Source organism: Cynocephalus volans, chromosome 14, assembly GCF_027409185.1.
Source record: "Cynocephalus volans isolate mCynVol1 chromosome 14, mCynVol1.pri, whole genome shotgun sequence".
NCBI lineage: Eukaryota > Metazoa > Chordata > Mammalia > Dermoptera > Cynocephalidae > Cynocephalus > Cynocephalus volans.
This window is the reverse complement of record NC_084473.1, coordinates 7,010,957-7,083,045: the sequence shown is the minus strand read 5'-3', so window position 1 is coordinate 7,083,045 and position 72,089 is coordinate 7,010,957.

The following is a 72,089-nucleotide window of genomic DNA, read 5'->3' as shown; positions in this document are numbered from 1 at the left end:
AGAAAGAAAGAAAGAAAGAAAGAAAGAAAGAAAGAAAGAAAGAAAGAAAGAAAGAAAAGAAAGAAAATCCATCCTAAATCAGGACTAGTCCAGGCCAGTCTTCTTTAAAAGGTAAATTTTGGGATCATGACAGATGATTACATCAGGCTAAGCCTTCCACTGGCCACAATTAGGAACTCTGAGCAAAATTTTAAAAAATTTATTTGAGGGCCTTGAAATCCAACCCCAAAGATTCAGAAACTGAAGGGGATATGATCCTTGAAAAAAAAGCACTGAGTGAGATCTACATTTGTACATTATTTTCCCCTCTGAGGACCCATTCCAGGCCACGTGGCATGCTTAGAACTTTAGTTCTGTGTATAACTTGTACTTTTTCCATGTATCTTAGAGGTTGCTGTTCACTAGGAATATTGTCATTCATTATGCCCTACTCACATTACATTCACACTACATCCTAGCTAATGGCCAAGTTATTTGGTGAAACCTTTCTTGACCTTGCATAACTTTGGTGACCTCTCCCTTCTTTGATTTCCTGAAGACTTTGAGGTATGTACCACCTTTTTGCTTCTTTCTAGATATAATTTCTTGTTGTGTTATTCTGAGAAAAAAAAAATCCCACTCTTCCTAGAGTCAATGCCTATAAAAATTGTCTTTTAGATTTCAGTTGCACTGTTTTTGAGCTCTCCAATCTCATGTCTGAGAAGTTTACCTTTTTTAATCATCTTGATTTGTTGGTTTGGTTGGTTTTTGGTGGCTGGTTGGTACAGGGATTAAACCCTGGACCTTGGTGTTGGCACCACACAATAACCAACTGAGCTCACTGTCAAGACCCTGTTCTGAGTTTTAAAGTGAGGCATACTTGGGATTGAACTTTGGCTCTGATTTTTAACTTAATACAGTTTCTATGAGCATCACCATTTTCAATTGTAAAATGAGAGTAATGATAATAACTGCCTTTCAGGGTTGAGATGAGGTTCAAGTGATCTAATTAATTAAAAGTGTTGGCACTAAGTAGATATCCTATGTCTAGCCTCATTGTGCTTCCTGTATGCTGATCTCATGGCATTTCCTCACATTTTGGTTTGACCTTACCACAGAATCATTGCTGAATCTTTCAGTCTTGAATGCATTTTTACTTCTACTCCTATTATTGTTAAGCCCTGCTCATCCTTTGAGTTTTAATTCCAGAATAATTTCTTCAAAGAAGCTTTCCTAATTTCCTAATCCCAGCCCCCAATTTATTTCAGGCACCATTTTGTTCTATTGGTGCCATATTTCTTAGTTTGCAATTGGCATTTAATTATCTCATGTATTGGCAAACAATAGCACAAGAAATCTGGGGTGGCTATGTAAATACCGTAGAATACAAAGAAGACTGAAAAGTAAGAAGTGTTTCCAGAGACAAGGAAGAGACATTGCATAATGATAATTGGGTCTATTTATCAGGGAGAGAACAATCAAATATGTGTATGCAACCAATAACAGTGCTTTAAAATACATAAAGCAAAACTGACACAACTAAAAGAAAAAATTGAGAAGTCAGAGAGGCTTCTGTACTTAGAGATTTCTCTCTCAGTAATTGACAGAACAATATAATTTAAAAAATTACAAATTATGTAGATTTGAACAACAATATTCCACAATGGAACAAAATTAGAATTCAATAATAAGAGACCTAGAAAATCTCCAAATATTTCAACATTAAACAATGCCCAATGTGCATCCAAAAAGATATCCCAAGGGGAACGAGAATTTATTTTAAACCCAATTATAACAAAAATACAATGTATGGAAACTTGTGGAATGAAGCTCACAAAGTGCTTATAGAGATCTTTATAGATTTACATGTGTATATTAGAAAAGAAAAACAGTTTAAAAATTGGTGATTTATATTTCCACCTAAAAATGCTAGAAAAATAAGAGCAATTTAAACCCAAAGAAGTAGAAGGAAGAAAACAAAGATATGAACAAAGATCAATAAAGTAGAAAAGCTGGTTCTGTGAAAAGTGGTCTAACGAGAATGGGTCAAATAAAAAAAATGGTCAAATGAAAATTTTATAAATTCCAAGAATTTATAAAAGAGAAAACACACATTATCAATATCAGGAATAAAAAAGAAAATCTCATGAAATATTCTATAGAAATACAAAAGATAATTCCTTATCATAAATAACTTCTTACTTATAAATTCTACAACCTATACTAAATAAATTAATGTAACTATTTATCAAACTGACATGAGAATAAATAAAATTCAAGTAGTCCTATACATGTAAAACTATCAAATTTGTATTAGGAAAAAAAAAATTAAAAGAATCTTTCTACAAAGATCAATAAAGTAGAAAAGTTGAGAAATAAAAATAGAGAAAATTAATAAATCTAAATTTTTAGCAAATAGACAAGTGGGGCTAACCCACAAATATGAGGAGCCTTCAAAAAGTTCACGGAAAGATTCATATAATCTTAAAATCTTATAATTCCATTTTCCATGAACTTTTTGAAATACCCTGTATAAAGTAGATGAAACATTCAAACATAGATAATTGCAAATCACTACCTCAGTAGTATAAAAAAATTAAAAAATATATGATCATGTCAATAAATGCAAAAAATGCATATGAAAATAATTGTGCTACTATTTATGATCAAACCTCTCAGTCTACTAGGAATATAGGGTACCTCCTCCACCTGATAAAGATTATCTACCACAAATCTATGGCTAGCATCATGCTTAATGGTGAAATATTAGATGTGCTTCCCCTGAGATGAGGTGTAAGGCAAGGCTGGTCACTTTCAACACTTACTTGACATTTTACTGGACCCTGTTTAGTGCAGTGCAGAAATAAATGAGTAAAAGGTATCATGTTTAGAACTGAAGAAATAAACCTGCCTTTGTCATAGATGACATTTGGTTTTTTGCTTTATTTTTATTATTATTACTATTTTTTTCTAACATTATAGGAAGCAGCATAATCTCATAGACTGGGTGTTATCACCCTACCCCACTAAAGGCTCATCCCCAGCCTTGAAACATACCGAGTTACTTCTTCCCTGGCGGTGAGTCAAAGCCAACAGTCTCTACAACGCATGTTCAGCAGCCCTCACGCTCGCACAGGTCCCCTTGTCACACCTTCTCACTTGCTTGTTCTCTCTCTCTTTCCCTAAAACACAGCAATTATTGCTTTTTTATATACCATACAACTGACTTTTAAAAATCATGTATACTACTCACTGTCTGTCTCCCCCTTGCTCTCACCATTAGAATAAATTTTTCACCACTGTTTGGCTCAGTCATCTGTCCCTGCAGCCTGGAATAGTGCCTGGCACGTAGTAGCATCTCCATAAATTTTTGCTAAGTGAATGAATTTATGAATGAATGGACTAGAAGTGAAGAGTAGCATATCCCCCACCTCTCCATGAGGAGGCAGGACTGTAGTTGCTTTGTTCAAAAGGAAGCTGGGATATGCACCGGGTTCAGTTATAGCCCTGCAATAGGTCTGCACTGACCCAGATTGAGAAGCCTGGGTTGATTAAACACTTGGGGGAAATAGATCCATGGGAAGACCTATTCCTGTCCCTCTGCTATTCTGCATTTGGCTTCCATTTACCAATTCAATTTGATGAGGGGGAGCAGAATCATTACATTGTTGGAGGGTGTCTTGGGACCTGGAGTTGTAGCCTGCGTTTTCAGTCAGTAGAATTTTTAATCCACAGCTTCTAGGAGCGGTAGAGACCCTGCTGAGCTGCAGGCACCTAACAGGCACAAACATGCCCTGGTATAAAGATATTCATGAGGTGATTTGCTGCAGGATCTAGCAGCACACCACATTTCCCCCTGGGCATGCAGAAACATGCAAGCCTGGGTCACCGTGGACAATACCAGGACTTTTCTCCGTGGCATCTTTGCTTCACCAGCTACTTTGTCCTAGAAAGGCAGGCCCTAGTCACAAAGGGGCTTTCCAAGTTGTCCTGGCTTTGGAGCCAGGGAGATTTTTCCTGGACAGGACTGACAACCCTTAGAAGGTGATTGTGGAGATGGGCACCTGTCTTTAACCACAGCATCAGTGACTTCATAAGGACTGTGGGCAGAGATGGGCTTTGGGGGTAATTAACACGCCGGGTCCCTGGCAGTCAGACACCAGCTCATTAACTCTCATAGCTACATTTTTGAAGGCTGCAGTGGCACTCCTTTATATTCATATATTCTTTCTCCTGCTGTTCTGAGAATACACAAGCTGTAAGCTCTTGCAAAGGACGCTTGTATTAAAGCATTATTTTTGTTTCCACTCCCTTTTACGATTTGGGGTATAGAGTCTTTGTCGTTTCTGCTCCAAAGGAGTTGGGTTCAAAGAAAGGGCCCCAGAAGCATCTTCAGTCTGACATGACAGTGCTACCAGGCTTGTGTCCTACATAGGCTGGCAAATGATGACAGGGATAAAGGAAATGTAGAATGTTCATGTAGACCTCTGGCCCCTGGACACAGAATTTCCCATGCAGCACAAAGAGCATAGTGACAGTACAGACATCCAGGAACCAGGCTGCAACGATGCAGCTGAAGTCTGCTGCCAAGCACAGGCTTCACTCGTTTTTCGACCGCTGATTCCCGAGTGCACACCACGCTCCACATCCTGTGCCAAGTGCTACAGACTAAAGAACAGCACCCTGCTCTCAGAGAGACGACAGTCCAAGGCCAAGTCTTTCATTTTGTGGATTCTGTTCCCTGCCAACCGACAGGCTCCTGTTCCCTGCCAACCGACAGGCTCCTGTTCCCTGTGACTTCCCACACTTGCCTTGAATAATCATGGAGCAAAAAGGTCTGTAGACCAATAGGCACAAGTATGTGAAGTCTGGGTCACAGGTACTGGAATCAGATGTACCTTACTAGCTATGTGACCTTGAATCTATTACTTATCTTACTTACAGCATGATTTTTTTCAACTGTAAAATATAAATAATAATAATAGCTCTCTTCTACAGTTACCTAGTATTAAATCTAATATTCATACCAAGTACTTCAGACTGTGTGACCTACAACGACCACTCAATAAAGTCAACCAACATTTTCTGTTTTAACTACACAAATATTCCTGTTGGAACAGAGAACTCTTCAGCAAGTTAATTTAAATATTGAGCAGAAATAGAAAAATCATCTTCTGCAATCAAAAATAAAAGACAAAAAGTATATCTGCCCGTAGTTCCACAGTTTCAGGTCTACAGACGTCAGCCTTACAGGGGGAAGCGATGCTCTCCTTTTCTGGAGACATGTTTCTTTTCTATGCTGCTGTTGAAAGTAGAGCCTAGAAAACTGTTGGAATAGACCACAGGACGCCCCCACTCAGGCTGGGTACAGCTGGCAAGACAAAGCCCTGGGTCGAAGAGAAAACTAGAAGGAAACTAAGGAAAGCATGAGGGGGAATTGATGTCCCAAGGTGCATAGACATGGAAAGAAGATAAAACAGATCCATATCCCACACTATAATTTTGATGTTAGCTGCAACTGGTCAAACATCTTATGAGCCAGTTATAAGTATAGTTGCTTTAACAATAAAAATATTGCACTGTACTCATTCAGTAAGGTGGTAAAGATTGCAGATAATAAATGCAATGTTTAACCAAGTATATCACTGTTGCAGAGCTAATGGTTTTATGGTGGACACAGCAATAAATAAATGGTCTCATGCATCTTAAGGGATTGGAGGAAGAGGAACCCTCTTCTGGCAGCTTATTTACAATAGAACTAGCCCAATCAAAGAGAGAGTTTGAGGAAACAAAGTCTGAACTGAGAGTTAAACAAACTTACTTTCAGAATGGGGTATAGTCGGCACATGCTATTTTGTTCCCTGTCCTAGAGGCCTCAGTTGTACCTGAAAGAGAGTTTTTAATTGAATATACTGTTACATAACTAACAGTTTAGTGAATACCTCAAGGTACATATATTCCACCATGTACTTACAAATATTTTCTTCAACTGGACTCCTAGAACTGCAATTATATGTTCAAGACAGGAACACATTGCCACACTGCTTTCTTGGAATCCTGTCCTATCATACCCCCAACAGCAGGGCAAAAGAAATAGAAAAATGTATAGTTGCTTTGCTCTAAGAGAATTGGGAACAGAAGCAAATGGAAAGACTCATCCATATATCACATTCAGTAAGGGTCAATGCTATATTTTCTATTTTAAGATATTTTTAAATTGTTCTAACTGGTCCACATGAATGTCCAACAACTGTGGTACGTATTAGAATGATTTATTTTATCATTTAAAAAGGTTTTAATCATGAACAATTTATTTGGACAAGTCAGTGGTTGGTTTTCTCATCATCGTTTTCACATTCATCTTTGGCCATTTTAGGGAAAGTATTTTAAATTTTATCTAATGATAAAAAAAAAAGGAAATAAAAACAAAGAAACCAGGTCAATCAGCACTGGTTCTGACTTACATTAAGCTGTTATGTGGATTTCTCTGGCATGTCTTTGCTTCCTCTAAATCTCAGATGGATGATGTTTTTGTTCAATTTTCCAAGAAAAGCACTCAAAGGCTTATCAGTCACTTAAAAAGACACGAAAAACACCTTGAGAATATTCTACCAAGAACCATTTTGGATGTTATTGTTATTTCCCATGACTAATTTTTAACATTTTAAAATATTGTATTAACAAAGTAAGATTTTTTCTAAAAGTTTGGTGGCTTTATTCAAATTTAGGGTTTAATACTTCATAAAATCACTGGAATTAATAATCAATGGTAGCATATCAACATTTTTATCTTGCTAATAAATGCAATAATAGGATGCCATTAAGTAACCAAGAGGGCTAATTTATCATTTCCTATATCTTAAAACTAGTTCTCTTTCATTTTGAGGTAAAAAAATAAAAGGGAGAGTCTGCTTCTCTGAAGATAAAGTAGACATAATTTTTTCCTAATCCTCCTGCTAAGTATAACTAAATCTGTGAACACTATACATAAAACAAACATAAGAAGACTGAGATGTGTAGAAAAGAATAGATACCAGCCAGGGACCTAGGGAGCCAGAAATGACATAGTTGTGAGTTCCTTGTTTCTTTTGTTTTGTTTTGTTCTTTGATTCATATATCCCACACCTGAAGTTGAAGAAGCTGGAAATCTAGAAAGACCAACAAGTATGGATTAAAAAAAGCCCCAACAAAACCCCACTCTCTTCAGCTCAAGGAACAGGAAAGGAGCTCCATACAGAGCAAAACAGAAAACTGCTCTATTTCAGGCAAACACCAGAAAATACTGTGGCCCTACCTCTATCCACACCACCAAAAGCTGAAGGGGGATCCAGACTTCCATATTCACCAAGCTGTAGCTAGGCACCCCAACAACCACCTCCAGTGGTGTCAGAGAAGGCCAGGCAGGGAGCTGTGACATTCACTGCCAGGCAGTAACTAAGTCCTCTTCCGTCCCTGTGGTGCTGGTGGAGATTTCTACTCCTCCTCATCAGTGACGAGGTACCCCTCCCCACCCTTCTGCTATGGCATCATAGGAAGTCTACAGGAGAGTCACCAGTGGTAATGAGGCCAGACCCCTCCCACTCTAGTAAGCAGAAGCTACGTGGGAAGCAGTAACAGGACAGTCCTACCCTTCCTAGCTGAGGAAGTATCAGCAAAGATTTAATGAGAGGCTGGGACCCACGTGTGAACCCAGAAGTAATGAGGAGCCCATCACCCCTTAGGTGTGGATGGATGCAAAGTGTGGCATCTGGAATTCTACCATTAAGTCGAAGTCATAAGGCACGTCCCCTCTCCATACCCCTACACCACAGTGGTCTTAGAGTAAGCCAGCTAAAAGAACAATTTTGAATAAGATCCAGTCTTATTACTACCAAAAATGTTTAAGTTTCAATCAAAAACACTCATCACATCAGAACCTGGAAAATCTCAAATATAATGAAATAAGACAATCAATAAATGCCAACATTAAGAGGTCAGGGAAGTAAAGATTATTTGACAATATTTTAAAGCAGCCATGATAAAAGTGCTTCAATGAGTAATTATGTAACAAGTAATACTTGTAACAAATGAAAAAATAGAAAGTCTCTGCAGAGAAACAGTAGAGTAAAGGAGAACCAAATGGAAATTCTAGAAGTAAAAAATGCAATAACTTAAAAAATAAATAAATTGATGTATGGACTCAACAGCAGAATGGTCAGAGGAAAATCGTCAGTGAACTTGATAATAGAACAAAAGGAATCATCCAATATGATTAACAACAAGAAAAAAGACTGGAAAAACTTACAAAGAACTAAACAAAACATCTAATATTTATGTCATTAGAGTCAAGAAAGGAGAAAAGAAAGAAGAAAGGGCTGAGAAGGTGCTTGAAAAAATAGTGGCTGAAAACTTCCCAAATTTGGCAAAAGACCTAAATCTAAGATGCAATAAGCTGAGTGAAGCCCAAAGAAAATCTCCACCAAGACATGTCATAGTCAAACTCTGAAAACAAAGACAAAGAAAAAAATCTTGAATAAAGTGAGAGAGAAATGACATTCTACCTTTAGGGAGAAATCAATTTGAATGACAGCAGGGTTCTTATCAGAAACCAAGGAGGCCAGGAGGAAAATGCACAACGTTTTTTAAGTGCTGAAATAAAAGAACTGTCAAAGCAGAATTCTACATCCAACAAAAAGATTCTTAAGTAAAATAAGAAAACTTAAGACATTTCAGATAAAGAGCACTAAGAGAATTTATCAGTTTACCTACCCTAAAAGGACAGCTAAAGGAAGATTTCTAAACAGAAATGAATTGATAGGTGAAAACATTTTAAAACACTAGGAAGAAAAAAAAAGTAAAAATATGGATGCATTAGTCCGTTTTGTGTTGCTATAACAGAATACCTGAAACTGGGTAATTTATAAAGAACAGAGTTTTATTTGATTTACGATTCTGGGACAGCTGCATCTGGCATGGGCCTCAGGCTGCTTCTACTCATGGTGGAAAGTGGCAGGCTGTGGGTACAAGTAGATCACATGGCTAGGGGAAGTGAGAGAGAGAGAGAGAGAGAGAGAGAGAGAGAGAGAGAGAGACAGAGAGAGAGAGACAGAGAGAGAGAAGGTGCCAGGGTCTTTTAAACAACCAGCTCTCTTGGGAACAAATACAGCGAGAACTGACTGATTGCTCCCCTACCTAGGCAGAGCACTAATCCATTCATGAGGGATCTGCCCCTTTGACTCAAACTACCACACTGGGGATCAGATTTCCACATGCGTTTTGGCAGGGACAACACATCCAAACTCTATTAATGGATAAGTACATCTTTTTCTGCTTTAGTTTTCTTAATTATGCTTGATGTTTGAGACAAAAATTGTAACTCTGGCATGATTTTAAATAAATGGAGAGGATTACTATTAGCTTTGAATATAATTTGAGATCAGGAAGTGTGATGTCTCCAAATTTGTTCTTTCTCAAGATTACTTTGCCTATTTGCGTTTTTTTGAGGTTCCATACAAATTTTAGAATTGTTTTTTCTATTTTTGTGAACAATGCCACTGGAATTTTGATAGGGATTGTGTTAAATCTGTATATTGCTTTGGGTAGATGGATGGTAATTTTTCCAATCCATAAACACAAGCTCTTTCCATTTATTTGTGTCTTCATCAGTGTTTTATAGTTTTCAGTGTACAGATCTTTTGCTTCTTTGATTAAGGTTACACTTAAGTATTTTATTCTTTTTGATACTATTGTAAATGAAATTGTTTTCTCAATTTCCTTTTCAGATAGGTTGTTGTTACTGTATATGAAACACTACTGATTTTTGTATGTTGATTTTGTGTCCTGCAACTTTACTAAATTTGTTTACTTGTTTCAATACTTTTTTGTGGAATCTTTAGGTTTTTGTTTGTTTCTTTGTTTTTATATATAGGATTATGTCATGAGCGAACAGATGATTGTGCTCTGTCCTTTCTGATTTGTGCTCTTTTTACTTCTTTTTCCTACTCCTTTGCTTTGTCTACTACTTCTAGTGCAATGTTGGTATCCTTGTCTTGTACCAGATCTCAGACAAAAAGCTTACGGTTTTTTCCCATTGACTATGATTTTAGCCATGGGTCTTTTATAAATGCCGTCATTGCATTGAAGAAATTTCCTTCTATACCTATTTTATTGAGAGTTTTTATTGTGAATGAGTATTGGGCTTTGTCAAATGATTTTTCTGCATCTACTGAGATGATCATGTGATTTTTACATGTTATTCTGCTAATGTGATGGATTACGTTGATTGATTTGGGTATGTTAAAACCTCCTTGCATCCTATGGATAAATCCCACTTGGTCATGGTGTATAATCTTTTGATGTGCTATTGAATTTGGTTTGCTAGCAATTCATTGAGCATTGGTGCATCTGTGTTCATCAGAAACATTAGCCCATAGTTGTCTTTCCCTCTTGTGTCTTTGCCTGTTTTTTGTAGCATTGTGACACTGGCCTCATAAAGTGATTTTTGAAGTATTTTCTCTACTTGTATTTTGTGGAGGCATTTCAGAAGGATTGGTATTAATTCTTCTTTGAATGTTTGGTAGAATTTAGAAGTGAAGCCATCTGGTCTTGAGCTTTTCTTCATTGTGATGTTTTTGATTACTACTTTACTTTCCTTACTTGTTATTGGTCTGTTTAGGCTTTCTATTTCTTCTCAATTCAGCCTTGGTAGGTTGCATATTTTTAAGAATTTACTCATTTCTTCTAGGTTATTCACTATGATGACATATAATTTGGCACAAATGTCCCTTATGATACTTTTTATTTCTGAGGCATCTCTTTAATTTATGGTTTTATTGATTTGAGTCTTCTCTATTTTTTTCTTAGATTCTTTTTTTTCCCCCTTAGTCTAGCTACGTCTAGCTACTTTTTGGCAAAAAAAAAAAAAAAAAGCCTCTTAGTTTTGTCCTCTTTTCCTATAGCTTTAATATTCTCTAATGCTCAAGAAAATTAAATAATTTAATTGAGGTTATCATTTTGGTAAGGGATGAGATGGCATTCCACATACTATGCCCAAATCTCCTGTGTTGGCCCTAATTTCCCCTCTCACAGCAATATGATGTTGACGATTGTAAGGAAAAACTATGTCAACACACATAAGACATAAGTGAGAACAGGCAAGTAGAGTATTGCAGAAGTAAAAAGATTTTCTTAAATTTCTTTTAGAGTAGACAGTATTTGGTGACAAAGAATGTCACATGAGAAATGTCACTTTCCTCACACTCACAAGCACCTACCCTGGCACAGCAATAAACAGGTTCTATATTTCCTCAGCAATAGAATAGAGATCTTGTTTCCTGCCTTCCTTCCTTTCTTCCTTCTTCCCTTTTATTTTTATTCCTTTTTGCCTTTTTTTTTTCTTCAGAGATGGCAAGAAATAAGAATACTGCATATAGTTAGCATTTTCTAAAGCACAGATGAGTAAATAAGGGCCTCATTGCTGCCTGCAACTGCTGAAGTTATAATTAGCCACAGGTGGGGTCGATGCTGTTGGCTGTTCAGTGGGAGGGAAACTGGAGTGTGTGGTCGCTTCCACATGGCACCACAGCTTCTGATCCCAGCATGACCATCATCACATGTCTTTTTTTGTCCTGGGGCTGGTTGGCGAAGGAACAGGTTCTCTTTGTGTTGTCCTTGAGAGCTGATGCGATCACCAGGTGGCCCTGGGATGGCAAGGTGCCAGTATTTTGACATCATTTTTGGCACAAAATTAATGATAAAGAAATTTTTCCAAATCTTGAAGGTTTCAAAAAATAAAACTAAAATAGTGTCACACCACCAGTTGGAAAGCTAGCTTTTCTTTTTGTTGTTTTTGCCTCAATCTATTTTCTAAAATTGTGTGAGAGTTATGGATTCTTTTCTCTTTAGTTTGGTGTGCTCTCTCTCAATGGTAAAAACCCACAGGTAGATTTATTATGAAGATTTTTGTTATAAACTATAATCCAAATACATATTTTTTGTCCAGAAATAGTGAAATTTGTAATCCCTTCTCCAAAAATATGAAAGACCTGTTCTGGCCAGATTTAAGCCAGAAATAATTCAGGCTGAAGAGATGAACGGTGGATTAAATTCCAGGGATGATAGGGGCTATTAAAATCTATTAGACTAGAAAGACAATAGTAATAAAAAAGTGTTGATTCATTTTGACCTAAACATTCTCATGAGAAACGAACGGACTGAGGCAGTAGCATTAGCTAACAATGAAATTTGTTTTGACACAATTTCTGGTACATTTAACTTTTCAAATTTGAGTTCTTCTGTAATGTATGGTTAAAGAGTTAGGATGAGTATGTACCTAGAATGGAGAAAAAAACAGTATTAATATTCCCTGGATTTATCAGTGGTTTGTAATAGAATACCCCCCCCCCCAAAATGACCATGAAGACTGCCAAAGAAGCACTAAAAGGTTGCTTGAAAGAGATTAGGAGGAGATTTGGTGCTCCTGTTATTAAAATATGCTCAGTGTTTTGAGTTTCAGCCACCACTTTTAAACCAGCATTTTTCTGATATGGACATTTTTCTTTTTTCCCACTTGGTTGTTTGGTGGACAGGTACAAGGCCTATGTCAGTTTAATGAGAGTGCTCCAAACCCTCCACCAGCAAGACCTGTGCTCATTTTCCCCAAAGTTTTTGTATTTGAAATAATTTTGTCTACTTAACTGCATCTTAGAAGAAGTACCACTTTTATCATCTCATGTCTTATTCATCAAAAACTGTATAACTGTCAATCAAGGCCTCTGATCAACACAAGATTCACAATGCTATCAACATAAGGCTGTACAAAAATAAGGCTAGGAGTGACTTTTTTTGTGTGGTTTGATAGACTGGGGTTCAAGTGCCAGTCACTAGCTTCGTGCTGTTGGCAAGTTATTTAATCTCTCATTGCTCTCTCTCTCTGTCTCTCTTACTTGTAAAATGTAAATGCTAATATATTGACCTTGCAAGATTGTTCCAAGGGGTGTAGAGGCCTCAGCATGGGAACACTATGCTATGTAGACTTTGAAATAGAATAAACAATTAAGGAGAAGAGGAGAGAGCCAGAATCTCCTTATCAGCAAGTACCACAGCTCATCCATACAACACCCTTTAGTTGTCATGAAGTCAATTGTTCAAATGAGGATTGGTGATAAACTGCCTCAGAGATGTGGGAACTACACACCCAGGATGTCATGAGCCATGAAGACATAGCACCAAGGTGAAAGCACAGGGATTTACTTTCCCCTAGGGTGTCAGGTGCTGTACAGGGCAATCTAGAGACCTTTACATCCAATTCATTTATTTCATAGCTAGGGAGTCTGAAGACCAGACACTGGAAGTCAAAGGCAAGATAGACTGAACTGAGTCCTGGACTTGAAGATATGGGTTTCTTGTTACAGACATTTACCATTTATTAATGCAGTGAAATATATGATAAAGCACATTGTGGCATATATATTTATAGTACTGAAATAGAAAAACAATAGCCACTATTTTTAGTACCCCTGTTATGTACCAGGCCTTCTTCTAAGTGCTTTACTTACTTACCTAGTTATATATATTAGGCTCACAAAAATCTCATTTTTTAAATAAGAAATGGAAGCTCATGAAGATTAAGTGATTTTCCCAATTACATGTAGCAAGAAGTGGCCAAGCTGGGAGTCAGCACTAGGCTCTTTGGTGGTTTAGCTTCCAGTCTTCCAGTGTACCATGTAGCAAATGACATAAGGGTTTAGGAAATAATTTTCCCCATATACTTTCATAGTACATCAATTACAGATGAATTTCCACATCTATGATCCATTATTCCCTTTTGTGATAAAGTCTCTGAGACCCAAAGCATCAAATAGTGCAGTCAAATGGCTCTAAAGAAGGGAAAGAGGGACTTGAACCCGAGCTTTCCGAGGCTAGATGTTCTGCCGTTTTCACTGAATCAGTGGCTACAATAGGAGAAAGAGAAATCCCTGCAGACCTGGGTGGGGGTAGAACTATGTAAAGAATTGGTAAGACAAAGTTTCACACCAGGGATGAGTTTGAATTGGCCCAAAAAGTATACGTGGAATTTTGTTAGCTAGAGAATAGCAAAGGAGGGTATACAAGAAAGTTTCCTGCAATAGAGCATCATCTTTGTACCAAATACAATATATAGAAAAAAACCTTTTGTATTTACACTGTAGAAATACTACACCTTTTCATTCTTATAATGAAGTTCCTCTGACATGTAAGATATAAGCATTTTCATATAATTCCTAAAATGGCTTTGATTATCATTTTTGCCACACCAGTGATCAGGAGGAGGGACTCAATTAGCATGGCTCAGATAAAAGTTTCTCCATGCTCACCTGACACTGCAGAGCCAGACTGCTTAAGTGCTCTGCAGAAGAGCCTCAAAGCAGCGAAAAGGAGTGTTTAGTCCTGGCCAGTGCGGGGCCAGCACTGGGTGCGGTGGAAACACAGAGTGCATGGCGGTTACTGTCACCTTCAAAATCTTTAAAGACTTACATTTTCTCTGATTTCATTAATAATTTGGATGTTCATCCACAGTGTTCTCACATTTGCTTTAATATAAAAATATGTTTTCAGTGATCACAGATGAAAAGAGTCCCGCTGTCTTCCTGGACACACTGTGGGAATTTCAGAGTCAGGTGCCCCCAAACCCCAGTTTGAGGAGCTCTGTGTGTGCACTGTTACTATTGCAACCTCATTTTCTACACGTCTCCCCACCCCCAACCCAGTGGTGGTATGACTCCTCACCCTTTGGATAGATGATAAAAGTTTTGTTTTTCTTTGGTAGACAAGAAGTTTTTAGCAGGAAAAAATGAAAGCCAAATGAAATCATAACACATAGTTCTAGGTTCCATCTTCATTTTAAAATCTGTTTCATTCGATAACTGTTGACAATAAAGTTGCTCATTAAATTTGCTGTCTTGTCTGCAGAACCAAGTCTTTTGAAAAGCACAGCCTCATTCAGATGTTGGCCTGTGACACATCTTCAGAGCTAGAAGCTTACCCTGATGCTCTCAGCTCTCCATCTTATAAAGCAGACTCATGTAAGCATGTGCAGTTCGCTCTGCTTGCCGGGAGGCTGCTGGCGTTCACAGGAGTGAGAGGTAAGACTCTGAGCAACCCAGAGAACCCTCCGAGCCTGCTGTGAAGGAGCAGCTCTCTGGAGACGGGAGAACACCGGGCACAGAGGACACGTGGCCCACTCTGAACCTCTGTCTCTGCTCTCCAACGCCTGCTGCTGGCTGAAAATTCCAGCAGCCTGTCCCAGGGAACCAGAATTTCTCATGAATAGTGCTTGACCTGCTCTTTTTCATTTTTTGTTTTCAGCACTCATGCTGGTCAGGTAATATGCTCTCTGTGGATTGCTGAGGGCTATAATTATGTATTGTGCCAGTGAATTTGCTTCAACAACCTTGAGGTGCAGCAAACGAATGGAGGGAAATGGCCCTCAGCAAACAATGATGGCATGTAGTTTAGAAAACCCACACCAGGAAAGCAAAACCCAGCACCAGGAGAGCTGGAGAATGGAAGAATGTTGGTGGAGTGTGCAGGACTGTCGACCAATGTAATGGATGTGGCAGTCAAATGCACCTGCCCTGACAGAAGCCATCACCTCCCTCAGGGACTTTGTGCCTTTTGTCAAAGAGAGCCATGGGGCTGTCAAGGGCTGGTGTGGTAGCCAGAGCAAGTTGACCACTTTAACAAAAGGCCTGAGCATTCTAGTCCTTTAAGACAAGGGATATTAATTCATCCCTTGTTGGATGCAGTTTGCAAATATTTTCTCCCATTCTGTCGGTTGTCTTCTCACTCTGTCGATTGTTTCCTTTGTTGTGCAGAAGCTTTTTAGTTTGATACGATCCCATTTGTCTATTTTTTCTTTTGTTGTCTGTGCTTTTGGGGTAGTATGGGCATTTTTGCTATGTTGATTCTTCCTATCCATGAACAAGGAATGTCTTTTCATCTTTTGGTGTCCTCTTTAATTTCTTTCAGCAGATTTATAGTTCTCATTGTAGAGATGTTTCACCTCCTCCGTTAAGTTTATTTCTAGGTATTTTATTTTTTGTTGACTGTTGTAAATGGGCTTGCTTTCTTGATTTCTTTTTCTGCTAGTTTTATGCTGAAGTATAAAAACACTACTGGTTTTTGTATATTGATTTTGTATACTGCAACATTACTGAATTCGTTTATCAGCTCTAAGAGTTTAGAGTCTCTTAGGTTTTCTATGTATAGAATTATGTTATCTGCAAACAGGGACCATTTGACTTCGTCTTTTCCTATTTTGGATGCCCTTTAATATCCAGAATACATAAGGAGTTGAAACAACCTTGTAAGAAAACAAATAATCTGATTAAAATATGGGCAAAGGAGCTGAATAGACATTTCTCAAAGGAGAACATACAAATGGCCAACAGGTACATGAAAAAACTCCTTATCATCACTAATCACCAGGGAAATGCAAATCAAAACCTCGTTGAGATACCATCTCACCCCAGTCAGACTGGCTATTATCATAAAAACAGAGAATAACAAATGCTGGTGAGGATGTGGAGAAAAGGGGGACCGTCCTACACTGTTTGTGGGACTGTAGACTAGTGCAGCCATTGTGGAAAACGGCATGGAGTTTCCTTAAACAACTACAAATAGAACTACCATGTGATCCAGCAATCCTGCTACTGGGTATAAATCTGCAAAAATGGAAATCATCATGTCGGAGGGATTCCTGAATTCCCATGTTTATTGCAGCTCTATTTACAATAGCCAGGCTGTGCAACCAATCTAAATGTCCATTGATGGATGACTGGATAAGGAAATGTGGTGAATATGCACAAGGGAACACTACTCAGCCATAAAAAAAGAATGAAATTCTGCTATTCTCAGGGCCATGAATGAACCTGGGGAAAATTATGTTAAGTGAAACAACTCAGGCACAGAAAGCAATACCACATGTCCTCACTCATAACTGGGAGCTGAGTTTATAAATAAACAAGTAAACAATAAAGGAAAAGAGTGAGCAAGCGAGAAACAACAATCACAATAATACATTGAAGTTTTAGAAGGAGAGAATAGAACTGTGGTTACTAGAGGTGGAAAGCAGGAGGGGAGGTAAGAAAGAGGAGGATTAATGAGAAATTAATGAGAAATTGGTTAATGGACACAAACAATGATTATGATTTCTAATGACGAATAATCTGTCTATCCTGATTTGACCATCACCCATTGTATACAACTATTGATAGTCAAATTTGTATACCACAAATCATATAATAAATTGTCTTTCAATGAAAAAAAAACAACAAATATATACATATATTGAAAGTGTAAAATAATTTCTGTCAAAGTAATTCTTACTTTAAATGTCAAAAAAAGAAGACAATAGAATTTATTTCTCACGTCAGCATGCAGTGTAGGCTGTCAGGAGAATTGTACTCCACATGGTCATGGTCATGAAGGTTCCCAGCTCCCCTTATTGTGGACTTTCCCTCTTCTAGGCCCTGGAGCCACACTCAGATGAGGAAGATGGGAAAATGGTTCCACCACGTTCACTAACATTCGACTGGCCAAAGGCTTGTGCAGCCCCAGTGGACAGCAAGAGGCCGGGCATGGATCCCTGCAGGGTGGCCAGCAGGAACAGCAGACATGTGTTGGTGAACACTTGGCCACCCCCAGGCCTCTACCACATCCTGTTCATTTGTCTTCCCTACCTTGTACTCAATCTTGCCCTTCCCTGCCCCAGGTCTCCATGGTATCTGTTTTCCCCAGTGATGAGGGTTCAACAGTGGTCACACAGTATCTGCCTCTACTGCTAAGGATCACATCACAGCCTTCCCCACAGGCTGGAGGTCAGGTGTAGCACGACCTCTGCTGTGTCTGCAGCAGTGAGAGTCACGGCAGCCGTGACTCCCAGGTCCAGGTCCAGCCTGACACCCGTGGGTACTCTGGCTTTCCTAGTAGATTGCCAGAGAAGGCGGATGTTACAGCTAGAATTACAGGCAAGTTGAAGCTACATAGGCCAATGACAGATGGCAGGTGGAAAGAAGCAACTCCTGACCTCCGTGCCCCCCTTTCCTCCTGCAGGCTGTCCTGAGACAAGGCAGCTCTGCACAGCGGTGCAGAGATCAAGTCATGTCTTCCTTAGAACTGCGGTCAGCTCAGTACCCACCACCTTGTGTCTGCTCTCCCTCCTTTCCTTCCTCTCTCTCTTCACTTTGTCCTCACAATTGCTTTCCTGAGATTCCACCTCTCCACTGATGATTAACACGTAGGTTTTACCCCAGGTTCTGTGTTCCAGAGACCCTTGATCAAGATATGTTCACAAACTGCACTCGTTTACTCACGCCCATTGAAGACAAACCGACTTCCCTGCCCTGCATGGCTTTCAGCTCACAGTGCAGGGTGTCTGGGTGACGCTCAGTTAATGTAACCAGGTCCTTACATGGGACTCCTCACAGATCAGCAATCAGCGAGCTAAAAGGATGAGCTATCTAGCTCACATGTCCCCATGACAGTGGTGCAGTAAGAGAATCATAGTAAAACTCCCACGTGGACAAGAGAAGAAGAGAGGACAGACAGCAGTCTCAAGCTGCGGCGGTTCCAGGTCCCTGCTGGATACCTCTCCCTCGGTGCTTGGGGAAGCTCCATGACTTCGTCCTGATTTGCTCTCTAGAGGAAGCTCCCTGTCTGTTCACCTTCCCAGGCCCCTGGATCTATCCTCAGGGTGGTCATAGTTTGTCAACGGTCTTCCACAGGTGACACCTAAGTGGGAGAAGGGGGATTGAGCTCCTCATACCTACACAGCTTTTGTAGACTGCTTCCTTCCCAGGAGTTGCTTTAAGGCTCCCAAATCAAAACTCGGTAAGCTTCTTATCTATTTGCCATGTGTTGGTTATTCGTATAGTCACACCCATGGACCTAAAGTTAAACATATATTACTGTTATAATTAATATTTTGCTTCCTCACCCTCCTCTACCCCTGGCATTGCTGCCTTTAGGTAAGAAGAAGAGTTTGGCTTCAGTGGGAAGGCAGTATCTTAATCATTCAGCATGTGTGAATCTTAATGGCCTTTTATTTGCTCAAAATTATTTATTTTTGTTATTATCTTTTCTTACAGTCTGAGATGTGGGAGTAGTCAGGTTTTGCAAACCCGTTTTCTCTTTACCCTTTTACTTTTGCTTGGAAACTGGCAATCTTCACTCTCTATATGTCCATCTATCTGTTTCATTTCTTTTAACACATGGCTAAATAGAATCACTAATAACCAACACAGCTATGGGTATTTAGATCCTCTTTCTCTCCTCTTTCCCTAGAGCTACAAGCTCCTAAGTATGCGATCTTTGCCTTGAATATTATGACATGAGTCCGTTTAACCAAAAGTTCTATCTTTTCGTAACAGAGATCTCCAGTTTTCCAGTTCTCTGGCCTCCAGGATCACTTGTTTTAGTACTTACTCTCCAACTGCTAAGTTAGTGACACCTATTTTAAACTTTTGTTATGTTATAACCCCACTTCAAATAACTAATTTCCATATTGGTCAACATAAACAGGCTAACAAACATGAAATTTCAGCAGCCTGGCACAATAGAAGTTCATGTTTGATTACGTAGCACTCCAAACTAGATCAGTGAAGAAACTTTCCTCCATGCAGCTGACTGGGACTATTTCACTCTGGGACTTCACCCCCTTGCATGTTCTTATGAGTCTTTTCTATTCCGGTATAGATTAGAAAAGACCCAGGGATCAAGGTGGATCAGGAGGGAGGTGTTTGGTGGTTCAACTTGCAAGAGCAAATGTTACTTTCACCACATTGGCCAGACCCAGTGCATGGTCATAAACTACTGCAGAGGAGAATGAAGAATAGGTAATCTACCTGTGTGCACAGGATGATGCAGTAATAGGGACTGGCAAATTCGCAACAATCTCTTCAGTTGATGCCCTGACCGTCATTAGCAACCATCCCTTTGTTAGACTCTATGGCCTTTATTTTGCTGAATGTTCCAGGGATGCTTTTTTATGGCAGGAATTTTACATAAATATTAAAGTATTGTGGAGTTATGTTTTCGAATACCTACTTGCATCAGATATTTTGTCATCAACAGCATGACCACAGTCTTGATAATATTTTAATACTTAACAAGATTGCAAAAAGGAATTACCATAATTCTTGAGACCATAATAAAGCAGTCGTACAAATAGAAGTCATATAAAAGGGGTTTTGATAAAACTGGACACACACTTCAAGAACTGGTGAATTTGGTGAATTCAGCAAATATAAAGATACACACGTGTTGTTCTGAGACAAGACAATATTGAAGATGAATAAAATTGTTAATAACTTCATTTTCTAATATATCCTACAACCTGGAAAAATTCACATAAATATATGACTCAATTTTAAATTAATGATGTCAAATATTTTGGGCACAGTCATCTGTTTAGTTCCTTGGTAAGTCTTTAAAATCACTAAAGCAGCTTATTTTCTGAAGATGCCATCCCTCACCTTTTCAGGCTGCATGCCGATTGGTTATGGGATACAAATACCTTCAGGAAGTCTCCTGCAGAATCTCCTACTCAGACTGCCAAGGAAGCAGATCTGATACATGAGAGATAAACCAGGTTCATGATTGGCTTGACCAGTTGCATCAAGCTTCGCCTTAAACCAGCTGTATCTCTGGACACAAAGGCCATGGATTATATAATAGATTATATATGGTAGGTAAGATTAGGTACATATATTTGTTTCTTATGCTATTTGCACCAAAAGCATTCTGTCTGATTTACTGTAAAAGTGTTGATGTTTGGAAGTTTTCTTTTAGGTGGTTTAGTTTTTGCCGCAATGAATAGCATTTCAAGTAAATTACCTGTAAGTTGTCTCACAGCAGGAAGTAGGAACGTGTGACAGTACTGGAAAACTGATACACAACCACGGGCTTTATAACTTAAACTGGGTTTAAAAAAACACATTTATACACACACATGTATGTACATGTATGTACATAGATAGAGTTATGCATGCACACATGTTCATACACACACATGCACATGCACTGTGTGAGGACACAGTACAACACACAGTAGGAAAGAACGCTGGCTTGAGGCCTCTTGGCTCTGCCACTAATTATTTCTGTGATTTTGGCAAATTCACTTACAGTTCACGCTGGCAAATTCACTGTAGATTAGATGAATGATTATTAACATCCCCACATCACTTAACAGTGGTCTCACATAAATTAAATCATTTTAGCTCTCAAACAGTCTTATAAGACAAGAAAGGGTATGTGTTAAAAATGCAGATTCCCTGGCAGGATTCCAAGGCTAATGAATGTGAATGCCTGAGCACTGGGCCCAGATATTTCTGTCTGTCACAGTCATTCCAGACGGGGATTATGCTCCGTTTGTTGGAGAATGGGGGCCTCTTCTCCACCGTGGTTCACGGGATGTTCTTGTGGTCTTCGTGGCAGCTGTGGGTTGTGGGGGCTTGCACTGCCCTTCTCCTGGCTGGACATGTTTGAGCCCCTAGACCCAGCTGTGTCTGAAGTCTGCATACCCCTAGACTTTCTAGTTTTATGAATCAACAAATTTCCTGTTTTTGCTTAATTAGTTTGAGTTGGGAGTTGGTGGCAGCTGAAAGAAACTGGCTGTGACGAAACCAAATGTGTTCCGGTATTGGGAGGCCAATCACGTCCTTGTCCACCCAGAGATCTGTAGAAGTGTAGACAGCTATTTCTTTCCTCATTTGGAGAATTTTCCTCCAATTCGTTGTGGTTCTTCTGCCTAGAGCTGCAGATGCATATATAATCCATCTCCTGCAGGACAGCCCGTTAGGTATTCGAACACCTTCTCATTTCTTCTCTAAATCTTTTCTCTGGCTAAAAATTGTCAGGAGTTCAGAAAAGAACTATAATATATGTATATGTGTTTCATGGTGAAATCTATCTTTGAGTGTATCCAGCACTTCAAGTTACTGAATATGGGGAATCATTTTTTTTTTTTTTTTTCCAATTCGCCTCTTGTAGGTACTTAGATATTTCAGTCCTAACCCCTGGCAAATACAATTCTTCTGCCTGAAACAGGATGTTTACAGCTTACCAAAGTTCCATGGTGAGAAGTCATATATCCATTACAGAAAGCAGGACTGTGGCAAAGTTTCCACTCTTTATTAAAAGTCATCAGTTCTCCGTGGCATATGTGTTCATTATGAAGCAAAGGTATCCAGTCACAACAAAAGAAATGCATTTAATCCCTTGTTTCCTCAAGGAGAAAGTGTGTGTTGTATTTTATCTTGAGATTACTCCTGAAGACGGCTACTGGACTGGTAGTGCTATATTATAGTGAAATTCTCCATTTGTCTCTCAGTTACCTGCTCTGGGATATGAGGTGGCTTTACCAACTTAGGAAAATGCGTCATCTGTGATATATAGTGCCTTTGGTCTGAGTCTTTTGCAGTTAATGTGTATTTTTATAGAGCATCTGTGCTTTCTTACTCAGGCATCAAACTACTAACAATGGAAATGATCACAACAATAACAGAAATAAAAACTCTTAAAAGTACAAGAACTCGCCCTGTAGGAGGCAACATGCCAGGCATGTTACATACATCATTGATTTAATAAATTTGATGACCCTGTGGGTAGCTATTGTTATTCTATATATACAGATGAGGACACAGAAGATCCCAGAGCTGAGATAAAGTGACAAAGATGGTCCACAAGCTGGCAAGTGGGGAAGACATGACTCAAATGCAGGTATTTTCCTCTCCTGTGCTCTTACACCCGACCCTATATTTTCTCCCATTGTGGGATTACAGGATGGTTTTGTAATTGTTTGATTCTGATGTAGACATATGGGGTTGAAAGTCTCCCTCCATTTTCTATCCTATTTCTATCCTTTTCACAGGTGATTAAAAAAAAATGAACAGTGATTTGAAATCATTGCCTCCTCTTTTCACCTCACGTCTAAGCTCAACCCACTTCTGTCATTGCAACGGAAAGGTCATCAGCGGCTTCCTAACAGTCTTGGTCAAGCTCTGTCTTGTGCCTCTCTTGCCATCTCTTGGTCTGACCTTCAAAACGAAGTACCCTAAAAGTGTGTATTAGTGCATTAGTCTCCTGTGGCTGCTGCACACATTTCCTCAAACCTGGTGGCTTGGAACAAGAGAAATGTATTATCTCAGAGCTCTGGAGATCAGAAGTCCAAAATCAGGGAGCTGGCAGGGCTGCACTCCCTCCGGAAGTTCTGCAGAAGAAGCCATGCCCTGCCTCTTGAGACTTCTGGCAGCAGTCAGGCCAGCACTCCTTGGCTTGTGCAGTGTCTTACTCGGCCCTGTCCTCACGTGGCCTGCTCTGCATCTGTCTCAAAACTCTCTGCCTGTCTCGTACAGGAGACACATGATGACATTTAGGGCCCACACAGATAGGCCAGGGTAAACTTCTCCTCTCAAGATCCTAAACTTAATTATGTCTTTTGCCAGGCAAGGTAACATCTACAGGTTTTGGAGATTAGGACATGAATGTAATTTGGAGCAGCTGGGGGGAGGGGGGGCGGGGAGCCATGTGGTTCATTAAACCCGGTTTCAGTCCTTAATCATATTATCCTCCTACTCTTCGTAATCATACCATTTATTTCACCAATATCCATAGCCCGAATTATTCCCTATATCTTGAAAATTCTCAAATTTATAGCTTCGGCTGAACTCTTCTAAGTTTATAACAGTTACTTTTTATATATATATACATATAGTCCCGTATGGGTTTGCAATGAAAAAACAAAGTTTCTGACCAATCTCTGGCCACTCTTGTTTCTTAGTAGAGTCAAATTTCTACTCTTATTTATTGACTTCTGACTACAGAGGTTGGGGGTTTTATGTCCTCATCCCCATCTCCCCTTTTCTTAACGTAAATACCACAAGGTTTTTTTAAATTAAAAATGTTTATCTATTTTACTATGCAAATATTATTCACAGTGCAGACATCTAATATACTAAAACATTTTTTTCTCATAATGTGTATTTTTTTTCCTGGATAGAACAATGAATTGTTGTGAGGTGGTCACCTAGGAAAGGAACCAAACATTTAATTAAGAATTTTAACAGAATCTTTAATAGCCAGCTAGAGACTGCCTCTCCTAGGTATTTTGGGAGAACAGCAGCTAGCCTGGGCCTGGTGGAGTTTATAAAGGGAAAATCCACATCCCGTTGGCACACGGGTTTGTCCAGGTGCACAAAGCAAGCCAGGTAGCCAGGTGACCAAAGCCAAAAATGAGCAGTTAAAGCAATCAAGCATAAACAGTTTCATTGTGTATGGTTCTTGTTCCTGTGTAATCGTTCACTGTGTATGGTTCCTGTTTCTATGCAACGGCTTTTGTTTCTATGAGAAGGTCAATGGTTTCTCATGCAAAGGGGGATAGTTTGACAATGAGAGTGGAGTAGTGCCTACCTAAGACGGCCTTCGTACTGTTCAGGACTCTCTGCTACAGAATAATCAATAACGGTCTTATTTATTTAAGTGGTTTTTGTTGTCAGCTATTATTTAATTTATCCATAAATTCAATGTCAGAGATTTAAATATTCTCTTAATAGGCTCAAGTGCATCAAATGAGCCACCAATCTCATTTTAACCTTAAAGATAGCTACCCAGAGATCTGTAGAACAGCTGTGGTCTACAAGTTCCCCTTCACTGTCATTTCAAGGTTTACCATGTTCTTTTCTAGGTTGTATCTATATTTTCCACACCTCATGAACTTCTTGGGTTTATTTTCTCATTTTGAGGGAGTATATCTTCTTTCAGCATGGTATGTAAAATTCTTGAGAGGCTATGAATCTGAAAAAAATATTTTGATTTTCATGTTTAATTCATATTCTAGATGGGTATAAAAATATAGGTTGCAAATCATTATTTCTCATTTTTTGAGTGTCTAATTTTTAGCATTGGTGTTTTTTAAAAGTCTAAAGCCATTCTCATTTCAAATCCCTCATGTATGTCCCATTTTTTTTTTTTTTTTTTCTTCTTTCTTTCTGTTGGGAGGACTTTAGGCCTTTTGTTTTTTCTTCTGGTGTTCTGAAGTTTATGACGATGTAATTTCTGTGGCATGTGGTCCTTTTCCTTCAATTGTGCTGGAAAATAAAGGGGAGCTGTCAATCTGACAAGTTATGTTCTTCAATTATGGGAAATTTCCTTGTATCATTTTAAAAAAATTCCTTCTCTCTTATCTTTCTTTCTGTTATATTCTTCTACAACTCCTATTCTTTGAACACCATGAACTGATGTTTCACTTTTATTATATTTTTTCTCCTCTTGTTTATATGACATGATTTCTAGGAGATGTTACTCACTATCAAGGCAGGACTGTAAGGTCTGGAACCCTGGTCCTCATGCAGGACAGACTCTGCAGGGCCTTCCTAGCCCCATTGCTCCCCACAGGAGTTGCTTGGGAGCTGACTTGACTTCTCCCTCTACCCAGTCCTTCCTCTTTTGCTCCCCCTCTCACTAGTGCTGGTCCCGAGTGCCTCCACCACAATCTTCTTGCGTGCACAAATCTGTCTTCCAGTTTGCATCTTGGGGAACAGGCCAGTGCTCTGGCCAAGCTAAGAACTAGAGAACAGTCAGTTGCACTAAGGGGTCTCTTGATCCCCCTCTACTTTCTCCTGGAAATATTGTCTAGCCTCAATTTTGTGTTAGTCATTTCCTTGTCTTTAAAAATAGTTTTGTACATATTCATATTTTATTAAACAATATGTTGTTCCATTTGCTTATTTTTGAGCAATATAAAAATACTCTGTATGTACTATTTCACAACTTTTTTCACTCAACATTATGACTCTGAGATTCAACATTTTTGTTACAAATGGATGTAATTCATTCTTTACACCATTTTATGATACTTACTTCTGTAAATATGCCATAGTTTATTTATTACTTCTGTTGTTATTAGATATTTGGATTGTATTCAGTTTTACTTTTCTGTTAGAAACACTGCTTCTATGAATATTCATAAGAATCTACACATGGTCTGAGAACTGTATCTTTTAATTTAATAAATCTTTAAATTTAACAAGTCTTTGCATTTTAACATTTTTTTTTAAATTTCACCATAAATATACTGCATAATTTTGTTAGAATTTTTTTAGGTTTCTTGCACATTGCTATTACAAATGCTGTTTTTAAACTTTTAAGTAGATTTTTTTTGGCTGTTTTTGGTAAATAGAAATTCAGTTACCTTTGTGAGTTACTACATTTAATACTGTCCTCTGGAACTTGTCACCATCTCTGACATTCTAAGTTGCTACAGGGACTAGACGCCTAGAAACCGTATTTCCCAGAATGCCTTGCTAGAGCCCACTGGCTTAGATTCTGGGCATGAGAGTGAGTCATCCCAGTAGAAGAGAAGCACATCCATTGGTTGCTGTCATTGCAAGCCATGCAGATTCATAGGCTCTGTCAGCAAATGTGTACATCAGAAATTCCTCTTTTGCTGATTCACGTGACTATGATCACTAACATTAATTTCTGGGTTTCAAAAAATAGAAGCAGCTTTCCTGATCTGTGTTCCCCAGCCCTTTCAATAATGTCTTCATACACCTCTGTTGTTGATTAAACTGTGTTCCCTGAAAAGGTATGTTGAAGTCCTAACCCTTGGGACCCAGGTTTAGAAGCTTATTGGAAATGGAATTTTTTCTGGTGTAATCAGTTAAGATGATCTCATACTGTAGCAGGGGGTGCCTAGACCCAATATGATGGGTGTTCTTATAAAAACAGAGATGAAACACAAAGACATACAGGTGAACCACGTGAATGCCATGAGAAGACAGAGCAAGGGGCTGGAGGAGGCCTCTACTAGCCAAGGAATGCCAAGGACTACTGAGAGCCACCAGAAGCTAGAAGTGGCAAGGAGAGATTCTTCTGTAGAGACTTCAGAGAGAACGTGGTCCTGCTAACACCTTGATTTTGGACTTACAGCCTCTAGAACTTCAAGTGAATACGTTTTTATTGTTTTATGTCACCGAGTCTGTCATAAATTGTTATAGCAGCCACTGGATCGTAATAGAGCTTTTAATTTCCTGAACTAAACTATTTTCTGTTTTAAATACCTAGAGCAGTTTCTCATTTTTCAGTTGAATTCTGACTGACAAATGTTGAATTCAGATCTTCTGAATTACTAATTTGTTAAAAAAAATTACGAATTTATCTATGGGGTATTTTTGGTTTTCTCTTTAAAAATAATATCAGCTCTGTAATATTTTGACTTTTATTATTTTCTTGCCCTACTACACTGGTGGAAACTAACAGTAGAGTGCTGAATAGCACATGGTAACAGATGTCCTTGCCTTGTTCCTGCTTTTAATAAGAATCCTTCCTGTTCTTTAGTTGAGTGATGACTATGATGTTTATTATAGATTTTTGGCAGATACACTTTGCCAGGTTAAAAATATTGTCTTTATTATTTATTAAGATTTAAAATGAACACAAATTTTATCAACTTTTTGTTCTGCCATAATTTTATCAACTTATCAATAAAACTAATTTAATTTTATCAACTTATTTTTCTGCAACTATTGAAATGTTCAAAGTTTCTCTCTTTTAATCAGCTAATATAAATTACACTCATAGATGCTCTAATTATCAGCTACCTTTGGTGCCTTTATAACACAGCCATGCTTGTACCAATGTGTGTCTTGAGATGTCTCATTCTTCCACAATGTTTGTCCTTTATAATAAACCTCAGGTCTTTATTCAGGACTGCGGATGCAAAAGCCAGACTCTAGGGTGTAATTCCTCAGTTCACCACATACTATTTGTAGACCTCAGCTTTCTAATCAGTAATAGGACAATAATAGTCTGAGTTTCTTAGGTTTATTGTTAGGATTAAATTAGTTTACATATTTCAAGTCTTCAAAGCAGTTGTTGACATTGAGTAAGTGTGCCAGAGACATGAGGTATCTTCTCATTAATTGATGATATTTAAAGTGTCCCCAGTGCAGTGATAAATTCAAAGTGTACAGGGAAACTGAAAACATGTGATGGCTCTTAGATATAATGTGATCTTTGAGGTGACCCAAAACATGCTTTTATTATGTTTTACATTATTATTAAAATAAAAACATCCAATTAAAAAGTATATTTCCTGAAGATTTATTTGATCACTGAGACCATGTGCTTGGCCTCATGGGACCAAAGACACCATTTTAAAAAATATTAACACAGAGGTCAGGGACCACACCGATGTATCTTTATACACACTCAACACCCAGTACTATTCCCTGCATAGATTATTCCACTAATGGTATGTGTAGAAAGAATGCATGCACTTGTACCTATGTTGGACTTAAAGTGTGTAATAGAAAACCCAAATCAGTTGCTCTTTATCTCCCCTGAATTTCTTGCATAATCCCTTGTTAATTCCATAAAACTTTAAAATATTTATCAAATTTAAAATAAATTTGTGATTTAACATACTGTTTAAAATATAATAAAGGTGACCGATATATTTTTTAACTTAATATTTTATAAGAGAGTCAGTAGTTCATAACACCATAAATTGGTAAATAGTACACTGTCCTTTTAACAAACTTAGGATCTTGAGGGCCAACTCCCTTCCTTCCTAGTTTTTCATATCCAGAGTACACTGAATGATGCTTGACAAAGAATAAGCCCTTAGGAAATGCTTGTGAGTAAGTCAACGAATGATGAAATGCCTTGCTTGTATAATGCTAACCAGTGTAAGCTAGTCAATAGACTCAAATGCACTTTACCCGGAAAGCAAGTAGACTTTGGAACAACTATATAATTCCAATCCTGTATCTACTTCTCAACTGTTCAACTTTAGGCAAGCTACTCAACCTCTTTGAGCTTCAGTTTCTCCTTCTAACTGGTTAGAGGAAATTAAATGAGGTAGCATATGTAAAAGCATTAACACTGTATTACTGTATTTGCCTATATGAAGTTTTTCCCTAATCCCTCTCCTGGGTATCAGGAATCAATCTCTCTCTTTCCCTCTCTTTTACTGAAACAAAGCCTTTGTCTTTCATCAGGTTAACAGAGCTCATGTTTTAATTTCAACTTCAGGATTAGATTTTAAGGTTCAGATTATTTATTCCAAATCAGCTATAATCCCAGATAGATTAATATATTAATGCATGTGAAATATACCATTATGACTGTAAATAAAACATATTGAGTAGCCCAGATTGCACAGCATTATAACAGCAAGACATCTCATCATTCATTGATTTAGCATTTCCTGAGGGCTTACTGTTTGCCAAGCATCATTCAGTGCACTGTGGGCATGCAGAATTAGGAAGGAAGGACACTGGTCCTCATGTTCCTAAATTTATGAAGGGGCAAAGTATACAGATATTTACCAACATGTGGGATTGTGAACTACTGACCTCACTGAATATGCTCAGTTACTCATGGATAACAAAAGTATCAATGAAAATTTTGTAAGTTCCTGAGTTTGTGTTTAGTTGGATAATTGTTCTGTCCAGACCAACTAACAAATTACAAATTCCCAGGAATCATCTGCTCTTTCTTCAGTCAGTTGGGTGGAAATGACAAAAACTGTCTAAACAATTCACTGAGAAGGTCAAATGTGTTCCTTTAGGAAAGGTCAGAGCTGAACATTTGACCCATGATTCTGAACTAAACAGATCTGAGACTCAGCCAACAGAACTGTTTTCCCACAGGAGCGGCATCATGATGCATATTGCTCAGGCACCCCACAGACTGGCTCCCAATGCGGCGAGACACAATTCCCACTGCTGCACATGTGTTCATTTGCATGTGAGAGGATTAGTCACATGTTTCCCAAATCACAGGTTTTTGCCTCAGAAGTATGCTTAGTAGGTTATATCCCTAAATTAGTATGGAAAGCAATGCTCTGTGAACACACCAGATGAGAGATGCAGAAATCCATAACTCTTTCATTCCCACTCGATTATCTCTTCAGCGTCTATGCACTATGGATGCCTTGTGGATGGCTGTTCTCCTTGTCAGGGGTTTCTCAACTTATGAGACTGTCAGCTAGTGAAGAAAAACTCTGCAGTGTTATTTTCAGTGGTTGAAATCCATTGTTTTACACTTGATTGACTGCAAATGGCTAAACAGGATTTCCCCAGTCCAGAAAAATAAATTAGCTGAAGTACAGGTAGCAAGCATACAATTTAAACCATAAAGAGGATTTGCTAGAGGGAAATGATAAAGTAATGAAGAGGAGCACTTAGCAGAGACAAACATTGCTACCTTAGCAGAAGGATAGGTTCTGTTTGTGCTTAGATTCACCTGCCATGGCAGGACTCGGTTTAAGAAGACAGAGGATGCTGAGGGGCTAGAATGTGGGAAGTGAAGAAAGAAAAAGAAAAAAAAAAAAAAAAAAGACGCAGCGGCAGCAAAGAATTGAGGATATTTAAGGACATATTTGTACCTGAGATGACAGCATCGGAAGCTCAATACCAACACAGAAGTATTTATGTGAGAATAAAACACACAAGATCAGAGGTATGGAAAGATCAAAGGAGTTCAGTTTCTATATCCAAACATTTTATTCTTTGGTATTATTTTCCTGGTTTTTAGTGACCTTGACATAGACCAAAAGTGGAAAGATGGACAGCGAATTCATCTAGGTGTTTAGGCTGGACCAAAGATGGATGATGGACAGTAGCACAGTGTCCAGGGCTCACTGTGTGAAGGATTAGAAGACAAGGGTGGGTGCAAGGGAAGATATTGAGAGAGGTGTGAACCCGAGGCTTGATATGCTAATCCTCACCCCAACTCTGTATGTATAACTGTACATCGTTATATTGCAGGATCTGAGAGTCATGTCACAGAAAAGATGTGATCTTTGGGTCACATAGCAGGTAAGTGATAGTGCAAGGCTGAAAAGCCAGCTATCTCTGGCTCTGAAGTCTTCCTGCTATGCTCCTCCTTTCCCACTGTGGGATGCATATGGCGTGAGACCCCACCAACAGCGAGTCCCATATCTAAGGTGCCCATTGCAGCAGGATGGGTTGGGGATTGCTTGACGGTCATGAAGACTTTCTATGACAGGCCAGTTCTCACCATCAGGGAGCTTGACAATAGGGAATTGAGTAACAAGGAGTCTGAGATTACAGAATAATTATGAGTCAATTGGAGTTTAGGCAGGATCTTCGTCAAGGGAGCGTGGAAAAACAACAACAATAAAAAAAAAGAAAAACAAGCAAACATGTATCAGAAAGTAGGAATGGCCACCAAAGAGATTTGATAGAGTCAAGACTCTCAGATTTGGAAAAAACATAAGGTTCATCTAGTCTGCTCCCTCTAACATATGCATAACCCATCTCCATCGCATCCCCAGCAAGTGGTGGGCAAAACCTGCACGAGGGTCTTGCTGAATGTTGCCCTGGGCAGTCCACTGTTCTTTGTTCTGTTTCATGGTTAGAAATTGCTTCCTTCCTCCTGGGCAAGGTGTGGTGTTCTCTATCAGACATCCTGACCCCCCTGCTCTGAGGTTGACAATTGGATCAGGATTCTGGAATGGTGTTAAACAGCCTGAATGAGGAGTTTGGAGATCCCGAGGGCAAATGAACCAGTAAAAGCTCCATAAATGGCTTCATTTTACAAAAGAAGGCAATGGAGATGCAAAAACATGAGAAGATATGCATGAGTTTATAGGATGTGAGCTAGGATTAGAACTCAGTTTTCTGACTTCTATCTACCACCATGTGCTGCCAAGATGGGCACTGATTCTTAGGAATCATGCAGGCTTGCTCTTGGGTCTTTGCAGGCTGATGAGAGTAAGTCCTCTGGAATGCCCTCCTGAGAAGACATCCTTTCAACCAGCTCCAATCACCCATCCCAGGGTGATACACTTAGTTGCCAGAAGCACTGTACTTGTTACTCATGCTGTAGGTGATACTGTTCCCTTTTCTGGAATGTGACTCATGACCATTCCGCATACAAGGTCATCGGGCACTGGACCTCAATTAATGGAGCCATCCTCTCTGAGTGGAATGATCCTCCTCAAAGGTCTTACCTGGCAAAGCTCTTTGGGGGCACTTTCCTATTCCTACAGCACAGATCTCACGTCTCCTTTTCTTTTTATCTGGTAACAATACCTAAGAGGTTGATGAAGCCTGTCTATTTTCCATACAGATGAATGATTCTTATATTAGTGCTGTCTACTAGGCACAAGTTTACAAATATCTTCAGCCTATTTTTTAAAATTCAAGTAAAACGTTTTGTCCTTCCCATTCATTCTTTGTTTGTTTGTTTAAAGAAAGAAACCATGGTAAGGTTTATAATGTCTTTTAGTGGATAATAGAGCCATGGCAAAATTGGAATTCTTGACTCATCTTTTTGCATTTTTATTCAAGCTTTCTTGTTTTTAATTGTTATTTGGTTAGGAGGAGAGGTCACCAGGGATAGACTTTACCACCTCCAACTTTAAGAGTAATCTGGGGTATCACATATAATGTAACCTATAGAAATCTCTCTAGTAAGCATTGCTACTAATTAACACTACTCAACCATAGCATAAATTAAAAGAAAAGGTACATCGATTTTTGATAAAGTACAAAACATCTCTCCCACCTCTTCCCTGTCTCCTCTCCCATCTTAGTATCATCAAAATCTTCAGCTCATGTATTAGCTAAAACAACACAGGTAGCATGAGGTGTGCTCTGAAAAGGAAAGACTTAGTATTTCTAAATATGTGGTGTGCAAAGACATGGCACCCTTGCATTTTTGTTAGGGAGAGGAATCATGTGGGTTTTCCATGTGTTGTCAGGTGACATTTTATAAAAGCCAGCGTGAATATAGGATGAATACATGTTAAATACAGATGCCCAGATAAATTTGGATATCAGAAAGCAGTGAATAAATTATATATAAATATTTTCCAAATATGACATGGAACATACTTATGCTAAAAAAAAATTCCATTTCTATCTGAAATTCAAATTTAACTGCGCATCCTGTATTTTTGTTTGCTAAGTCTAACAACCTTAAAAATGAGTCAGTTGATACCAGAAAGTAAATAAGTTGTCAATATCTTTCAAACCGTATATGCCTTTATGGCAGTCTGACATTATTGTCATAATTTAATATTATAACTTATATCGAAGGAATTTAAAAAAATATTTTATGAACATTATTCATAAACAAGATAAACTTAACTGCTCCCATTTTACAGATGAGGAAAAGATGCTAATAATGACCGAGATGCTGACCCAAAGTAAAAATGGTCTTAAGGGATGGAACTGAAACTAGTGGCCAGGTCTTTTAATTCTCAATCCATATTTCCCAGTTGACATCAAAATAATTAATTGGATTACAAATAACCCAATCCATCTAGTCCTATCAGTCACTATTACCAGCCCTGGGCAGTAATTGTATTTCTTGGCAATAGCCAAGCCACTCTGCTTTGAATTGAAAAATGACCATGGGAGCGTCCTAATCCAGCTGTGTCCAGGAAGCAATGTCACATATATTGGAGGCCCTGCATTCATCTGCACAAACATGATCTAGCTGCTGGTTGGAGACGTTTGCCCACTATTTCTAGAAAAATCTGTAACTTTTTATATAGTTAATGTATTTCCATTTTCCATACAAGTGGCAATATAATTTGGTGTCAGGTAACTACTTGGTTATTAATAATAATTCACAGGCACTATTGGTTTTCTAGCCAATAAGGATGAAAGTAATTTTATGAAACTTCCGTTCACAAATCTGAAAAGTAACCGAACAGGGTCTTGTATCTGACTACACTTGTGAGGCTGGCACTCACAGAAACAGACTTTTCATTTAAAATTCAGACCTTCTGTAAGATGTTGAGTGATGTTCTTGGAACCAGAAAAAAATTGACCCGAATCTGTGAAAAGGTAAATCCTTGACACTGAAAACAGTGAATATATGTATACACCACTTTGAGAATCTGTTCTTTTTGTTACAGAACAGATGTCTGGGAGGTTTTTGGCAGGCCCCACTCTGTCAAACAGTCCAGTTTTGACAGTTACTTGCTTGAGGGATGGCTGAAATGCAAAGTATTTCTGATCAGAATATCATATTCATCTGGATGTTAATTACTGTGTCTGCCTTGGTATAAATAATTAATTATGCAAAACCCACACAGCTGCTGCTGGACAGAGTTAAGTGACTTGCTGTCAAAGTCTCACAGTTCTGGAAAGAAAAGGGTGATTTAGAAAAACATGATCTAAAAGTGGGTGGGGGGGTGGGCTTTCTTGTCATGGTCCTTCTGTGGTCAGATGGAAGATCACTATAACTGAGCATGGTGTGTGTGTGCGTGTGCGTGTGTGTGTGTGTGTGTTTCAAATAAAGAAATATCTCCTAATTTATATGTTGGCCCTAAAAGAAATTTCCTTTTTCAGTTACGTAGTGGCTTTCTAGAAATCCAAATGCCACAAGAGAAAATCATTACAAATCTGATTCCAAAACCTCTCTCATCTTGTCATTACATCTATAAGTCTCAACAGTACACAGTGTCTTATGGAATTGGACATGTGGGTCACACTGAATTAGCTGAGCTTGTGTGTGTGTGTGTGTGTGTGTGTGTGTGTGTGTGTGTGTGTTCTGAGGAAGACACTGACAGTACCAGGTCATTTTATTCATTTTGCAGATTTATATGAGCATTACCAATCTGGTCAGTAATAAATACATGAATGTCTGGACTGCTGAGAAATGATAATGCATCCATGAAAAAATTTTTATCTCTACATTAATTTAACCAAGAGCAAATGAATTTTTAATGTTTAAATATAACTAGAAGTATGATTGATATAGTACTATTTCCATGTAATACTTTTTGGCGAAACAGTATTGCACATAGCAACAGGGACAGGAAGGGGGGAACTACTCTCTTTAGTAAATTTATCAGACAGTTTTATTTTGTGCAAATATCGACATTATTGTAATGAAACAAACTGCAAGAGCTTATAAAAATTTTTGGTGCATACGAGGAACAAAATCTCCCTTTGAGAAGGTAGCAGCAGCCTAGAAGAATGAGTGCTGGCCATGGGGACATGGGCAGAGGGCTCCAGGCTCTGTCACCTCTTAGCCGATAACCTAGGACAAGTCACATGATATTTCTGAGCCTCTCTTCTGCTGTTACACAGGGTTGTTGATAGAATCAAATAAGATAATTAATAAGAAAGCACTTTGCAAACTGGGATCTTAAGTAAATATTCCACATTCAGCCAGTAGTTACTGAGTACCTAGTGCTTCTACTGTTATGCCTGTTGTGACAATTTTTCTGTTTAAATCTCCCTTGTTATTTACTTGCCCAGCAAGCTCTTGCTGTTTCTGTCCATGCACCATGCACAAGTGATTCAGGCATAGAATACTGCCATGAACAAAAAGACAGAGGTAGTCCCCACCTTCATGGAGCCATAGTCCAGTAAGGTGAATAAACGCATAGGAAAATACATTAATAAAATAATTACCAATAGTGTTAAGGGCTAAAAAGAAAACAAAACAAAATAGTGGGGTAGAGAGGGGTGTAATTTTAGAGGAGCAGTCAGGAAAAGCCTCCTTGGGGAAACGTACTCAGTTCTTAAGAAGATACTGAAATGAAAAGATGCACCCAGACGTGGTAAAGGCCTGGGAGAAAGATCTCCAACTGGGAACATGCTCTGCCTGTTGAAGGGCTGGGAGGATGCAGGGGTTGATGAGGAGGTATGACAACAGAGGAAGCCCGTCTCTCTCTCCTGCTCACCACAAAGCAGAACCCAGCACACAGACTCACCGCTGATTTTCACTCATAGAAGGCATGTGCCATGTGGCTCTGATCAGTTTTATTTCCTTGACATAAGAATGAGATTGTTTTTGTTTTTGCTTGGAGAAAATTGAGGATGTACAGTGAAAAAAAAAAAGGCAGAAAAGTAAAAAAAGTAAAATGAAAATTAAAAGTGGAAATCCCAATACTGGTGCTTTTAAGGAAATACAAGTTGGCAATATTTTTATTCATTTAGTTTTCTTCTCTCTTGAACTTTGAACTAATGATTTCCAAGTTTGTCACACTTTGTAGCATAACATATCACAGACACACAGAAGGTAGCTCATGCCACCTTCAATATGCGATCAAAGAAAATGTAATTAGTAATGTTAAACCATGTTTCACTCAAGCTGATATTGAGTTGTATTTAAATAAAAAGTCTATTTAGATGAGGAGCCCGCACACCTAAAAATTTTTGAATTTAAATCTTTCCTTTGCTGAAAACCATAGTTCTTACCTGCCTACACACTCCTGCCCTCTTTGCATGGAATTATTTGGATAATTTAGATAGTGATGACGTATTCTTGCCGAGATGTCTGAGCTGGGTGTAGACAGCAGGGTGTGGACCTAAGGATTGGGAGAACTGCAGTCCACTTTTCATTCCTATTCAAACTGCCTTGAAAGTATGGCTTTTTCATTATATCGTATCCATCGTCCAGGGGCATTTTCAGGTGTACTCACCATTAATTTCACCATAGCCAATGAGGAGATTTTGCTTCATGTTTAGAACAATCACACTGGATTGCCAAGGGCTAGTGTGGCCTTAAAAATGGCTTCGGATTGTAAATACATCATTGCCAATGGCATTGACACAAACAATTATTCAGCCAAGGATGGCAAAGAAACAGCACAGTTAAGTGCAAAATAACGCAACTTAGAATCAGTTATTATATTTGTAATTTCCTACATTTTTTCATGTTTTAAATTAACCGAATAAGTGTATTTAGTTCAACAGTAAACAGTACAATAATCCTTGAAAAGATAAACAAAAATTCTCTGCTCCACCATCCCAATTCCCAGCCCCTTCTCAAAACATAGTCACATTTCATCATATTTTATTCTAGTTCTGGTAGTTATCCTTAAAAATTTAAATAATGCACTTATAATATTAATTGAGATGCTGAGCAGTAACTTCTAGCTATGAAAGATGGGACTTTTTGCTCATTTCACTTATTCATTCAGTTATTCAACACTGAGTACCTGTGAGATTATTCCAAGTTCCGAGCAGACAGCAGTGAAAACAACATATCATGACTCCGTCCCTAGGGAAGGAGACAAAAAAATAAACAAAGAGACACACAGTATAATTCTACACAGTGATCAACACTGTGCAGAACAGTAAAGACAGGGAACGAAATGGAACTCTGTCTTGGATAAGATGGTCAGGGAAGGCCTTTCTGATATGGTAAAATTAGTGATCTGAATGAGGGAGCGATGCATTTGGGAGAAGAGCCTTCTTAGAAGAGAAAACAAAATCCAGAGTTATAAGAAGAAAGTTGCTTTGGCAAGTTTAAGGAGAAGTCACAGGGCTCTGGTTGGGGTGGGGAGGTGGGTGGTTGGGCCACCGCCCGGTCAGTTGAGGATGAAGTGCCAGGCTACATGAACCGAGGACTACATGGTGGGGACAATGTACAGCGGATTCCTCTTAAATTTATTCACAGTTTGTGGGGAAACATTGGAGGGCTTAGAGCAGAAGAGTAAACTAATTTGCTTTATGTATGAAACTATAACAAATATGCTTGAACTGTGCATACATCATAAGAATATGTCTCAGCGGATTTTCATGAAAGCAACAATACCCAGATAGAGAAATAAAAAATTAAGAGAAGCATGGATTCCTTCCTGGGCTCCCTCCATGTAAGCACTCACCTCCTCCACAAAGATAACTACAGTCCTGAGTTCCATTAACGTAGATTAGTTTTACCTATTTTTGAACTTTATGTAAAAGAAATCACGCAGTATGCCCATATATTTGTGTCTGGCTATATTTATTCAATATTACTTTTCTGAGTCTCGTCTATGGTGTTGCGTTTGGCAGGAGTGCATCATTTCATGACTAGGGAAGTATGTTAAAATCTCCAGTTATGACTGTGGGCTTGTTATTATATCTATTATCTTCTTTGAATTCGATCAAGTCACTTCATATATTTTGAAGCTGGGTTAGTAAGCGCATAGACATTTAGAACTATGGCATCTGCCTATTGTTTTGACTCTATTATCATTTTGGAATGTCCTCTGTATTCTCTCATAGTGTTTCTTGTCATAAAGTCTATCTTAAGTTAGGGGAGATGTACCAGATCTCTTTGGTTATCTCTTTTCTTTTTTGAGTTTTTACGTTTATCTCCACTTAAATTAAACGTGCATCTCTTAAGCAGCATACATTTTTCAAAGTTCAATTTTAATTGGAGTACTTATTAAATTTAACCGCTATTATTGGTGGTTTAAACTTGCATCCATTTGTTTCATTTGAGGATATAAGCTAAAAGGGTATTTAGCTCACCGTCAGGAACCACACTTTTCTTCACTGCAATCTTTACATAACAATTAACTAGCTTATGAGACATCAAACACATTGCAAACACTTATAATCCTTAGTTTTCTCTTCTGCACAGTGAGGTACATGATACAACCTACCCACAAGTTACTAAGTTCTATTGTGCTTATAAAATTGGACAATGAATTTAACATAAAATATGTAGCAAATGTTAGTTATTATTATGCTAATTTGGAGTAAGAAATATTTGGTATACATTTACCATGATTTCTGTTGGATTTGCCTAATTACAGTTCCTATATATGTCATATTATTGATTCATGACATTGGCAGATTTTTCATTACAAAACACAAATTGATTTCACTGTCTGTGAGGGAAAAACCCTTTCAGCGCAAAATCTGCACACTGTGAGAACAAAGCATTTTTTTTTCCTGGTGGGTGTGAAGTGATAAGGCTATTATATGTTCAACTGTGCAGAAACAGGATTTAGTCATATACGGTCTGTCCATCCATGAGCAATTCTCTTGTAAAGCAATCGAAGAAGTTGGGAATATGAGGGTACTTCAAAAGGTTCATGGAAAGAGTCACATTATCTTTTAATTCTATTTTTCCACAAACTTTTTGAGGTATTCCACAGTCGCTTGGTTTCAAATTGAACAAAACCCCACATGATTTTTAACTAGCCATCTTTGAGCTGTGATCCAAGAGAACACAAAAGAATGAGCATCAAGAAAGTTATTTGTTGGCTGAAACAATGGATAAACCAAATAAGATGCAATTAATCTGGACTAGATATTAGGACCAGCACTCCAAACCAAAAAAATTAATTGTAGAAATGCAGGACAATGGAGAAGATTTGGCTTAGCATCAGATCATGCAAACACATTTAGGACTTTTAGATGATCACAGAAAAATAAATAAGTTTAAGTGCATATAAAAAATTAGAAATGGGTGAAACAATGTAGCCTCTGTCTTGGAGGCAAACGAACCAAGGCTGAAGCTGCACGTGTCACTGAAGAGCCAGTGGCTTTCTAGGATCAGCTGGTGGGTGAGGATAACAGGGTTGAATTAGATACTTCTTATCTTTTGTTTTGGTCGGTAATTAGAGCCAGCAGCTCAGAACCATGTGCAAATGTTAAATTCCATTAAGACTGTCAACGCAGCTACCTGGTATCTGGAAAACAGCAGCAAACCCTGTTCTAGAGAGGAGTGGTTTTGCACCCTGGTCTCACCACTTAAACTGTATTGTCACTTTATGATTTATTTTCTCTGAACCTCAGTCTCTTCGTCTGGAAAAATAAGGATAATGTCCCTCTCACAGCGAGGTTTTTGTAAGAATTAAATGAGCTGAGGCATGTGTAATGAGATAATATTTCTGCAAAATTCCCTTCCACTTAAAGCTTAGCCATAAAGCTGTAGGGGGTAAGAAGAAGGACTTGACATAGGGGAAAACGGTCAGATAAATAATGCCCAATAATAGTTAAAGGTGATGAAAGCAGATTTTTATTCAGTCTATTGCAATAGGGAAGAAAATCCAGTGTAAACTGAGTTTATCTTAGTTCTGCGCAAACATGACTAGGCGTTTTAAAGGGAAAGTAGGGAGTAGGAGGGGCAACTGTTGGTTGGCGAATATGTTTAGTTCTTTCCAATTGGTGCTTATGGGAGTTAGGCTCTTGCCCTCCTATGGACTCTGGCGGACAGCAGCCCTATCTCCAGGTGTTGGCTGGAATAAACAGTAATTTTTTTCTGGCAGGCTTGAGGTGTCCCAGACAGGAACTTAAGGTGGGACTGTGTTCATCATCCTAGGGCCGTGCCTTGAGCTGTTAGAAACTACATTAGTGTTTGTTCAAGTCTCTTAGATGGGTGGGGGGATGGGTGGAATCATTTGTGCTGCAAGTCTGTCGTCCTCCTAGGCCAGGTTTGAGGCCTAATAGAGAAGAGGCTGCCTTTGGTTCAGAAGAGAGTCTCTGTCACAGCTCCTCCCCTCCTAGTGGCACCGAATGGAAGAAGAAAGCAAACTGTGGTAGAAATAGGAGAGAAGAGCATGTGTGCGCTTTGGTAACACTGGAGGGGAAGGGGGACACTGGGAAGATTTTAGTAAATGTGGAAGGCGGAGGGCTGCCTTAAAGTCTGTCCTAACACCAACACAGCGTCATGTCAGATTCAACGCAGCCGTGCAGTGAAGATATTCAGCAGAGAGCAGAGCGCTGTTCTTAGTTCCTGGAAAGAGAAGAAGGGACTGAGGAGCTAGGTGAGCTGTGTGGGAGGCAGGGCTTTATGGCAGGCAGGTGGGGCATCAGCCTCCCCACGTGTCCTATTGTGAGGAAGGAAAAGCTCAGCCAGGGCGAGGCCTGGAGTGGGGCCTCCAGGTCAGAAAGTCAGATAGGAAGTCTAGCAGGGACCCCACAAACACCTTCATGGCACTAATGACAGTGATAATAAGATGGAGTCAGGAAGATACATGCAGGACAAGCTGCCATGGCCAGACTCAGGGTCCACCAGCTGCACACGCCAGCCCTGCAGTGCAACTGCACCTCAGCAGCCATGGCCTGGCACTGGAAAGGAACAGTACGAGGTCAGCAGGCCTCTCTCATGACCCTGTGTCACGTGATCCTCTTTTCCATTCATTCAGACATTAGCTTTGAAAGAAGGTGTGACAGCAGGGGGAGGAAAGGAGAAAACAAGCCCAAAGACTGAGCATCACCTACAAGGACTACTTAAGTTGTTCACATGCACACACATGCATACACACGCACACACACACACACACATGCACACACATGCACACACATGCTCACACATGCACACAATTTTGTCTAGTGTGTGGCAGCCCATGAGAAAGACAGGCTGAGTATTTATTTGGAATGCTTGGGACTAGAAATGCTTTGACTTTCACATTTTTTTTGGATTTTTAAATATTTGTAGGATACATACCAATTGAGCAACCCTAATCCAAAAATCCAAAATTTAAAATGCTCCAACAAGCATTTTCTTTGAGCATCCTGTCGGTGCTCAAAAAGTTTCGAATTTTGGAGAATTTTGGATTTCAGATTTTTGGATTCGGGATTCTCAACCTGTATGAGGTCAGCCACAGACAATTTTTGCACTTCTGATGGTGCCAATTATTCCTCTAGCTCTTTTTCTCAATAAATATTCATTCTTATTTTCAGTTCTATTATTATTAAATAATCACATCCAGTGCCTGGTACATGGTAGGCATTCTTTAATTATCATTCTTGTTTTGTAGACAATTTTCCATGCGAGAAACTACCATCTGCAAATATCAGGCAAAATTCAAGGCTAGAGTTTGAAATTTTTTTTGAAGCATTCCTTTGTCTGGCTTGTTGTGCTCCTTGAGGACAGAGACGCTTGTCTGAACGCTCTCCCGTATTCTCGTCTGCCTCAGTTGTAGACTCAGGGGGAGTGCACATCTGCTTAAGCACCGCAGGGGCTGCCTCATGGCACCATTGGCTGTTCTGCATCCCTGATCCCTGAAAGTGACCTTGAGCATGATGGGGTGGAAAGCACAGGGTGACATTTCTAATCCACCATGGCTATCACTGCCACCTTGCCCAGTGCCTGAATTCTCACCGCTAGGGCACCATTCTTGGCTTTGCAGGACTCTAGGAGGGCTGGCTCTAAAGACAACTGTGGGCTGGGCCGAGCCCGTGGCGCGCTTGGTAGAGTGCTGTGCTGGGAGCGCGGCGACGCTCCCGCCGCGGGTTCGGATCCTATATAAGAATGACCAGTGCACTCACTGGCTGAGTGCCGGTCACAAAAAAAAAATGACAAAAAAAAAAAAAAAAAAAAAAAAAAGACAACTGTGGGCTAATGAAATCTAAGAGTTAGAAGAGATGTTGCTTAAAGGTCTTCCAGATCTAACGTTAGACGAGGAGGAGAAAGAAGAGGAAAAAAGGAAGAAGGGCGGGAAAGATGAAGAGGGAGGCAGAAGGAAGGGAAGAGGAAAGAAAGGATCTTTATAGAGCATATCCAGGATTTGCATTTACGCTGCCAAATCTCAGAATAATGCATTAAAAGGGGTTGCTAGTGGGGACAAAATCCAGCGCCACTGGACTAAGAGTCAGAATTCCTGCTCTCAGGCCTCAGCTCTCCCTCTACTTTGCTGATTTTCCTAAAGAAAATAACTTCCTTTATGTGGACTTCAGTTTTCTTATCTCTAAACTGATAGGGTAGAGTGAAGTACTATTTGAGAAGCTTTCCAGTTAGCATTGTCCGTCTGTAATTCCTGCTGTGTTCAGGTGAAGGATGGGAAGGCAGATTTATCAGGAAGTCATGAAGATGAGAAGGCCTTGGCATCAGGAGAAACTGAGTCAGAGGGGACTGAGGAAGACAGTCAGGGGAGCAGGCGGGGGATAAGGGGCCTTCACAGGCTGATGAATTCGTCCTGTCTGGTCCTGGCCACAGGTTCTAGCCAGTGGATGTTTGTAAACATAGAAAACCCCACACACTCGTGTGTGCACTGTTGAAGTTACTTTGTTTTCCCTTTTTAGCTAGCCCTTAATGAGGAACTAAGATTGCATCAAAAGTGGCTGTCCATCACGCTTGGAGACCCTACCTCCTGTCTTCCTGATACATTTATCTATATAAACCCCAGCCCTCAGTCGATCAGGGAGGCAGGAGACTTCACCCTCTGTCTCCCGGTCAGTGTCTTCCAAAATAAAAAGCCTTTCTTTAAGTTCTGTCTGGTGGATATGATTGGCAGTCCTATAGCAGTGAGCACGCAGAGCCACGTGAGGCAGGGATGTCCCCGACGAAGTCAGCCTCGCACAGGGTGGCCGATGGTAAAGGAGAGTTCTGCACTTTATCCGTTTGTTCTTCTTGCTTCTTCCTGTCAAAATGAATTGCCAAGGAAAGCCTATCAGCAAGTGCATCACTACCCTACCTAGAGCTGCTCTGAATCCAGGCCGAGCCTCTGAGGTGTCAGGAAGGTTGGCAGAGGGCAGTGCGGACGATGCAGTGCTAAATGCCACCTCTCTGGGGTGGGGAAGGTGACGATGACTTGAAAACTCCCCCACAGGGGGGACACATCAAGGAGGATGTGCCATTAAACAGAGACTCAGAGTCCTCATCCCAGGCAGAATGGTGTCCCCTTCCCTGCGAGGCCTGGCAGCCCAACTGCGATCACTTCTCTCTCTTTCCTGCTTTCTCTTCCCTTTGTCTTCCTGCAAACAGAAAGAGCCTCATGAAAGCAAGGATTGGTAAATACGGGCTTTGTATCACAAATGAGATGCAAATTTAAATTAGATTAGACACTGAATTCTAAGAAAAACAAGCGATATTCTCCAATGTTCACACTGAAGATAGTATACGTTTTGGACTACATTCACCTGAATTTAATTTTCTTTTTGTCTATTCCTTATTTTATTTTATTTTTTTTTAGTACATTATTCAATGAGACAAACTTTCTGAGACTAAATTTCATAGATTGAAAGAACGAATCCCAACACAGCTAAACAACAGTAAACCCAATAAAAAATACAAGTTCATACAAAATGGAGTTGGAGATTGGCTGGGATCTGGGATCCGATCCTCTCCCTCGCTTCTTTGCTCTCGGATGGTGTGGAGTGAAGTTCTTTTACAACTTGGGAAAGAGCACAAGGTGGGTGTACCGGTAAGAGTAAGTCCTTGAGAAAATAGCAGATAGTCTCGTCTAGAGGGGTGGGGAAGTGGGGAATTCACCGCTGGGTCCCAGCAACTACCTGACTAGGTGTTAGCCATCTGCAGAGTCCAGAACCACTTCCAGCTGGGCAATTTTCACTTCACTCCAAAACTGCCATCTGTACCACTCCCCGCTCCTCCCCCAGGCATTTCCATTTTCTCCAGCCCAGACCAGATTCCTCCCCTTGTGACAGCATTTTTGAAACAACCTCTTGCTGGTCTTCAGACCAGTTCATCCTCACCGCAGTCATGTTTTGCAACTGTCATTTTCTCCAGGCTCCCTTTGCCTCTTCCATGTCCACCCTGGAGCGGTTCCTGGTAACACATCCAGTCACGTCTAAGTTCTTCAGCTCAAATCAAGTCCCTTGACTCACTCTAACATCTGGGTCTCCAGCTTTATCTCTGATTCCCACCAACATCCTCCCCTCTACCTCAGGGGCCAGCAAACTTTTTCCAAGAAGGTGTCAATAATAAATATTTTCCACTTTGTGGGCCATATGTTGCGACTGTTCAACTCCACCACTGTTGTGTGAAGTCAGCCGTAGACAATGTAGAAACTGATGGGCACATTGTGTTCCAATAAAACTTTATTTACAAAAACAGGCAGTAGGTGAGATTTGGCCCTGGGCCTGGTTTGGCTGACCCTAGTTCTGGTTTAGCCCTATAAGGTGGTTGGTCCCTGCCTTCTTACCCAACATTCACAGAAAACATGCCTGAGTTCATGGTCTCACCACTGACGCTTTGAGAAGACCTCTCCCATCCTGTGCTGCCACACACACTCCACTGGGACAAATCCACTTCGTGATGCGTGGTGCGTCTTTCCTGTCTATCATAAGTGCCAATCAGATAATAATAATTTGCTGATTAAGAACCTAGACTCTGGAACCAACTGCTTATATTTGATTCCTGGCACTGTCACCTATTAATTATCTGGCCTCAGTTTCTTCACCCATAAAGTAGGGGCTGTGTCTGTTGGCGGTGAGTCTGGCTCAGTGGACCCGATGGTCCGGAGGACCTCCTTCCTATGTCTGAGGCCTCAGCTGGATGCGGGCGTGGGGAGGATGGTTTAAGCTCTCACATGTGTTCTCTCCTCTCCCAGAAGACAGGTCTAGGCTTGTTCACAGACAACAGAAGGGCCCCAGCAGCAAGAACAGGAAGGGCCTGACCTCCAAGCACTTCAGAAACTTCTGCTCTCACGACGTTTGCTACTATCCCTTTGAACGATGCTAAACCCAGAGGCAGTCTGAGGAAGCGATTGTAGAGCGTGCATACAGGAAGGGGATCTTGGTATCCACATAGTAGATGCTTTACCACAGGGATAGTAACAGGTACCTAGTAGGGCTGTTGTGAGGATTAAATAAATTAATATGCTTAAAGCATTTAAAGCAGTGCTTTGAGTACAGTTAGTAATAAGTAAAGGTTTGCCATTGTTATCAGCTCCTGGGGTTCTTATCTCTCAGATCTGTGATACTAATGATTTTATTCCAGAAAGCTCATCCTCTCTTTGTTTTATTTTGGCTCTACCACAAATTAATGGGGTGACTCTGGGCATGCAAGTAACTTCTTTTATTGATACTAGTTCTTCTTTTTTTTTTTTTAATTGTGTGATTTTTTTTTTTAGTTACACAAGTCATATATAAATACATGGTTATTATGGATAAAATGAAAAATAGAAAAAAATAAAGAATTTAAGAAGTATGACATCTCTTCCCTCATTTCTCATTCCTATTAAAAGTTTATTATTTAGACTTCCTTAAAGTTATGTATGTGTGCATAAATAAATGTAATATATGTACAAGATCTATTTCAAATATATGTAAAATATGTACAGAAATATAGATATAAATTTCTTATTCATGAAATCTATGTATGTCAATATATTACATAATTCATAAATTGCATTGCACAATTCATTTTACATAAATAGCATTATATTCTGTCTAATATACTGTGACTTGTTTGTTTCAATTAATATTTATTGGAGGTTATTATACAACATATGTAACTCAAAACATTAGATTGTACCTTATAAGTAGGTACAGTTACAATGTGTCAATAAAGATAAAAATAAATAAATATATGTATATATATAAATATACATATATAAATATATGTGTGGTCTTTTAATGCCATATGTGATCTGCCTCATTTTTTAAAAACACTCCATGATGTTTTATAGCATGAATACACCTTAATTTATATCACTATTACTTACTAATAAGTTTTCAGATTGTTCCTGTATCTTTCTTAATCATAAGAAAAATCTTTATATATTATAAGTGCTACACAAATCTTTGCCCATAGTATGAGCATATGCATTGACATGTTACTAGTAGATGACTTGATGGTTGAAGCTGTGCATGTCTTAAATTTTAAGTGATTCAGCCAAATTTTACTTCTTAAATGCTTTGTCAGTTGTTCACAGTGGACTATCAAGTGGAATGCTTGGAAAACATAATTTCTAAATTATCTTCCAGTTTTGTAATTCCTGGGTTCTAATAGAGACATTGGCACCGGGAATATTTTGACATTGATAAAATGTCCTGCACTTACCATCACAGAGTCCAGCTGCAATTTGAGGCCAGATGCAGGAAACTCAGTGAGTTGCTAGGCACAAACAGATGAGAGCTCATTTATTCTGTGCTTTCAAGTTTTCATTTTATAAAATCTTCTTATTCTCGACTAAGTGGGCAGTAATATCCCCTTTCTGTAGAAATCTCAGGTATGTCACTGTCTATCCATCTACTGGTGTCAGGTTGTGTGTGTGCTCATCTAGGGACTACATGTCCATGCACTTGCCACCGGGTGCCAGCAGAGAAAGTCCCACCTTTCCTGCCTCACCATTGACCTCCTAGGGACCTCAGCCAAGGGTCAAGTTGGGTAGTTTAATAAGGTAGTATGTGCCAAAGCATGACTGACAGAAATAGTAAGCTAACATTGATGAGAAAAATTTCAGTCCTGACACTGTAGTAGGCAGACAGCCAACAGAAATTGTTTTGTGGATGAAATATTTCCTAAAAATAGCTCTCCCAGCTCAGCCTAATGCAATTAAAGTTAGTGATGTACATAATATGAAAACTGGGAGCTTTTCCTGCTAATAACCACTGTGGAACCAAGGCAATCCATTTCATTAATTTAATATACACTTTCATAGTCCCCTGGTAATAGAAGTATAATTAAAATGATATGCTTTGATAGGCTTTTCTTTCCAAAATGAAATTTTGCAAGTACAGGTTTTGAAATATAAATACTTGTACATATATTTCTGTAATTATTACTGATTTTACATTTATTTTGGACTCTCCTTCTTCTACCCTGTCTCTCTAAAGTGTTTTTTTTTTTTTTTTTTTTTTTTTTTTAAGTTGAATCCTCCTGAATTGGTACTGATAAATTTCCTGATGCAGGAAGCTGGTTAAAGAAGAGCTGTCAAGAACATGAGAATTAATTGCTGATAGAAGAACATGGGAAGATTTTGGATTGAATTTGGATTTATTTAAGATTTTCACTCAGCCTACTTAAAAAGTAGCTCAGTTCAACTTGTAAATTAAAAGAGCACAAGACTTAGAAATCAAAAGGGCAAACACAATCACAGTAGAGGCACTCTATGAAAATGGATTCCAATTTCACGAACGATTGGATCAGCTTTCCTGTAGTTTTCTGAATACGTGATTTTTCAGAAACTTGTTAGAATTGGTGTCATATAGATTATTTTAATTAAAAAAAGCTGCTCTGTTTGGGATTTATTGGGAAATAAATTGTCTTATTACTTAAATAACACTATTTTAAATTACATGAAGTTAGTCTTTCTATGTTCCCAATTAAGCATGACTATGAATGAGTTTGAATCAACTCAAAGAAAGAAACTCAGAAGTTATGTTTTGTTTTACAAAATGGCAGTAAAGAAGGCAGTTTCAGAGCAAAACAATACTGATGTGTTGGTAAGTTTGAACTAAGACACAAAGTCTGAAAGGTTGGTCAGCGTTTTCATACAGAACATTGCTGGGTGGAATGTTCTGTGTTAGCCCTGACAGCGATGCTGTGAAGTGCTCCATCTCCTGCTACCCTCTGTCTCTCATAAGAGGAGAACTGAACTTTCCTTAGACTTTTTGTCACTGGCAGAATAGCTCAGGAAAGTAGCGTGGTGAAGGGGACCAAGCATTTGGCATCACCAACAACAGACAGGGTCCTGGGAAAAGCAGGAGAGGAAAGTGCCACTTTTCCATCCTCCAGACTTTTTCCCCTTCCCTTCTCAGTACAAAGAGATTCAATAGGCCTCTGTTTTTAAAGGAAATATCCCTGCACTTGGAAAGATTTAAGGATTGTCAGAACATTGCGGAAACATACCTGTGAGATGACACCTGTTTACAAACCTTGATTTCTTTCAAGCCTGGTGTTATCTGCTGAGCCATTGTGACTGCAGAGACATTTGTCTATTTGGGGTGAAAAAGAGATTGATCACACAGAGAGATAACACTCTCCTTGCCCCATCATTTCTTCATGCATGAATATTTATTGAGCATGGCTATCAGATGCTCACACTTCTGCTGGCCCTGTGTGGAAGTCACAGTGTATAATGCCTGGCCGTGGAGAAAGGATTTGTGTGTAGATCTTTTAGATACAGGTTTCATGTTCCTAGTCACTGTGACTTACTACTCAGAGGCCTAAAAGCATAATATATGAAAAGGAAACAGAATCTTAGAGATTGTAGAATTTAATGGTTTTCAAAAAAATTTTTTTTTTCTGGAGGTATGTTTTTACTGATACCTTAAATAATGCAGAATTTTAAAACTGAATTCCCCCGAGAAAGAGGAACTAAATTGCCTCAGAAGCAATTTGCTTTTGTGTGTGTGTGTGTGTGTGTGTGTGTGTGTGTGTGTGTGTGTGTGTGTGTTTACACTTCGATGTTCCCATATACTTCTAAAGAAGTATCAAAATGACTGATGCAGTCCAGTCCTTTCTGTCTTAAATGAGGAGAGCGGGAAGGTCCAGCCACTTACTGGTGGTCTCTGAGCAAGCTGACTGCACAATCAAGGCTGGCAATTACAGTCACATCCTCAGGTCCAGTGTTTTTTTTTTGTTTTTTTTTAAACGGTGAAAAAGCTTGAACTACATTTGCTTCATCTCTGTGTCTCTACTCAACAAAAGCCCGTGTTACTCAGGGTTTTCCAGAGAAACAGAACCAATAGGAGATATAACGACCTATAGAAAGAGGTTTATTATGAGGAATTGGCTCACGCAATTTTGGAGGCTGGGAAGTTCCACTGTCCGCTGTCTGCAATCTGGAGACCCAGAAAAGCTGGTGATGTGATTGGTGGTGGTCTGAGCCCGAAGGCCTCAGAACAAGAAGCACGGATGGTGTAAATCCAAGTTCAAGGGCAGGAGAAGAGCCATGTCCCAGCTCAGCACTTAGGCAGAAGAACAGACAAATTCCCCTCTCCTTTGGCTTTTGTTCTGTTCAAGCTCACAATGGATTGGATGAGGCCCACCTATATTCAGGAGGTCAATTGACTTACTAAGTCTACCAACACAAATGCTACTCTCATCTGGAAATACCCTCACAGACATACCTAGAAACAATGTTTAGCCAATTATCCGGGTACCCTGTGACCCAGACAAATCGACACATAAAATAAACCATTACAGAGCTGCACTGCTGTTACCTGTGTGCTATCCTCTGGAATGGCCAAAAAATGGAATCAATGACACTTTTTTAGCAATACAAAATGTGGTGTATAGGTGCAGTTAATCATAGTATGACATATTCTCTTCATAATGCATGAAGCCCAAATGTGGTAAACATAAAGCAGTCTTACACTCATAGGATTACGGGTAGTGCTTAGGATATAAATGTGAACAGTAGCAGCAAAAGAAATAATTTCATCAAAAGAATGACTACAACTCTGAAAACAATGTCTGTGTAAGGATAACTAGAAAGAAACACAGGTATATATAAACATATTTTTTTCTTTATTGTTGGCCTTTCTTTACTTTTAAATTAATTTCTGGTAAAGTTATCACAATGTTATTTGCAGAATAAAATATTGGAAGTAAACTTAAAATATGGTTCTCTAAGTTACAGATATACAGATGACTGCTTTATAGATGATAAAACCAATATTATTCATGAAGGAAGACACACTGTATTACAGAATTGAGGAAAATAGCATTCAGAATGCAAAGACATACTATGTAGTATTTGAATATCTAGTCTCATGTCTTTAAATGTTATCAGTTATGCTAGAAATGCACACATCTACATTGCTTGTCTTATTTCACCCATGAAATTCCAGCTCATGCCTCCTTGTCACCCTTACTTGACTTCTTCTTAGATTTATGAAAACAGAGATGTTTTAATATTTGGTACCCTACCTCTAACCCAAGCTTGCCATCCCTTAGTCTTTCTCATCTCAGTGAATAGAACCTCCATTCTTCTGGATACGTTCAAGACCTAAAACTCAGATTTACACTCTACTCCTCTATGGCATATCCCATGTGCACATAATAAGCAAAGCCTGACAGTATATTCAGCTTCAAAATATATTAATATTCTGATCCCATCCCACCCATTTATTATTAAACAGTAATCATCTATGGTCTTGACTACTGAAATAACTGAAATAACCTCTCGACTGGACCCCAGCTTCCACTCTGGCCTCCCTGTAGAACACGGTTCTGCAGAAAAACATAGTCTGAATGCAATCTCTTTATGCTCAGAAACACTCATCTTCTCACTCAGAGCAGAACACACCCCCTCAGACCACCTCCCTCTCCCACCCCAGCCCCAGCTCTGCTCACAGAGGTCTCGCTATGTTGCTCTCCTTGCTATGGCTCAAGAAATGCTCCTGCTGACAGCTCAGTGGCTTATTCCTTGCATTTCTTTATGTCTCTGCTCTAATTTTGCCTTATGAAAAATGCCAATAGGGAACACCCTAAAAAATAGCAACTAAACCACATCACTCTCCATGGCCCTTATACTATTTATTTTTCTTTGCAGCCTTAAGCACACCTGACATATCATGTATGCATTTATTGTCTAGCTCTCCTCATTTATATCTATGTTCCCTGAGAAAAGAATATTTTTTTTCCTATTATATCCCTAGTACTTAGAATAATGCCGAGCACATAGTCAGTACTAAATAAATACTAGCTGCATACATTAACTTTCCTCTTTGTTCATTTAGTATTGTTTGTCCAATAGTAAGATTTATTTATTCCTAAAAGCTTAAAATGCCACATTCTATAATGAGAAGCCCATAATCCAACTGATGACACAAATTTTGTGATATGCTATCTCTAAAATTTTGTGAATTTATCATCAAGCTTAAAGATTAATCACATTTGGGCTATGCATTCTTTACATTAGCTTTCTTCATCAAAAATTTAAAATTTGCTGATTATACCTGTGAAATTCAATAAAATTAGTCATGTTGAATGTGATACGGTACATAATTTCTATACATATCAAATAAACTTACTTTTTAAAACATGGTTTGAATGATGATTAATACAGATTGACAGAATTTAGCCTTGTGCTTGATTATCTCTTTCATTTGAATACTAATCTTAAATTAGAATGGATCTATTTTCTGATTGGTAATTTAGAAAAGCTTTCTCAATGTAGAAGTATATTTTATCTTTATTGAAAGCAGTTCCAGACTTTTTGAATTAATTTGTGAAATGCCATTTACAGCATCAGAATTTTAAATATATATTCATGCTTTGTGACAGATGTATGCTCATACAGTAGCAATCCTTAGATATATAACATGTTTTAAGAATAGCTGGAGTAATAAGGGAACATTAAAAATTATATCTTGGAGCTATCTTGCAGGTAGGAATGTTGAAGGAGCCAGCATATGTAAATAAAATGGTCTACACATGTTACCTAAAATTCTTACTTAGCAATTAATTAACCTTATTAAGGCTATTGCAATAGTATAATTTTATAAAATAATACTCCTGTTATTTCTTGACTTCTCATTTACTTAGTTTATCTCTTCAATTAGATTTTTATTTTCTTGATTGTTTGAACCATAACATATCTAATTTATATATTTATAGATTGTCCAACATAGTATATTAGGCATAGTAGATAAACAAACAAATATTACGTGGTTCACTAATTGGTTCTACAGAATAAAAAGGAAGACAAGATAATCAACTTGCAACTAGATTCAAAACACTTCTAGGCTTGAGTCCAGGCCAGGGACTGGGTCTCTTCATCCCTTTAGCCCCAGCATCTAGAAAAATTCTTGGTACATAGCAGGCACTCGACAATGTGTGTTCGTTTGTACTGTGGTAGTAGTATAGATTATTTATTCTCTAAGAGTATCACAAAACAGATTAATCATAAGTAAACACATATTGATATTCATGCAATTATCACAATGAAAATTTCGCTTTAATTACTGTAAAGCCATGTTACACCTGAATTCTCATTTTGTATAAATATTGTTATTTATCTACATTACTGTCTATAAGAGTAATCCACAATTAGTGAAAGAATGGATTATTTTGCACAATTTTGGCAAATCCTATATAGTTTTCACCATTGTTAATGAATTATTATTATCACATATCAATGCCTATTATAAGGATTACAATCATTAATATTGTAGCTTTCCTATCTTTCTGCTCTTTGAGTCCTTTTGCGTAATCTCCTTATCTGTGTAATTTCCATTTCTGTGGAAATCTTCCATTTCTCTGGAATTTCTATGTTTAATGAGATTTGGTATTCTCACGTGTCATAGAATGGTTGGAAGGGAATGCTATTATCAAACATCTATCCCCCATACCCTTGCATCATTATTATTATTTTTTGCTTGTTTTGCTTTGTTTGACCAGTAAGCGGATCGCAACCTTCGGCACAGTGCTGTCAGCACCACGCTCAGCCAGTGAGTGCACCGGCCATCCCCGTATAGGATCCGAACCCATGGCCCTTGCGCTACCAGAGCCGCACTCTCCGGAGTGAGCCACGGGACTGACCCCCCTTGCATTTTTTTAATGCAAAAGAAAGCAAGATCCAGAGCTGTGAATACTTTTTACAACAGATTCGGAGTCAAAACCCAACTGAGTTAGGCAATGGTTATTAGAAATGACCATTATATGCCCTGTCTCCCCAACCTTAGAGGAGACTCTGCCCAGGCCCACCACACACTGTTGCAACAGTCTTGGGCATGCCATTTACATTGTGATATTTCTTAGGGGGATCCCCATTGATTACAGTATGCAATTGTGCAGACATTCATGGAGGAACTAAGTTTGTTTTATGTTTGCTTCTTGGGTTAACATGCTCCATTTCATGAAACTCAAGCAACCTCATTATAGTTGAAAAAGCCAAGAGGTGAGGACAGCTGACCAGTAAAATGCTTAGTTTATGTCTTCGTTCACAAAAGATTAACTAATGTAACCATATTACTTTCTCAGAAATTTGAGAGAATAATATAGTCATTGGTGATAGTAGAAATGGAAGACAAAAATATGCTGAGAAATGTCATGATGTAGAAGAGGGAGGGAATTTCTAATGATCCATGTGCAAGCAAAACTTGTGAAGTATCAGGAACTATGAGTCAACCATGAGCAGATTGTTGGAAAAAGAAGAATGCAAAAGACCACAAAGAAAAACAGACATCATGCTGACCCTGGGAAAGAGAACTGGGTAGCAATTTCTTCACCAAAAGTATCAAACAGGTGGATTTATAGTGCTTGGCCAGCTCTGTTTGCTTGAAACATTCAATTCTAATGCTTTAGGTATGACTGGCATTCTACAGCTCATTTCAGCCTTACCATTCTCTATTGCCTTACACCTTGACACTTCAAACAATTACATTATTTACCTGGTCTCCAATTTATGCCCAACGTCAACCTGCATTCCAGAGCAAGCCTCTGGTTTCATTGCTCATCCAAGCCAGCTCTATGGCAGGCCCAGTTCAACTTCTGTGTGATCCAAATATCCTTACCAGGAAACTCGTTTTGTCTGAGTTATTTTGAGTGGGCCTTTCTTTGGTACAACAACATCAACAACAGTCCTGAGTAGAGCTTGGCTCTTCTCCCATCAAGTTCCTTTCACAATGAGCCTGGTAGACATACAGCATGGGTAGGCCTGCCTGCTGAGCTGTCCATTTGAAGAGCATCTTCTACTTTATCACTTTTTATTTCACAAACACAAAATTCTAATCTGAGTGATAGATTTAATGATTTGAAAACTAATATTGATAAATTTTAGATAAGGAGAAATGAAGGAAGGTAGGGAGAGAGAAAAGGACAGAAAGAAGAAAGGAAAGAAAGAAAGGCAGACAGGAAGGAAAGAAGGGGAGAGAGGGAATGTGGGGAAAATAGAATAGTTTACTCAGGCCCCCCCACCTCAGGTCCAGTTGGGGGTGGTGCAGCACATTTCTTCTAAATGAGTTGTGTGTGGGTGGAGTGTGCATGTGCACCCATGTATCTTTTTAGTTTGTTACTATTGTGTGTACTTCAGTTTGTGAAGCAAGCTGGCTGGTGGAGCTCATGTCTAAAAATAGAGCATGTTTACTCTGCCAGTAGCTGCTCAGTTTTTCTTTGGACTTTGCAGGTAGCAGTTGAGTTTTTGAGTTTCTCTGTGGACCATAGCTCTTAGATGTGTGTATGCTGAATAAAGACTACTCTTTATTCAACCAAGTCTCCACAGACCTTTTTTCTGGTTACCTAGCTCATAGACCTGTGCATGAAAGGTTTGTGAATGGGCTCAAGGGGTCTGTGAGCTCATACCCAGCCCTAGTGCTACAATTGGCATAGTTGGAACAGGATTCTGAGCAGGTACAGGAGCCAAAAACCCTTGGAAGAAGGATGAAATGTGGCTACTTTTGAACATGTGCTGTTCCCTGTGGCCACTTTCCTGTTGACTGGGATCTGGTTGCCGCTTGCTGTAATGCAAGGCAGCATAGACCAGGCACTACAGCAGAGAGCCCCTTGGGAGGGGGAGGAAATGTGGCTGTCATTGAGTGTGTGGTGCCCAGTGGCCACTTTTCTGCTGACCAGAGCTTGGCTGCTGCTCACTGTGCTGCAAACTGATTGAGGGCTGAAGAAGAAAGCAGAGTTGTTGGAAGCACGGACAATTATCCTGGAGGATGACATGCAGTGACTGGCCACTCCTGCTTCTCATACCAGGGAAGATGACGAACCTAGTGGTGAGTTGGGGGAGACCATGCACCTCCAGGCACGACCTGTCATGCACCAGAAAGTGAAACACAAGCAGCCTATGGGACTGGGCCGACAACCAGCGGGCAATCCACAGGTGACCCAATTTACCACCTACGACCCGTGTACTCAGGTTGAATTAGTTGACTTAGGGAGACAGTTTCGACAGAAACAGGGGGAGCCCCTGGCTGCTTGGCTGCTGTGGTTATGGGACCTAGGAGTGGATAGTGTGGTATGCTCTGGTAAGGAGATGGAAAAATTGGCCCCCATCACCATGCACTCATCCCAGAGGCAGTGGCTGCAGAATAGTCGCAGATATGCACAAGGGTCAGGTAATCACTGCTTAATGGAATGGGTGAGTGCAGCTGCCTGAACTGTGTAGGCAATGCTGGAGAACTGCCCAAGATTGTTAGTAAATGGGAAATGTATGCTGAGTTACTTCAAATAATTCAGGAGCTGGGGATGCAACAGTCCGTGTTTAATGTGTACACCCGTGGCCCCGATGATGAAAACGTTACAGGCAGCATGAGAGACATAGTGCTGCAGAATGCCCCGTCAATGTCCTTTGGGTCACTGATGGCTATACTGGCCCCATGCACTGGTCATCCTATACATGAGGTAACAACCATGATAGCCAGCTTGGGTGAAGTAGGGGAGAAAAGATAAGCAAAAGGGGTCCGGAAGGTGGCTAAGACCAAACCCTCAAGAAATGCTTGGGATTTTATTCTGAAGGGACCAAGCAAGACTAGCTGTAAGCAGACGTGCTTGCAGCAGGGGTTGATAAAAAAAAAAAAAAATTGACTGGCAGCCAAATACAGCTCTGTTTGCCTTGTGGCAGCAATTGCACCCTGAACAGTGTTTCAGTAAATGTCTGGAAACAGGTAGCAAGATACGCTCAGTGGATTTAGAGGACTTTTTGATTGCTCCCAAGGAAGCAGATGACATGTTCAATTTTGAATAGGGAGCAGGCCAAGGTACTCTTCTTCTGGGGGCAGGTGAGGACCAGAGGCCTCATGTTGAATTGGCCTTGATGAAGCTGATGTGCTGGCTAAGGTAAGGTGGCTGGAGAGAGCTCCAGCATCTGATGGAGCTGGGTGGCTACACTGGAGAATGCAGCATGCTGGCTGCAAGACTGGGTGGTCAGTAGCTCACCAGGTGCCACATAAACCTGAGAAAAAATGCCCCTGATGGGCAGATGTGCTCCTGATGAGCAGATGGGTGCCCCTGATGGGCAGATAACTCACGTGAGAGTGTCCTTGACACTGTGGCAGATGGATCTTGTGGGACCACTGCCAAAGTCAGAGAGTTACTTGTCTTCAGTTTGTATGGCTTTGTGGGGCCCTGAACCAGGTAAGATACCTATTCCTGCAACCATCCTTTCTCAGGATGGCAAACTGGCATGTATCTTACCAGAAGGGTGAAAACTTCCCCTATTGGTACCAATAACCCTTCTGTCTTTTCACCCATAGTGTCCTGGCTGCAGGCACCGTACCAGAGTCATCTGGGTACACACATATGTTGGCATGATCATCTACTGAATATGCACTGAACTTCACATCAGTATGACTACAAGATTCCCATGGAAAATTACACCAATGATGACTACTAACTGGACACATGCTGCTAAAGGACAGAACTAAAGGACAAGTTTTAAGGCATATCGAATAGACAATAGGTTATATAAATTTAAGGGTCATTTATCATTGCTAAGGGAACATCGTGGAAGATTTTGAATGCATAGATTATACGGTGAGGGACCCTGAAGGGGTGGATTGTGGGGAAAATAGGATAGTTTACTCAGGCCCTCCCACCTCAGGTCTGGTTGGGGGTTGGGCAGCACATTTCTTGTAAAGGAGTTGTGTGTGGGTGGAGTTAGTGTGCATGTGCACCCATGTATCTTTTTAGTTTGTTACTATTGTGTGTTCTTCAGTTTGTGAAGCAAGATGGGCTGGCAGAGCTTGTGTCTAAAAATAGAGCATGTTTACTCTGCTGGCAGCTGCTCAGTTTTTCTTTGGACTTTGCCAGTAGCAGTTGAGTTTTTGAGTTTCTTTGTGGACTGCTTAGCTCTTAGAGGTGTGTGTGCTGAATAAAGACTATTCTTTCAGCCCTAACTTTACAGGGAGGTAGGGGAAAAACATCAGAAATCGAATTATGTCTAATGGTATTGATATCTTCTGTTTTACCTAACAAGCCTATGATATATTTAAAACCTCAGGAAGTTGGATTTTTCCATTTTGCTTTTTCTTGTGTTTTCTTTTTGGAGATTTTAATATCTAGTAAGCTTTGCTGTTTTCTATCCAAGCTTTCTTTAAGTGTATTCTATGTAAAATGGAGATATCAGGCACTCTGCGCTTCTCACACTTTCAGGCTTTCTGGGGGAAACTGCCTTTAAAAATCCAGAATCTTTAGAAAAAAACATTCATACAGATGGGGAAAGGTGAGCTTACATTATGTTTCTCCATATCAGGGAAAGGACACATTGTTTCAAATGTTAGTGGCAGAAATTCTGTTGACTGTCCTGTTTTGGGAACAAAGAATGATCAGAGAGAAAGGGTGGTCTGAAGTAGAAAAGAAACATCAACTGGCAGCTGTGGAGATCATTGCACATGTGCTCTGGTCATCAGCAAACATAATAACGAACTGTCATGATATACACTTGACATTTTACAAAAGCTTTATTTGGTCCTATGACAACTCTGTACAGATGGTTTTATTTCCATTTCATAGATGAGAAAATTGAGATTAACTTTGTGTATTTCAAAGGGCTGGTGGACTCTGTAGAGGGCTGGGCTCTGTAGAGGGTGGACTCTGTAGACCCTGGACCGCTGCCTCATTTACGAACAATTTGCTTTTTTTCTTTTCAGCATACTTTTATGCATCACTAACTACTGCATTTAACACTTCTCTGAAAAGCAGGTATAGATAATATCTACCAAAATGCTAAGAAACTGGTAGGAACTTAGAGCTGTTAATAGAAGTAATGTATGATCTGAATCTAAAGGTGAAAATGGCAACCATGATGAGATTGACTTAGAGTGAGACAAACTGAAGATAGTGAATCAAAACATCTGCCTGTTAGAATTTCATCAGAAGCACTCCACGGCAGCTCTTCAGAAATATTTTGCTAACAGTCTCCTATAGCATCGACGGCATGGCTGTCACATTGGGCTGGTGATATGTTTGATGGAAAGAGGCCAGCAGATACAGTAGGAGGGTGTAATGTTTCTTTAATGGCAAAGGATGTGGAAACTTCAGAACATAATTACAGAAGTCAGGAGATGATGCCGCGTGCTCCAGACAGAGGCGGCTTCCCAGTCTTTTCAAAATTCACTACGGATAATGAATTTGTGGATCTCTAAGGTTGATACCACCCACACAGAACAAGGATTTTGCCAGGGAAGAGAATTTTTTGTCATTCTTTAGGCAACACTCATTTTCTCCTGATTGCTCTGAGGACTCGGTCTCCACTGAGGAGCTGCATGTAACTCCTGCAGATCAACCTCAACAAAATCATGAGTGTGTGGTGCATCCAGCCATGTTAGGGGAACTGGAGGTCAGATTCTGAGGTGCACTTTTGAGCAGCCCCAGCCATCCACTCTGTCTGAGGGCCACTTCTGCAGAAGTGCCTTTAAATAGAATCATTTAAGGTGGCTAACTACACAAAGAAAATCAATTTGCATCTCAATTTACTGCTATAATTGTTCATTCAGAGGTTTGAAAGTTTGATGGTTTCTAAGAGCTTTGTCAAATAGAAAGAAAGAAACACTAATGAGATGCAAAATTATTATTGTCTGGCTAGGGCAATCTGCCACATAAATCTCCTTTGCTGTTGTTAAAATATGTTGGAAAAGGGAGATGGTTTTAATTTGGCCTCATGGGTAATATTGTGATAACTTGAATGCTATATCAAAGATTGATTACTGTTGATAATCGGTATCAGTGTGTTTTGTGACTACAGTTCAGACTGAACTCTTTGAACAGAGATCTTGCTGGGAAACCTGTCTTTCTGACTAACTGAGGCCGATGAATTATTTTACTTACAGAGAGGTGGGGCCATTTCCTACTTTTCTGATAGTACCACAGTGCCACATTCCAGACTTCAGTCCCTCAGAACTGCATGCCAGCTGTGGGACTGTAGGACTTGCCAAGGCGTGGTCTCAGAGGGGAAACGATGGGGATGTAATTTAGCTTGCTTACTGTGAGGAGGCTGAGCCAGTGACTTCTCAGGGTCTTCCTAGAAACAAACTCTGTGTCCTCACATGGCAGAAAAGCAGAAGAGAGTAAGCCCAATCCTGCAAACCCTTTTTATAGCAGCATTAATCCCTGCATGAGGGTGGAGCCCTCATGACCTAAACACCTCCATACACTGTTGCATTGGGGATTAAGTTTCTAACACATGCTTTTTGGGAGACATAATTAGACCATAGCAGAGTAATCAGCTTTACTCAAAATCTACTGATTTAAATGCTTAGCACATCTAAAAAAATACTATCACAGCAACATCTAGATTAGTGTTTGACCAAACCACTGGGCATCGTAGCTCAGCCAAGATGTCACATAAAACTAACCATCACAGCGTGTAAAAAAATCCCTTGAAAATTACTTTAGTACACTTTTAAAATAAGTACATTTCCATGATGGTAGTAATAATTAGATTTTCTTGGACTTCAATAATCAAAACTGATTTATATTTTCTAGCTGTGTTCTCTCGTCTTTGTGTGAGCGAGAGAAAGCGGTCTCTAGATCTTTAATCATATGACATTTGCCTCTATAGAATCCCCAGTATTGCTACTCTGGAACCTGGAAAAAATCCTGAAGCAATGTCTGCAGGGGAATTTTCTAGGAAAAGCATCTCTTCCCTCCAATCCTGTTTTTTTATTTTTTTCAGTCTTAGCGGACAGCATCCTCTAACTAGAGGTTTAGGGTGAAAATCTAGTTATTACTCTACCCAGAGGTTATCTCTCATCCTTGAGTTTATCTCTTGAGAACAGAGAGCACTCAGCGGAGGGCCCAAGGCAGGTTTAGGTGAGATTCTACCTGAATTTCCCAGTTCTTGTCTTATTCACCTAATGAAAAGTCAGGAGCTAGGAGGCAGAGTTTAGTCAAAAGAGCAAGAATCTGCCGTGTAAAACCTGCCATTCCCCCTCACTCCTTCTGTCTTTTCCTTCTTTTCAAAACCTTTTCTCAGGCAACTCTGAACTCCAGCGTTTTCATTCCTGGGCTGTTGGATGTGCAGATGTGTAGGATAGAGCTCCTTCCCTCGGAAAACAGGACAGAGTTTAGAATCATTGTCATGCCACATTTCAGTTTTGGAGAATTGGTTTCCCCGATAATAATTATCACCTGGTAGGATCATTAGTTTTTATAAGGATCAAACAAATAAATGTCTATGATTTAAGTCTTTTAGAAGGAAGGAAGGAAAGAAAAAGGGAGGGAGGAAGAGAGAAAGGAGAAAAGGAGGAAAGCAGATAAAGAAGACCTTGCAGGGGATGCTGGAAGCTGAGCTAAGCTGTCTGGGGTCTCCCTGCATCGCAGTGAAGTGGTGGCTTATGCCGGGTCAGATTTGGGGCACATCCAAATTGTTTTTCATGTGGAGGGGTGTGGCAGTTGTGAGAATGTACCCTGAAGACCTCCCACTACAGGAGCTTCATGGATCGAGGACCCTGCATCTGTACCGAGGCCATGCTTCTCATGAGTACTCCCAGCCTGTGACCGAGCTCCCAAGGTGCTAAGGCAGGGCTCTTCCTTGAGACTCCTGGGGGACGAGGGGCCCTCCGTGGGCTAACTCTGGCCTGAGACCTCCCCACAGCCTTGCAGAATTCTCTTGGACCCTCAGTAGTCCAGCTACCCCCCCCTTCTCTCTTTCTCTCCTGCTCCCAAAGCCAGACTTGCATCATTGTCTGTGACACTCCAAGCCTTTTCCCTCTCCCACTGAATTTCTTTTTCAACAGATGTTTCCCTTAATAAAATCCTTGTGTATTTATTCCCATTTTGATGTCTGTTTCTCAGAGAACTGTGTGCTTTGTCCACTATTCTAGGTTGCCTGGGACTCCTGGTTTTAACACTGAAAGTCCCTTCTACATCTTGGGAAACCCTAATCCTGTGCAAATCAGGACAATATATCCTTGTAGGACAGGTCTATCCCAAGGGAGAAGACACCTTTAGGATTCCTTGTGTCATGTGTAACAAGGAGAGGCAGAAATTGACTAAAAGGGAATTTTAGGATGTATTTTTTAAAAAGACTTTCAATGTACCCTTTTTCTTCTATCACTCATATAGAAACATCCGTGAAGTCCACAATGCTTGCTAAATTTGGTATGTAGAATCTTTTTAGAAAATTCAAAGAAGCTGAGGTCTATGCTAATGCTGGTGCAGCATAAAAAAGCCTGCCATCCATGATGTGGGCGCCGAGGATGAGGAACACTGACACCAGGGTTGCAGGTGAAGTTCAGATCTGCTGATCCACAGAGGTGCTGGTTGAGCAAGTGGCCCATACAGCAAAGATGAATCCTTTCGTCGTAGGGATCTTCCTTCCTGCTGGGAGCATTCATGAAGCACCTACTGTGTTCCGGAGCCCCTGCTCTCAGGGTGCTCAGCAGTTCAATAGTGTCAGATATTATAATGTGGTTGCTCTCATGAAGATTGGTGGGAGTGCTGTAGGTGAAGAGGAATCAAAAGAATATTCTTATTTTCTTGCAGCCTGGAGAAATCTGTGAGTTTTCAGAAACTTGAGCTGAAGCTTGGGAAGAGAACAGGAGGTTTTTGCTTATCAGGCAAATAAATAAACATTTCCAGTTGGTAGAAAGATATATACAGTGGCACAGAATTGTGAGCATGTCTGGCCTATTAAGTACATCACTAATAACTACAAATATCTGGATAATGAAGGAAGGAAAAAGGTTAGGAAATAAAGCTAGAGAGATTTGTGGGGTCTGCTCTCTGACAGGCCTTAGACGCTGCTATGGTCTGAATGTTTGTGTCCCTCCACAAACTGATATGTGGAAACTTTACCCCCGATGTCGTGGTATTTACAGATGGAGCTTTTGGGAGGAGATTAGGTCATGAGGAAGGAGCCCTTAAGAATGAGATTAGTGCCATCACAGAAGGCTCCCAGAGAGCTTTCTTACTCTTTTCCTGCTAAGTGTGAAGTCAACAAGAAGGATCTGAAATCCAGAGGAAGGTCCTCTTATGATGTCTTAGTCCATTTGGGCTGTTTACAAACAATTGAAATATATTTCTCACATTTCTGGAGTCTGGGAATTCAGTGTCTGGTAATGGCCTGCTTTCTGGTATCTTATCGCTGTGTCCTCACATGGTGGAAGGGGCAAGGTAGGTTCCTTGGGCCTCTTTTCTAAGGGCATTAATCCCATTCATAAAGATTCCACTTTCATGACCTTATCACCTCCCGAAGGCCCCACCTCCTAATACTGTCACCTTGAGGTTAGGATTTCAACAAACGAATTTTGGGAGTATGCATTCAAAGCATAGCAGATGCCATAAATAGGATTTTAGCATCTGGAAAGAAACTGAGTACAAGTGAAGATCATTGAATTAAGTAATAAGATTAAGGCTTTGCATTAGAAACATGTTTGTATAAGACAGTTAGGGGCTTGGCAATGCTGGATACAGAGCCATAGAGCAGTGATAAAAACAGTCCAGGTACATAAGCAAGGCAGATCTGTAGAAGACGCATGGAAGGGAAAAGGAAGTTTCTCTAGTGATTTTGGCAGTGAGGGTCAGGAAAATTCAAAATTTTTCTTTCTTTTCCACACAATTTGTATAATAAGTACTCAATAGTATGTCTCTATTGATATATTCATTGTTTATTTCTTTAAGCCAATGCTTTTTTTAATTGGATAAAGATTATTTGCCAACTATATTTTATGTTGGTTAGAATAAATTTTTAAAAATTCCTTATTTGTGTGTTTGTTTATTTAAACAGTCTTACTCTATCCATCACCCAGGAATCTACAAACACTGTCTATGAAATACTTATGAATGTATTTTCTGATTTCAATGAAATTGCAAAAATCCTCTTAGTAATATGCATCATGTAGCTAACAACTGTGCCCAGGGGCAGGCAGTTGGTGCAGCATGTAGACAGTTCTGAGCAAGCCCGTCTTTGCCTCTTCTTCTTACCAGGCAAGCTCAGTAACAGCTTTTTTTTCTTGCTGCTTCAGCAGAGCAAAAGGCATATTTCCCAATCAAAAGTCATGGTGTCTATGCATTATTAGAAATGCATGCTATATTCCCACCAGTACATGTAGGTTCCCTTTAACATGCCCTCTTTTGAAATTTCAGGTCCCTGTAAGAGTGCTAACCCCTTACAATATGCACCTTGCCTCCTGTGCTTACTTGGTATCATTAGGATTTCTGAAAGTAGAAAAGTTATTTTCCTCATTTTATAACTTCAAAGTGAGGCTGAGAGACAATTTTTAAAAAAAGAGAGTTTGTTCAAGGTCACAGAGAGGTTAAACAGCAGAGCTTAAATCAAATCAAACTCAAACCTAAGTTCTTTGCTGCCTATAGTAAGCTTTTCCTAGGATCAATCTTTCTATATCTCGAGTGTTTTCTAGAATGAGGAAGTTGCAAGATTAATGAGGAATGTCTATGCATTCAATCAACACATCTTTGATTGTCTCTGGAATGTCAAAAATAAGATTTTTCTGAAGTGAAGTTGAGTGGAGAAACCATTTTAGTTTCATTCAGGGCATAGAGAAAATCTGCCTTGCCCAATATCTATACATGTATGTGGACCTGTGTGATTAATTTTGGGAGTAGAATGTTATCCACGTCCAGCCACTTTGTTTTATCGTTTTATCACCTATTCTCTCATCTCCTTTTTTTTTTTTTTTTTTTCAGTCCAGACTATGGAGAGAACAAAAAGACACCATGGGACAGTGTTGCCACCAGATGCAGGAGGGGTATCATCACAGAATAATCACGTGGGAACCGCCTGACTAGCCTTTAATTGCCCTGATCCTCGTGAGAAATTGGACTTTTTTAATAATCCAACAAATATTTTGGAATTATTTGTTACAGCATCTGAGCATTACATATGCTGACTAATACAGATTATGCTTTTCTGTCACCATTTAGTCATCATATTGTAGCCTATCATTTGAACTACTGAAATATCTGAAAACTGATCTTTCCGCATACTCTCTTGCACTCCTCCAATCTATCTTCAGTTGTGCCCAGAAGTATTTTTAAGACAAAAATTTGATAATCACATATCATTGCTTAACAACTTTTATTGGCTTTCCAAAGCTCTTAGAGAAAACCTTCCCTGTAGGATCTGGGCCTGGTCAGTGTTATCTCTCCTCTTTCTCTGCCTTTGTCTCTCTGCATTTCTTGTCAATGTCTGTCTCTTAGTTCTTCTATCACAACATGATTTCTTCTACCCACTTGTGTTCTGGTAAGTGTTTAATGACTAGCTCTCAAAAAAAAAAAAAAAAAAAAACATTGCATAAATATGTATGTGTATAGATTTACTTTAAATTTATAATTTGAAAATAATAACATGTGCAATGCCCTTTTGTAAATTCTATTTTGCCAATTGATTTTTCCCAGTATGCTTTCACTGATTTTTGCCAAATGTTTGTGTCCACCAACAACCTATTGTGACAATCAAACCATGATTTGACAAACTCAGACCAAGAATAAACATCTGATTACTATCTGATTCAGCAAAGGAGTTACTCACAACAGCAACAAACAAATGTAGTTCCAATATGATGTTGGTTGGCATTTCCATTTAGCAAGTAAGGTAAACAAAAGTAAAATACACAGAAGTATATTGGAAGTGCACTCACTCATCAAGGACACAAGTCACATCTTTGCTGAACCTCATAAGATTTTAGTTTTGGGAAGAATATTTGCTTAATTTTTGGTGCTACTCACAATGTTACATCTACAGAAACGCACACTTTTAATATGACCAGTATTTTAAAGATTTTCTCCATCGCTTTCTTAAATCTAGACAATCAGCACAACTGCAATTCAAGCCCTAAAGTTTTCCTGTTTTTATAATGTAAATACTCCTACCACAGCTTATTTCAATGTGACATCACTGAATGCTGAATTGGGAAGAATGATACATTATATAGTAGTTACACCATACAAATGAAACAGACATAAATAATTTAAAGAGCAAAGATAAAAGTAAAATATAGAAAAATAATTGGGAAGTGAGTCTTAAGTATTTATTACTTCTGTTTTTAATATAATTTATTTAATAATTATTGAATGTGTTGTTAAATATACTCTAAATATATTTAATTGTTATTTTAAACAATGGTTGTGCGTAACAACCAGTTGCAAGATTTTTAAGAATTTAAGAATTGGCTCTTGTAAGCCATTCAAAGCTGAGATCAGCAAACTAATGATCCTATCCAGGACTTCGTATATGCCTGGAATTTTTTCTTACCCTTCTTTCTTGTTATTTTTATTCTTCCTATTTCACCTCAAAATGTACTTGATCAGGGATGTCTTCCCTGATTTCCTGGACCATATGATTTGCACATTTTTTTCTTTATGATAATTGGGTTTTTGCACATGATTAAACAAACTTTTATTTTGATACATTTTGGCATTTATTAAGAACTTTGACATGCTTTCACATTAGTTTTTCAGTTCTGTGTGTTAGATAGAAGATATATAATATCCCCTCTTTTTAGACGAGAAATCGAAGTTAAGAAAATATATGGGTATTTCCTTAAGTAATCTGTACAAACAGGAGTTACAGAGATGACCCCCTGAATTCAGGGTTTTCAGATTTCACACACCATGCTTTTCAGTTTTAACACACACACTTAAGACTGTGTTAATTTGGAGAAATTATTCTATGACTAATGTCACAAGAAAGAACATTGTTTTAGAAAGGTATTATGATTTAAAAATGAATGATTATTAAGTAAATATTTGTGCAATTTACATAAACATGTTTTGCTGCCATAAACTTGTTTTCTCAATTTTTAAAATTACTCTAAGTACATAGAACAAGAGAGAATCTCTTGTGGGTTGGATTAGGGACCGAGAAATCTTCCTCATTTTAGGCAGCCTGGGAATTCCCTTCTGTCTCTAAATTTTCTTTTTTCAGGGAATCTTTTCTTATCAACATGGGAGTATCATTTACCTTTTGCTATGAGTTAGTGAATTTCCTCTGTGTTCTCCAGTCCGTATTACAGAAAGCTCCCATCTGATTGGCCTAAGATGTAAGTGCTGAAGCGCTTCATGTCGGGTCACCTGCTAGCCTGCAGCCAGCCACCAAAGATTGGACCTTTCGGCTGTGGCCCAATCAGTAGTGGTGTCTGTAAAGAGCAGCCCGCTGCCGCTTCTTTTACCAGGACACTGTTTGTGGACCAGCTTCATCATACAGGTTTTGGAGATAACTGATGACCATGAGTAGAGTGGGCTTCGATCTATGTGGTGTGACTTCAGAGCTATAAAACGATATGAGAACAACTTAGATGTTTTGCCCAGAAAGATCTGCATTTAATTTCTATTTCTTTTTGTTAACTAGCTAAAAACATTGTACAAATCACTTTCTTCCTTGTACTGGGTGGGTCCGGGGATCTCAAATACCTGTCTTACTCGATTGTTATGATCATTAAATGCAAAAACATATGTAAATCTCCTGGCTCAGAACGTGACACATAGTAGGTACTCAAAAATGTCATTTCCTCACTATAGATAATAATTTCATTGGAAAAACTAGTTTACACAGCTAAAGTACTTATACCAGGCACTCAGAACAAACGTAAATAATCTAACAGCAAACACAATTTTTATTTTGTGAAGATGAAATACACTGTACTTGTGTTTCTCCATGTGACACATGAAGGTGATATCTGGCTGGACCACTGATCATCTTAGGGATATGGCAGAGTGGGCTGCCCAAGACTTTGGAGCCAGACTCCTGGTTTGAATTCCGGCTCACTTATTTACTTACAGTGTGATTTTCACAAGTGATTTGGACTCTCTGGGCATCTTATCTCCCAATGGGGATATGAATTGTGCCTACTTCATAGGGTTATTGGTCTTGTGAAATGTTAAAGCACCTGGAACAGTGCCCAGTGACATAGCAATCATTACACAACTTCAATACCACACAGTTGTTGGAGTGAGTTTGCATCATGGTGTTTGCTAGCAGTGTATAACATCATCATTATCACTGAATATTTCTGCAGCATTCTAGGTATGTGGAACAAAATGAAGCCCCTTCAAACATTTTCATAAAGTTCCCAACAATGAGATTAATGTGGGCCATCCTGTGACATCATTAGGTCCTGGGGAAGTGAATGGTGTTAGTTCTCTGTGACACCTTGGAGCCCATCTGCATGGCCCCTATGCATGTAAAACTGTCAGTGTTTCCCTGGGCGAACTCAGATGCCACACAGACCAGCCATAACAACATACATGCAGCCAGACATGGTTGAGATGCAGACGATATCACAATCCCTTGGAGACATATGAACAAAAGCTTCCCTTTTGTCCCGATTCCCAGGACCCACATTTTAAAGATTTTAAAGTGAACCTACCCAGCATTCAAGACTATTATTTTGTGATCTATGCCTGCTTGTTTGGGTTGGCATGCCAAGTCTGGGGCAGTGAGAGCAGGCTTTGTTAAGGCAGCACAGGCATTGTCTACAGAGTATTTAAGATGATAATAAAACTGACTGTCAGTCTTCTTTTAATTCTCGACATATGCTGGCAATTCTAAACAATGTCAGTGACAAAATGCACCTTTCCAAAAAATACGATTTTATTGGTCTAAGTTCTAAACAACTGCTCTGGTTATTGTGGAATTTTAGCAGTGTAGGTAAACTTTAAATTAGCACATTTTTGCAAAGCATCCTTTAATAAACGTTGTATTCTACATGGAAGTTAATTTAGAGAACTCCCAATTACATAGCTGACTCCAGCATCACAAAGGGACTCAGCTCCACAGATTTGTCTTCAGAGTAAATTCTTAATGAATCAACATTGTTGGCTCTCACTTATCCAGCAGCTTCAATCACCAACCCCTGCAGTCTGACACACTCCTATATTTAAACGGTACATGAGAAATGAACAGTAATAGTTCAGTGGCTTTAAAGATAAGGAAACAGAACTTATTGCTTTTATTCTGTCATTCCAGATGACCACTTGAATTGCTTCATTGGTGTTTAAAGTTTAAAACAGCAAAATACTGCAATCATCTAGATGTGATGTTTATGTTCGTAAATGCAAATTTTGATCACATAAGAAATATTTCAATATTTTTGAACGATATATTTAAAATTAATTTTTTCCCAATTTTTAATTGTTTTAAAACTAATGAACCAATCATGAAAATAACAGTTATAATTGATTATTCCTCAAAAATTCCTTTATTGTAGAGAAGAAGAGGATGTTATGAACTGATCTGCTTCAGGTGTCACATAGGGAAAGCCAGCCACGGCTTGTCTGTCCCCTTCCCCAGGCTCTTTGGAAAGCAGGGACCATGTCTGGATTATTTCTGCCTCCCTGTGACATAGCACAGTGTTTGGCTCAAAGTAAGTGATAATCTACATATTTATGGAGAATGAATACATTAGTGGCATAATTTATTCATTCAGCTAACTTGATGAGCATATTCTATTTACCAGGAACTAAGGAAAAAAGGATAAAGGAAAGGAAGGAAGGGGAAACGGGAGGAAAGAAAGGAGGGAAAGAGAGGAAAAGGAAGGATGGAGCCCAGTTAGAAAATGGCTTTCGTTCCAACACCAGCAAGACTCTGTCCACAGGACCCTACGAAAACCATGGTTGGTTCCTGGCACTTAAAACAAATTTGAATACTGTGGTTAAAACCAACCTAGAATTGACAAATTATATTGGGAATTGATCCAGTCTCAAAAGCATAGCAGGTTTTTTACCAAATTTTACTTTTTTTTCCTCTCTGGGAAAGATGCATGCCCTGCCCATAAAAAGCTAACACTTTCACGTGCAAATAATATAAGCATTTTCTTAACGCAATCTGCTCTTATGCAAATTAATTTATATATTCAGTGTACATGCACATAAATGTAGAACATCACTTCTATTAAATAAAGAAGTTTAATTTTAAGTAAAAATAGACACATTTTTCCTTTTAGATTATTCCATTTTACTTTTGGAGTGCATAGACTCTCCTAATTTGCTAGAAAAAGCCTTAAATTCCTACACCCCTTGTAGAAAATCCACACAGTTCCTCTGTGAGCTAAGCTTCCCTTGTAATTATAACTAAGTCTGATTATATCATTAAAGGAAAACACACACTAAAATTTTGCACATATGTGGAACGGTATTTGGAAAAAAAGATTACATTCTTTTAATGTGTTTTAATAATTTTCTTTTATGTTATAAAAGTGTTTTAGTAATTTTCCACCCTAGTAAGCAATTCTGCGTGTGTGTAGGTGAGTGTGTGTGTGTGTGTGTGTGTGTGTGTGTGAGAGAGAGAGAATGTGTGGACCTGAGGATGTGTATGTGGTGTGTATATGTGCGATGTATGTGTGTGGTATATGTGTGTAGGGTGTGGTGTGTGTATGTGGTGTATATGTGATGTGCAGTGTGCATCTTTGTGTGGCTTGTTATGTGTGCATCTGTGTTTGTGGTGTGTATGTGTGTGCATGATAGGCGGTTGTGTGTGTATGTGCTGTGTGTATATGTGTGTGCATGTGTGTGGTGTGCATGTGCATGTATGGTGTAGCGTTATGTGTAGCGTGTGTGTGTGCTGTGGGGGGGGGTGGGCACACATTTAATGGTCAGTTTGCATGGATTTTAGTTGGAATTATATGAAATTTTACTGTTAAATTATGATCTGAAATTTTATTGTCCTTCCTGTTCAGTGCTCCCTGTTCAACACTCAGCTTAATTCATTTTACGTAGCCAGGATTTTGAAAGAAATTCATAGAAGCTGCCTGGCCATAAAAGGGATAGTGTGCCTGGTGGTGGAAGTGGGGGGGGGGGACAGTGGAGGCTCCGAGTGCAGTGGGGGAGGGGTGGCTCAGGCCGTGCTTCTGCAGCAGGTGCAGCTGCAGAGCCGTCTGAAGAAAGCACCACGGGATCCTGAACGTGGGGGTCAGGATCACTCCATTTTCTCCTTTTAAAGCTTCTGTTCTAAGTGTACATATGTATAGAGAGGAAATGGACTCTTTTATATAAGAAAGTGATTGGTGGTCTATGAAAATGAGCAGAAATGCTAATCTTTGCCTCCAGGTAACTAGACTGTATCAATAATGGATCCTCGACAATTCCATAGAGATATTCCACTGCCATATTTGGTTTTATTTTTAAAGCATTTTAACTCCCTTATTTTACAAGGACAAAATTATCTTTATTTGGAAGACTCTTGTTTAATATTCCTTTAAAAATCATGTGTTCCCACATGGGTTCCTTAAATACATCAATAAATTTAATTGTTTTAGGGATGATTAGAAAAAGTAAAGCAATATACATAAAATACAGGAAGTAATTCCTTCCCAGTTATGTTTTTGTTGATGTAAAACACATACACGATACAAACAAGCTAAAGGTGGCCACTCTAATACTGTGAATAGCAGTGTGTGAAGTCCAGTCCAGCAATGAACTCAAGTTTGTGGAACGATTTATTATGTCACAGACATTGGAAAGATTTAAGATTTCAGAAGCTGGCTGTGTCAATTTCTACCTGGCCAGAGGGCTGTTGTGACTTACAGTCCAGAGAGGATGGCCAGAGTATTCTACGGTGTTCTTATTTGTTAAGAGTTGCTGAACATTGCTCAGAACTGGCAGTGGGTCATCATGAACGCAGCAGCTCCTAGCCAGGAACTTCCCGTAACTGGAAACACTAACACAGCAGCTGTCCTCCCCTCTAGCCTCTCTCAGATGACGACAATGCATATTAATGGCAGGGAAAGGGGCACTGCTGGGGGGGGAGGCCTGGTCTGCCACCTGCATTGATCAGAGCTCGGAGATCACGGCACTACAGAATGCTAATCAATAGATATTGAGTGCAATCCCCTGCTCTAAATTCAGTCGGGTTAATAAGTGTCCACACAAAACAATGGGCTGAAACACAATCTTCCCATTTGAGGAGCCCAGAGATGGGAGACTTTATCTTAGCAGCTGCCTCTGAAGCAGTGGAGGCAATATTTGGGCCTTAACCCAAAACTGGCCTGAGCAGTCTGGGTTGGCTATGGGTGCTGTGCTTTAGAGAAAGCCCTTCAGAAGATGGGTCTCTGTCTGGGACCCCAAAGTCATTGTTGGAGCATGTGCTCTCTCTCTCTCTCTCTTTTTCTCAGACAGAAAACCCTCAGGATTTTGAACCTGAGACCTTTGAGTCTAGTGAGTGGTTCCCGGTATAAAATGCCCTAGAGTACCAGACTCTTGCTTGAACATAAAGCGTCATCTGCTCAAGAAGGTAAAAAGAGAGAGAGAGAGAGAGAGTGTCAAGAAGACAACCTATATGTGTCCTGATGTGGAAGAAAACGCCAGCAGCTTGGGCTAATACCATGTGAGAGTTTAATCATACATTCTCTAGGAAAAACAGTCCTGGTGCAATCGCATATTTTCTCTGGCAGAAACGAGAATGGAGATGAAGAATTAGAGAGAAAATTTGCATGTTTCCGTATTCTTCTGTCTTGTGCACAGCAAGCCTGTGGTTCCAATTACCAGTAATTCTGACATGTCATGCTTAGCTCAGACACACAGGCATAGAAACAGCCTCTATTTCGAATTTCAACACAGGTAATGATGCGTAATGCAAAGATGGAAGGGATGTGAATTTATGTTGTCCTGTAGCAGGTCTCCACTTTCCTTGCCCAGTCCTGATTTCAAATATTTTGTCCCATAGAACTTTATTCACATTCTCATGCTTGTGCAAACAGTATGATGATTTTAATTTCACCAATCCCCAACTCAATAGCTTTTTCACCCTTGTCAATGATAAGTTTCCAAGTATAGATTTCTCAGGTTTGTGTCTTTGTAATTAAAAAACAAAACAAAGAAGGTTAATTTTAAAAAAC